This window comes from Cryptomeria japonica, chromosome 3 (assembly GCF_030272615.1).
Source record: "Cryptomeria japonica chromosome 3, Sugi_1.0, whole genome shotgun sequence".
Taxonomy (NCBI): domain Eukaryota; kingdom Viridiplantae; phylum Streptophyta; class Pinopsida; order Cupressales; family Cupressaceae; genus Cryptomeria; species Cryptomeria japonica.
The window spans coordinates 506,409,903-506,481,991 of record NC_081407.1 but is presented as its reverse complement, the minus strand read 5'-3'; the positions used below and the strand labels follow the sequence as shown (position 1 = coordinate 506,481,991).

Here is a 72,089-nt window from a genome sequence, read left to right as displayed (position 1 = left end):
AATACAAGAAACCGTCAAACGGTATTACAAAACCATGGGCTAAAACCACTCAATAAGGTGTAGCCGACCTTATCTCCCTTCTAGATGCCCTATGACATGTTAAAGCACACATCAACACGTGTCGTTCCCTTTTACAGCTCATTTATGTATCTGATACAAATTATTTTTCCTATTTCAGGAGTACAAACTTCCGGAGGCCATAACTTGAGAACCGGGTGTCCGATTGACGAACCGTTTGAAGCGCCGAAAAGCTCGCGAAGTGCTCTATCACCTCGTAACCCGCTTTGCCAGTTATGGCCACTTTTCAGGGTGTTTAGGAGCCTCTAAAGTTCCCAAAATTAAGTTTAAATATTTTATTGCACCCCTCCAAGACGAAAACATTAATATCTTCAAAACTAGCTGTGACCTTGCGACGCAACTTTACCGGAATGCTTATCTAACCAACCAGAAGCTTTAGGGAGAGTTTCGCACCATTTCATGCTCAAATGAAAACTTACTATAAATAGTAACCTCGCATAAATGCAAGGTTGAGATACCATTTTTCCCAACAAATCTCCCACTTGTCGAACACCTTGCAAGAGCGGAAGGGAATGTCAACACAATGAATCAATTGCTAGGGGCTATAAGGCCCATAGACTCTGAACACCATCTGAACTTCTCTGTGCTCACAGCCTTAGTTAAAGCATCTGCAACATTCATCAAAGTTTCCACCTTAACCAGCTTCACCCTACCATCTTCGACCATATCTCTAACAAAATGATACTGAACATCAATATGTTTGGTCCGGGCATGAAATGTCAGGTTCTTAGCTAGGCTAATTGCACTCTGACTGTCACTGTACCTTGTTTTATTCCAATATTCGAACACAGTCTCTTAAGCCAAATGGCCTCTTTACAAGCATGAGTAGCTGCCATATACTCTGCTTCAGTAGTGGATAACGCAACCACAGCCTGTCGCTTACTCATCCAACTAATTGCACCACCAAACAAAGTAAACACATAAGCACTGGTGGATCTTCTGCTATCAATATCACCTACCCAATCTGAATCCACATAACCATGGATATCAAGGGGAAGTCATGTCTCCAACTGAATTACCATGATAACACAAAGAATATTCTGAAGTACCCTTCAAATATCTGAAGACTCTTTTGACTGCATCCCAATGAACTCTACCAGGATTAGACATATATCTAGAAAGTACTCCCACTGCTTGGGCAATATCTGGTCTAGTACAGACTATAGCATACATCAAGCTTCCAACCGCACTCTGGTAAGGCACTCTGCTCATGTCTTCCATCTCCAATGGGGATGTAGGACAATCTGAAATAGATAGTTTCATTCCAACTGTAAAAGGAACACTCAATGGTCTACAATTCTGCATGTTGAACCTCTGTAACACTGAATTCACATACTTACTCTGGCCTAGCCATAGCTTTCTATTCACCCTATCTCTTCTAATTTCCATCCCAAGAATGTGCTTTGCTGCACCAAGATCTTTCATTTCAAATTTAGCAGCGAGCTGAGACTTCAGTTCTGAAATCATACCTTTCCCTTTACCAATGAATAACATATCATCAACATACAATGCAATGAATAAGAAATGATCACCATAAGATTTATAATAAACACAGTGATCTGATTTAGAACGTTCAAATCCCAAACTCAACACATATGTATCAAATTTCTGGTACCACATCCTAGGACTTTGTTTGAGGCCATACAAAGATTTCTTCAATTTACAGACCAAATTACTTTTGCCTTTCACCACATAGTGCTCCGGCTGTGTCATATAAATATCTTCCTCCAAATCACCATGAAGGAAAGCAGTTTTCACATCCATTTGCTCAACCTCTAAATCATAAGCAGTAGCAATAGAAAGCAAAAATCTAATGGACGTCATTTTTGCAACAGGAGAAAATATCTCACCGTAATCAACACCCTCAACCTGAGAGTAGCCTTTTGCAACCAACCTTGCTTTATACTTCTCAATGCTTCCATCTGAACCAATCTTTTTCTTGAACACCCATTTACAACCAATAGGTTTTCGTCCTTCAAGCAATGGTACAAGATCCCATGTATCATTCTTTTTCAAAGCTACCATTTCTTCCTCCATAGCAATCTTCCAGGATTTTGCATCATTCATACCTAATGCCTCTTCTACAGATTTCGGTTCATCTACACTAGTATTCAGAGCAAAAATACATCTCCAATCATCAGGTGAATACCTTTCAGGTGGTTGTCTATGTCTTGTAGACCTTCGAACAAGCTGAGTTGGAGGTTCTTCCTCCTCTTCTGAAGATTCAGAGCTAGACGAGCTCTCCTCAAATTCTTGCCTATCTAGGGGTCTCGATTCAACTCTTTCAGGTGTAGAAGGAAGTTGAATCACATCTTCTTTTTTAGTCTGTTCTGGCTGCAATGTAACAGAAGGAGACTTAATTTCTCTAAAAATAACACTTCTACTGTGAATTACCTTTTGTGCAATAGGGTTCCAAAGCTTGTATCCTTTCACACCATAACTATACCCGATGAAGATACATTTCACAGCCTTGTTCTCCAACTTTGTTTGCTTCTCCTTTGGCACATGTGCATATGCCTCGCAACCAAAAACTCTAAGATGTCTCAATGAAGGCTTGTGACCTGACCATGCTTCCATAGGCGTTTTATCAACAAGAGCTGATGTAGGAGACCTGTTAATCAGGTAGCAAGCAGTGGCAACAGCTTCAGCCCAAAACTTTTGTTCGAGACCAGCACCACTCAACATGCTCCTAGCCTTCTCCATCAGTGTCCTATTTATTCTTTCTGCAACTCTATTCTGTTGTGGAGAATACGGAGTTGTCTTCTGCCTGTTAATTCCACAGTCTTTACAAAATCTATCAAAATCATTAGAGCAAAACTCACCGCCATTATCAGTTCTCAAACATTTTATTTTCTTTCCAGTCTACAACTCAACCATTGCTTTAAATTCTTTAAAACGACTAAAAACTTCAGATTTACTCTTTAGAAAATATACCCATGTCCTTCTACTAAAATCATCAATAAATGAAACATAATATGTGGATTTTCCAATCGAAGAGACATCTACTGGACCAAACACATCAGAATGGATAAGATCCAAAACACCACAAGTTTTATGAGAACTCGAGTAAAACTGAACGCGGTTTTGTTTTCCATAAATGCAATGCTCACAGAAATCAAAGTCAAGATTACAATCATTCAAACCTTCAACAAGGTTTTTATTTTTCAAGGTCCTTAGACCCTTTTCTCCAATGTGACCAAGTCTCTGGTGCCATAACATAGTCTTCTCTGCAGGTAACTTTGCTTCAAATGAAAGAGCACCCTTAGGTACCCAAAAACCATTTCCATCTACTGAAGGTGAAACCTTCAAATCTTCCAGTGAAGTATCCGCAGATTTACTTTTTACAGAAGTGCTATTACACTCAACAGTGTATGCTTCAAGCTTATACAAAGTGCCAAATCTGACACCTCTAGCAACTACCATAGCACCCTTAATCATCTTACATCCTGCTTCAGAAAAGACTACCTGCACACCTGCATCTATCAGTTTGCTCACAGATAACAGGTTTCGTTTTAATCCAGGGATATGCAGCACACCATTAATCCTTTTTATTCTACCATCAGAAAACCTGATTCTAACTTTACCTCGACCAACAATGTCTAGAGGTGAATCATCACCCAAGTACACCTTACCTCCATTAAATCCTTCATATTCAGAAAACCAATCTCTATTGGAAGTCATATGAAAAGATGCACCTGAGTCAATTAGCCAGGCATCATTACCTGCATGAGTCACCAAAGCCGAAATAAATGCATCGCCATCTTCCTTGTCGGACTCAGAATCAGAATCGAACTTTTTCTCTTTTTCTTCTTCTTCTTTTCTTCTTTGCAGTCCTTACGGATGTGACCCGGTTTACCGCAATTCTAGCAAATGACTTTGGACTTTCCAGGAGATTTCGATCTCCCTTTGGATTTGGACTTGCCGCGCTTCTCATTCTTCTTGCCTTTCTCTTTAGGTCTTCCACGAACGGTTAGGGCTTCCTTTGAACTGATGGATACCTTCCTTCGCATCTCTTCACCGAGTAGGGCACCCACCACGTCTTCAGATTTCAAAACAACAGAAGTACTACCGATAGCCATAACAAGAGAATCCCACGAATCAGGCAAAGAACAAAGCAAGATCTGACATTTCTCCTCCTCGTCCATCTTAACACCGACGGATACTAATTGAGCCACCAACTTATTGAATGCTTCCAGGTGGTCTCCAATTCGTCCACCCTCTTCCATATTCAAGGAATACAATTTCTTTCTTAAGAAAATTTGATTTAATAAAGATTTCACTTGATACATCTCACCAAGCTTAGTCCATAGCTTCTTTGCAGAGTTTTCTTCATGGACATTGATTAGAACAAATTCTGCCAGGCACAGTCTGATTAGACCCTTGGCTTTTCGGTCCATAACATCATACTGAGTTGCCGCAGTAGGATCTGAGGGCCTTTGGACATTCGCATCAACAGCATCCCAAAGATCTCGATCTATTAGCAGATCTTCCATCTTCAGCTTCCACATCTCAAAATTACTTCCATTAAATTTCTCCACCTCTATTCTCCTTGATGAATTCGCCATCTGAATATTCCTGCAACAAGATCAAAAAGTGTCTTCTGCACAAGCTCCCACTCAAATCTGGATTAGTTCAAAAAACCCAACTGCCCACAATTGAAACCAAAGGTGATCAGGCTCTGATACCACTTGTAAGGAAGTTAAGTAGCGGAAACAACTTCCTACACTAACCTTGAGAGGAGGGTAATGCAAAACTTTTTCAGATCATTACAGATCATTACAACAGTTACAGAAAATAGAAATAGATATAATAGCAATCATACCACAACACAATGATTTACGTGGGGAAAACCCTTTCGGGAGAAAAACCCCACACTCCAAAAGCAGCTCAATATTTTATTCAGCAATCAAAAACAGATTACAACATACTTGCAGAGCAAGCTCTTCGCAGGAGTACCACTAATCAGAGATTTAGAGGCAACTCAATAGCCATAAGACTCTTACACACAACCTCTATCTCACACACCTCATAAATAGGAGATACAATACAAGAAACCGTCAAACGGTATTACAAAACCATGGGCTAAAACCACTCAATAAGGTGTAGCCGACCTTATCTCCCTTCTAGATGCCCTATGACATGTTAAAGCACACATCAACACGTGTCGTTCCCTTTTACAGCTCATTTATGTATCCGATACAAATTATTTTTCCTATTTCAGGAGTACAAACTTCCGGAGGCCATAACTTGAGAACCGGGTGTCCGATTGACGAACCGTTTGAAGCGCCATAAAGCTCGCGAAGTGCTCTATCACCTCGTAACCCACTTTGCTGGTTACGGCCACTTTTCAGGGCATTTCGAAGCCTCTAAAGTTCCCAAAATTAAGTTTAAATATTTTATTGCACCCCTCCAAGACGAAAACATTAATATCTTCAAAACTAGCTGTGACCTTGCGACGCAACTTTACCGGAATGCTTATCTAACCAACTAGAAGCTTTAGGGAGAGTTTCGCACCATTTCGTGCTTAAATGAAAACTTACTATAAATATTAACCTTGCATAAATGCAAGGTTGAGACACCATTTTTCCCAACATGAATCTTACTGAACCACCATTCCAATCTTCAAGTTTGATAAATCTTTTTTTTTCACCAGTCATGTGGTTGGACCAACCACTATCTACAACCCATAGATTTTTCCTTTCAACATGTAAGTTAGTCTGCACTATCAGACTTGAGTCTACCTTGTCCTTTTCTTTCTCAACCCATACCAGTTTGGTTTCCTTCTTCTTGTCAGCTGTTATTTTGTGCTTTGGTTCAACTACCAGTTCTTGATTAGGATTTGTCTTCTTCTACTTGATCTTCCTATTTTAACAAAACTTTGCTATATGTCCAAACTCTTGACAGTTATAGTATTTCACATTTTCATTTAAAGATGAATACTTAAAATTGTTGTAGGGCACCAGTTTATTCTTCCTACATTCAAACTCCTATGACTATATCCATTGCATTGATAACATACAACATTCATATCCCATAGTGCATTAAAAATATTTCTACTTTCATAACTCATAGAGGGCTTATTGGTTAATCTACAGTCAGCTATTCTATGCCCAAATTTGTTACATCAATAATAGTAACCATGAAAGTTTGAAACATAGCAGTTAGGTTGCCTTGGTCCTGCAAAGGACTGCCTCACCGGGGGTCATCCCGTCATGCTGTTGACTCTGGTGAATCCTTCATGGTCAACTCTTGCATTTCTCCTTGGATCTACATGTCGATACAATGAGTGTGGCCTTTGGTTCATTGCTTGTGTATACTGGTTTGTGTGGCGATTTCCAACAACATCTGCATATGTCTTTTTACTGGCATCCTTTCATACAGTTAATGTCTTCTTCTCTTCACCTTCATTTGAAGAGAGAAATTGCATCTCCTTACTGGATGTGTCTTTGTTGTTTTAACTTTTACCTTTTTCAAAACCTAAGCCACCGGTATCTTTGGATTGCTTCTATTTGCTCAACATCTTGTCTAAGGCTTTGGTGTCGCCTTCATATTTGCTTCTTACTTTTATTTCTTCCTTACTTTCTTCAAGCTCCTTTCTGAGCTTCACTATTTCTGCTTCTAGATCTTGATGCTCCTTTTCCTTCTTCATCAGATCAGAGGATGTAACTTCACATATCCTCCTGGTTTCTTCCAGCTGCAATTTCAAGTTAGATATAACTTGACTAGACTCATCCAGGGATTGCTTCAAGAGACCTTGTTCATCTATTGCAGCAAGCTTGAACTTCTTGATTTCTCTTCTTGTTTTACTCAGCTCCTCAAGAGAACTTATAAGCTCTCCTTCTAAATCCACTTCAGCCTCAATATCCTCTTCTTCCTCTTCACCAACTGGTTCATCAAGTGCCATAAAGAGATTAACTTTTCTGTCATTCTCATGATAGTCATCTTCTGATGCACTTTCTTCATTTGTGACATCATCCTCAATAGTATATAGGTTGTTCTACTTTTGGTAGCCTCTTCTTCCTTGTTGGTAGACATTTATTTCTTTATCTTTACTAGCATATTTACTAAAAACTCTTGACTCATCTCCACTGGTTTCATTATAAGGACATTTTGCAGCAAAGTGTCCAAATTTACCACAGTTAAAAAATTTGAGTGGCAGTTTTCCTTTATACTTGTCGGATCCTCTTTTGAGCTTTCTCACAAATATTGCTACCTCTGCATCAGTGTCTTCACTAGATCATTTATGATCAGCTACTTATTTGCCCTTTTGGGTGGAGTTGAATGCCGCCTCTTTCCCTAAGGATGCATCACTGGTTGTTCTCATTTCACAAGTTGTTAGTGACCCAAATAACTCATCCATTATAAAGATCTTCAGATCCTTGGCTTCTTCTATGGTAGAAACCTTTGTATCATACTTAGGTGTAAGAGATCTAAGTACCTTCTTGACAAGGATCTCATCTGCAATTTCTTCTCCAAGTTCTTTGATGGTATTCACAGTTTCATCAAATATGTGAAGGTAGTTGCAATATTTTCATCATCCTTCATCTCGATGCCTTCAAGTTGGCCCGTTAGTGCTTGCAGCTTGGCCTCTTTGACTTTTGCATCTCCTTCAAATAACCTCTGCATTTTATCCCAAGTCTCCTTAGCAGATGCACAGTGCATGACCTTGACAAACTCATTATCCGACAGCCTGCTCAAGATAGCATGTTTGTCCTTTGCATTGTTCTCATACTCCTTCTTGGCATCAGGATCAATGGGAGGAACACTAGGGACAACATACCCATTCTTGACAAACATCCACACATCAAAACCAAGGGAGGAAATATAGGTCTCCATTGTTCTGCTCCAAAAGGCATAGTTGGATCCATCAAGCATGGGGCTTTTGAGGAAGCAGACTCATTTCTTGCCATTGTGTTCTAAGTCTAGAATCTACCCAAGGTTTTTAAACAACCGAGAACCTAAGCTCTGATACCAATTATTGAACACAATGTACCACTAAGAGGGGGGTGAATCAACGGTTCCTAAATTCTTTTCCCTTTTTAAAGCAACCTTAGAATATTGTGGTTATCCTAAGCACTAAATAATCAAACCAGTAAGGCAAATGAGGATACCAAAGAAGAAAAATAGACAAATGCAACCCACAACACCAGATGTACAAGGAAAACCCAATATGGGAAAAACCTCGGTGAGAAATGTTGTTGGAGACTACTACTCCAATCCAGCCTCACAAGTGAAACACTGAATTACAAAGATTTAGGGAACCAACCCAAGGAGGACCAACCCCTTCTGATTTAGGGCACCAATCCAAGGAGCACCAACCCCTTCTGATTTAGGGCACCAACCCAAGGAGCACCAACCCCTGCACCAAGCTCCAACTTGGTGATGAATAGTGAAATATAATTTAAATACAATTATAGCTTCTGGTTGCAAATAAGTTTTGTAACTCTTGATCAAATAGGTCTATGCCGGTTAACAGTCTTCTCTTCTTCACTGGATCTCACGCTGTCGGTTAACAGATTGCTCTCTTTGATTCTTGGCCTCTCTCTCTCTCTCTCTCTTATAGCCTCACTACACACTATGTCACACTTGGATGCCTTCTTTATCAATCACACCTCACCAATTTGCTCAACTGTTAGACTTGCTATAGTTATACGAGTACTCTATCATTGTCGGTTGAACCCTCTCACCGATTTACATGCTCACTCACTCTGCAACTTTCTTAGAATAAATTCTAAGGAAGATGATCTTTTTCTGTGCTCAGACTCACTTGAATCTTCTTCTTCACATCAAGCATCGATATTTTCTGTCTTGAGCTCATCTACTTATAAACTTGGATTCCAACCTAAAACTATATTCAACAATGTTGTGTTAGGTTTTGCTTTCTCCAACTCGAGCCCAATCAGATTTGATTCAATCTTCTTTTCAGGGATATGTTCTTCATGACAATGATCAATACCAGCAAAGCTTTGCATTCCAATGTGTGTTTTCTAAATCTGGAGGTCTGCACCACACTTTTCTATTTTTCTCTGTCATTCGCCATTAATGGCTTTGTTGTTTCCTTCACCAAATGGGTACAAAGATCAAATCTTCTTGCAGAATCATTTCAGTCGCTTTTCCAGCTTGCCTTCCTCGAGCCGCAATCCTCTGGCATCCTCCATGACTTGTGGGTTCTTCATAAAAGTCGATGTTCTTATTGATTTGTTATGTCGATGCATACTCCACCAACTTGTGCAATACCTCCAATTGGCATCCAGCTGTCATGCTTGTTGACATCCACCTTTGCTTGGATTCCTATGTCAGTTTGATATTCTTTGTCGACCAAGGTTGACTACTGATTTAGTTCATCTTACTAGTATGACCATCAAACATCCTCTGTATCGGCAACACATCCTCTTTGTTATGCTCACAGGTCCTTTATAACAAACAAACAACCTTCTTCTCAGTTTGTACCTTACCAGTAAGCCTTCTTTACCAATAGATGACACAAGTCATGTGTACTGGTAGCCTTCCTTTTGTCTTGTTCTTCTTATACCGGTCACCACTTCTTACTTACTGGTGACCTTGTCAAACCAGTTTGACATCAATGACAACTTAATGCCAATAATGCCAACAAGATAAACATCCAAGATTTTACACAAATTTATGTCTTCACCAATCCTAGCCACTCCCATCAGTGTCGTATCATCCACAAACTACAAGTGAAACTGAGGAGGAATATCATTACCTCAGCTCCAACCATGAATAATACCCATGCCCACATTATACTTAATCAATCTCCCTAGACCCTCAACTAGAAGGATACATAAGGATAGGGAAAGAGGGTCCCCTATCAAACACCCCTGGAAGCACCAAACAACTCAGTATGATCTCCATTGATTAGTACAGAGAGCGAGGTAGACGAAACATAACTCATCACCCAATGGATCCATTCAGCAACAAAACCAAAGGCCCTAAGGACTATTGAAATCTATCATAAGCCTTTGCCATGTCCAGCTTGATAAACATATCTTTTTCTTTAAAAGTAACCATAGAGTGAATGGTCTCAGTAGAAATGACCACTCCATCCAATATTTGATGACCCTCAACAAAACCACTCTACTCCTCAAAAATGAGACCCCCAAGCCATTTCTTTAGCCTTTCTGCTATCAGCTTAGAGATAATCCTGTAAATCACGTTATAGAGAGATATAGGGCAGAATTGACTTAACCGATCAGCCCCATCACACTTGGGGATGAGAGTAATGAAAGTCGCATTCAATGCCCAAAGCATCTATTTATTCCTCTGGGACTCTTGGACCACCTCTAATAAATCCAATTTGATATTATCCCAGAATTATTGATAGAATTCAATCGAAAACCCATCCAATCCTAGAGCCTTCCCCTTGTTCATGTGAAAAACAATCCTCTCAATTTCATCCAACAAAATAGGTCTCATAAGATGCTCATTCATCTCCCGAGTAACTAAAGAAGGAATACACACCAGAACCTGAGCTTCCTCTTCAGACTCCCTCTGAGAGTCCTCCCTGAATAAGGATTGAAAGTACTGCATAGACTCCCTAGAAATCTCCTGCAAAGATAAACACTTCTCACCTCTATCATTAACAAGATTAGGGATGGCATTACCATGTCTTCTTTCTTTCACCCAATTGAAGAAGAATGCAGTATTCTTATCTCCTTCTTGAAGCCAATCAATTCAAGCTCTCTATTTACAGTAGATCTCCTCCCTAAGCTCCCACTCCTCTAGATCCTTAACTGCACCATCTTCCTTCCTAAGAAAGGCATCTAACAATCCATGCTCTCTTATCTCTCTCATAATGACATCCAACTCAAGTTGAGCAGAAGCCTTAGCATGAAAAATATTACCAAAGCTCTGACGATTCCATCATTTAATCTAAAACTTAACAAATTGTAGCTATTTAGCAAAAGTGTACATAATGGTGCAATAGGCTAGCCTCCCTTTTCTCCACCACTCTGCAACAAGTTCCTACAAAGAAGAGTCACACAACCACATAAGCTAGAATTTGAATGAAGGAGCACGAGCCACTCAAGCAGAAGAAGACACTAGTTTAATGGGCCATTGGTCCAATCCTCTCTAATCTAGGATCTTAGAGCATGTGCACCACCCCCCACGAACCCAAAAACTAGAAACCAGGAAGTGATCCAATCTCTCCGCAATCCAATCCTCCCCTATCCTCTGGGTATTCCAAGTGAATAAACCATTACTGGGCTTGATGTCAACAAGATTCATGTATAATATACTATCCTGAATAAGGATGGAAGAAGGCTCCAATCTCTTAACACCACCCTTCTTCTCACACAACTCTAAGATAGCATTGAAATCACCCGCCATAATCCACGAATGGAAAGGAACTAACCTACGCATAAAGGTAATATGATACCACAACTTCTGCTTACCATGAAGATCAGTGGGGGCATAAATATTAGTAAGCATTATGTACTCCCAAGTCTCAAGACTAGAAGCAATCTCAAATAAGGATGATTTGGAAAAAACACACCATATAGGTCGAATCCTTAGAGGGTTCCAAAGGCAAGCCACACCTTCAGAGGAGCCATATTCCCCAATACACTGGCATTCACCTCTCCCCCACAATTTTGGCACCAGACCAAACATACTCTCCACAGATAATTTAGTTTCCTGTAGGAAAATAACATGAAGTGAATGATTCCTTATCAACTCTCGAACAACTTTTTGTCTAGGGCCATTGTTTAAGCCCCTAACATTCCATGATAGAACAATCATTTTGGGGGATTATAAAAATGAGAATCCAAAGTTTTTACTAACCCTGACTTAACCAAATTCTCCCCCATCAATTTGATCTTATCTAAGTCCTTCTTTCTGCCAGCCTTCGATATCTTCTCCGCATGTCCTTTTTTGATGTCCTTCTGAAGAAGGCCAAGATACGAAGAAATCCTATTCTTTTTAACCCCAGTAGAGCCCAAATTCTGTGCTATAAGAGAAACTTCCCCAACAACCCTCTTCTCTCCATTACTAGAGATGGGTCCCTCCTAGGCCACTAGCTATTGATCTCAATCCATATGTTGACTCCCAACCTCCTGTCGGGCCTAGGAAGTATCCAAGTTAGCACTATCAAGAACAAATCCCACCACACTTTGATCCAAAATAAGCATTCCTGGATTCACCTCTTGTTGGCTAAGATCATCCAAAGCTTCAAATATGTTAAAAGTATCCTCCTCATGTCTCTCCTGCAAAGTCCTCTTTTGACCCCGGTTCTTGTTCCTTGTCCTAGCTAGGAAGAAACCATCTGCACCAATAGCCTTATCAGACATGGAGGATTTTCCTTTATCAACCCCATCAAGGTTACGGGAAGGTTGTTGAGGCTGATGCACTGTCGGTTTAGACCTAGGGAACTTGCGCTACAAATGACCATACTCATGACATTGGTGACACCGAAAGGGTAAAGTCTCATAATCAAGTTGTTGGACCCAAGAATAAGAGCCCACACACATATCTATAGCATCTGGAAAAGGCTTACTAAGATCAATTTCAACATAGATGCGAGAAAAATTCATTACCTTTCTCCCCAGGGTTTGCGTTGAGGATCCAACAGGCTTCCCAAGCAACAAAGCTAACATTCACAACAAATCCTCCCGACAACATTCCACCATAAATCTAGGTAACTGAACTCACACCGGGACACGATTCAAAAGCTCCTCTGAAGGGTTAAATCCCGCATACCACGATTTGATGAACAACTCCACCTGGTTATGAAAATGGGGGCCTCCCTCAAAGACCCTATTGCGATCCTCCATGCAATTGAATGTAACCATGAAGTAATTGTTTGCCAACAACATAATATCCATTTCCCCTTCCGGCGCCCAAGTCCTCTGGCCCAATTCTCCAGAAATTGCAGAAAAACCCTCATCCCCAAAAAATTTGTAGTAAAGCGAGTGCTTTGAAAAATATTCAACATCATCAACAATCATCTCAAATGGAATAACCAATTTCGGCCTCTCTTTGCATCTCTCAAGATAGCCATTAATCCTCAAAATCCGAGAACCATTGGACATACTTGCACTAGCGATACTCGGATCTGGATCAAAAAGATTATTAACAAAGGTCTTAGTACCTTTGGATGGGGATTTCGATCCCAACGCTACTCAAAAATCCATACCGGGTGAAACCCCTGAGGCATCACCTCCAGCAATAGACATAACACCCAACTACAAAACCACACCCCTAACAAAAGAGGGCAAGGAGATCTCCCACCACGACAAACATCGATCACCCACCACAACAAATACTGATCACCCTCCCCTCCCAAATGCAACCACATAAATGAATGGGTTAAGAAAACCCTTCACCCCACAGGCTCCCCCCAATGCTACCACAAAGCCAACCCTAGTAGCACCCTGCACCAGCACTCCTCCCACGAGCCACCCCGCAGCCACCAACACTAGACATATCAGCCAAAGGAGCCGCCCCACCCTGCAATCGACCACACTACCCTCCCCACCGCACATAAACTGAAAATCAACACTCATGAGCTAGGGCTCAGATTCCCTAGCTCGAAACTTGCAACCTCCCACAAAATCCATCTTCGATCAACTGAAGACAACTAAATTAATCTTGAGCACCTAATTAATTAATTTCTCGGTCATCAATGTCATATGGAAAATAAATCATTCTATATTAATTAAATGTTTATTTAATTAATTAATCATTCCAAGTAAATCATTTTAATCAATTATCAATATTTATTGAATTAAATATCCTAGAATATTTAATTAATAAATCAATTTACCATTTAAATCATCAAAAAGGAATTAATTTAAAAAAATGAATTTAATTTGGAAAAAAGGAATTAATTTGAAAAAAATGGAATTAACTTACAAAAAAGGAATTAAATTGAGAAAAGAGATCAACTTGAGATATTTCTTTTTCTAAAATTGAGACAACTTGAGAAATCTTAGAAAAGCAAGAAAAACAATTAAATTAAATAAATCATTTTCTCTAAAATTAAAACTCCAAAGCAAATCTTGAGGAAAGAAGTTTAGTTGCATTGAAAAGGTTTTTTCTAATAAAAATCTTGAGCAAATAAGAGGAATGTGCATGGAATCAACTAATTTTATCTCAAGTGCATGGAATCAACTAATTTTATCTCCAATGCAAACTCAGATTTATAATCTCAATGCATTCAATCAAGCTTTAATTAGAATTTATCTCAAGATTAACTCAATCTAATCTTCTCTGAAATTGAATCAAAGCATCCAATTATTTCAATTCACCTGGATTGTGCTTTTTCTTGAATAATCTCAACCGCTCATCATTAATTGATCTTGACCGGTGGTCTCTCTTTGGATTCTCTATAAATTCAACCTTTCATCTCTCATTCAAGACACCCTGGAGATTTATTGTTATTATGCAGTTTTTTCTCTAGAGTCATTGAGAATATTGTGCTTTGAGATTATTGCATCTTATCTTTTTGCATATTTAGTTTAATCATATCTAGCTTAATCTTGCATATCTAGCTTAATCTTGCATCTATCTATCTTAATCTTGCATCCATTTAGCTCAATTTTTGTGCTCATATAGATTAAATCCTTCATCTTGGTGTAGTCTAGTCACTGGTATTGCTTAGACAAATATGAGAGCAAGTCTATACTCACATCTTTTCTGAGAGCAAGTCTATACTCACATCTTTTAGAAGGCAATAGGTCGATTTGTTATGGTTTTTATATTCATTGATTGTATCTGTCTAACCATGCATGTAATGACTTATTGAAGTGTTGTGTCTTACAACTTATAGAATACCACTTTTCACAAACACGCAAAGGACTTGTTTCTCACGATGTAGGGTGTTGATTTGGATGAAAAAACCTACGTCTTCTTGAGTCGTTGGTTGGAACTCCTTGTGCTTGCTATTAACTTCTATATGAAGCTTTAGGATTTCTCTTTTCATGAATGGATCTTTAGATCTCTTAGATTCCAACTCTTTGATGGGCATTCAATGGTGAAAGAGTGATGATCTTTGACATGTAGTTGTTTACGCAGGGAACTCTACCTTCCATAGTGGTCAAATATTAGCAATAATATAAGACCAGTGTAAACTTAAGAAAAACCCTAAAGACATGTGAAATCTTCATGAACTTTGAGTTTTTTGCACTTTAATTTCCCCCTAATTTGCCTGCTTTCACGAAATAAACACATTTGTTGCCTTTTCAACGTGGGAGGGAAAAATTTGGAAGATTTGGCTAAAAACAAAAGGAAAGATAATTTTAGGAAGCCATCGTTATAACCTTCAAGGTACTTGATTATTACCTTGGTCCTCTTTATGACATTTAAAAACCCCCTTTAATTCTAAAATAAATATTACTTGCACTTGCACCGAAATGAGGTCCAATAGTTTCACTGATAGTAAAATATATTTTGAATACTAATATATTGGAAGTTATAAAATCATAATATTTTGAATAATATATTGGAAGTGTATATGATTAAAATCATCATTGTTTAATTAGAAATAATAAGGAAATCACAAATCCCTATTCTAGTAATTCAAACATAAACCAATGAAATAGATGCATAATAGAATCAAATTTAAACAATATAAAACTCCCTATTGTGTATCATGGCTTCCATTGTTCTTCTCTTCTTTGTGGTATGATGGCTCTCAGATATTACGCTGGCAACCTGCAATTGACACAAAGATTCAAAGTTTGTGATTCTTTTGAAAATGGAGATTAAATGTTGAATTTATAGATTTTTGGAGAGGATTGATTGAGGGGTGGAAGAAAATGATTAAGAGGTGGAACTCGGGTGAGCTCACATGTCGATTGATAGTTGAACTGTTGATTTGGAGGTGGAACAAAATAGATTGAATTATTAATTGAGTTAACTAACTGAGAAAAAAACTGATTGAAAGATAGAAAAAGAATGATTGGAGGATAGTTAAAGAATGATGTAATTAATCAATTAATTGAAATGATCAATTAAAATAGATTGAATAGTTAACTGATTGAAAGTTTTTTGGAAAAAAGCAAAGTGAAAGATAGAAATAGGAATTGGAAAGATAACTGATTTAATTAATTAATTAATTTAGCATGTGCTTGCACTTTGACTTTGATTTTCAATTTAATCTTTCCACGATATTTAATTCAAATATTGAATTTATTTTAAATTCAATTTGTTAATTGAATTATTTAGAACTTGACTTTGATTTTCAATTTCATTTTTGAAATCATGCACATGAATTTGAAATTAGAAGAAATTAATTAGCTAATTAAATAATTTAAAAGAACTATTTAATTATTTAGAAATTGAATTTAATTAAATAATAATGATTATTTAAGTTAAAAGAATTAAATCATAAAAAAAAAATTCGTATTTAATTAATATTTAGAAGAGGGTTAATGATTAATGGATTAGAAGATAGAAATTAAAAATGAACTTATTTAAATAATAAAGATTATTTAAACTTAAGGATTAATAACCACAATTAATTAAATAATAAATATTTAATTAAAATTTGAAAATGGTTTAAATGATTAAACGATGATAGAATTGAAAATAGAATAATTAGTAAGATGATGAGGAAATATGAAATTAGAAGAATAAGATTAATTAACTTAAATAAATAATTAAATAATTATTTAACTAATTTAGACTAATAATTAGTACATGATCAATGAGACATTTTTAGGTGTCTACATTTGCCCCTCTTTGAGACAATGTCGGAATGTCATTGTTTCAAAGAAAACAAAAAAAAATTTGCCCCAACATGCCCCGGTAATGGAGGTAGGATGCCCCCTCAAGAGATTGTTTGTGCATTGAAGGCATTAATGATCTCTCAAAAGAAGAAGAATGCTAGATAGAAGAATAGCTAGTTGATTAGAGATAGAGATAGGTGATATGAAGATGATATTGAGATAGAAAATGAGAGAATGAACCTTAGAATGAAATAGAATGAAAGATGAGAATTAGAAGTAATTGAGAATGATTGATATGAGATGATGGATTGATAATAATATACTATGATAATGATATACTAAAAATGAATATAATGGTTTTCACGAAATTCTCTGCATTTATTCATAGTGCAATATATATTCATCACTGAGCCTTATTATGTAATAATGGAGCTTTGCACATTAGGGTATAAGGAACAAAGATGTAAAGATATCTCATTGCAGAAACAAACACGAAGCAGATAAGGAGTGAACCCTCCATCATGGGAATTACACTAGGGGTCGAGGTATGTGTGGCATTCACAAGCTGAATGCTCCTATCACAGACACCCACTAGAACTATTTCCCCAAAACTTCATTGGTTCACACCACAAACAACAAACAAAGAAAAAGATCATGACCATCATGGCTCCTATAGTCACTTGTGGACATCCTTGAGTAGCATAGGAACATAATCTGTCGCCAAATGATAAAAGATAAAGACTAACTCGGATAAAATGCAATAGCCATATTGATTTGTGTCTTCATTTTGATTGCTTGATGTGATAGTTGATAATGTCTTATCTTAGAAAGTGTGGACCCCATTTAAGACTGACATATCTGATTTTGAGTGTATCCTCTTTTGTTTAAGACAAGATAATGATCACTTGATATGAATATGATATGATTGATAAGACAACTTGATCAGTTGATTGTAGATGTTTGACTGGATAGTTGTATCCTTTGTTAACTTCGTGCGAAATGTTTCTTGGATATTTGCTAGGGTGTTTGATTCTTGCAAGACATTTTATTGTGAGTTTTTTTTTTATTGTTTTTGGATTTTTGTGGATTGATATTTGAATATTTTTGGTTGATCTTTTTGTTTTTTAAATGTTTTTAAATTTTTTGAAAGATTTTCCAATGTTTTTGAATTTTTTGTGTTTTCCCAATGTTTTTGGTGTTTTTTAGGACTCTATATGCTTTATAGGATTTTTTCAAGACTTTATATGATTTTTTTGGATTTTTTCAGGACACTATATGATTTTAGGATTTTTTTCAGCTATGCCCCCAGTATGCAGACCTATATGACATGATGATCTGCTGAAATGCATGTGGAGACAATGAATTTTTGACATGACCTATGTTAATGCAATATGCATGATGGCGATGCATTTCCTATTCGAACAAGGATGGATGTGTTTGTTTAGCATTTTGTAATACACCAATTGAATTGGAGGTACAAAACATTCCATAGATAAGCAGTCAATTGATCATTAAGGTCACTTGGAACATCCAAATTAACATGCTTAGATAGGATTTACAAATGGAGACGTGGAAAACGTCCCCATTGGTTCTTGAAACTTTGATCTTCTTTTGCCCATGTGTGTACAAATGAGTTAATTCTCACTCTTGTGTTCACTAAATATCCTTAGCATCCTATATGACTAGCTACGTGGATTATTCTAACTTCAAAAGCATCCTGAATAGAGCCTCGCTGCCAACAAGAAATTAGAGCTTCGACGAGGTTATAGACTGTAATTTATCAAATATTGCTCAATTGCCAACATGCATCCATAGCCCTAATGGAGTTACTCACATGTTCCCATAGTCAAGCTTTTTGTCACACTTGCATGCATGATATTTTAGCTATATATCATTTCTCTTTTGCCTTGAGATGAATATTTGGCATAGAAGTTTTTCTTTTATATTTTTTGGTCTTGACTTGTAAGCAATGAAACCTACTTGTGTGTGAAAATTACAACGGGATGCAAATGAGGGTTCTAAAAGGACTATGCAAGACAATGTAAGGACTTATGTGAATATTATGATGATGTATATGGGAACTCTATAAGGACACAGATGAAGACTATGCAAGGACTTATGCAAAGTAAGAACGTACATGAAGACTATAATAAGGACGATAATGAGGACTATGCAAGGACTATAATGCAAGTATTGAGGACTCTAAGGAAACCTATGGTCACAAGTATGCAAAAATTTTGGACTTTGTTGGATTGTTTGATGTTTCAGGATAGACTCTATTTCAAGTAACGTTGTTTGTAGGACAAGTCTATTTTTTAATTCTGAGCACATTGTTTGAAGATAAGTATAGTTGGATGAACTGTCTTCTAACAAACTCTGAGAATTCAAAGCTACGCAAGGTAGGGCGTAAAATAGCCCAAATACTGACTCAATACTGGTATAGCAAAATGATACACACAAAAACATAGAAGACAATCTTAGGCTGGATATTGGAAACCATTCAAAGAGGCCCTTACGAAATACCAAAACAAGATGAACAACTAGAGAGTCTGGCAACACTGGCTCCACTCCATGGCACACACTTCTTGGGCATGCCAGTCTCTCTTACCCAGAAGATCCAAAGATCTTATCATCGAGGATTTATGTCTCATAATGCAAGGTACATGAAGGGTATCTGTGGGGTACAATTCACACTCCCGGAATCAATGAATGTGGGATTTGGACTACTAAGCTGGTTCTTATTGTAAGTTTTGAGGGATCCTGATCCAACAACGAATTCTCAGAGCAAGCCACTTAAGGCTTTAGTTTAGCTCATCGGTGCAGGGAAGGCCCCCACATACGTCAAATTCACTCAACACTCTAGCCGCTTGACCGATATGTTTATATAGCGACTCAAAAAACCTGCTTGAGAGTACGATGAGAGAAATGATATCCCCAACACATCCCAATTCGAAGTACCTTTGTGGGGTGATGAAATCCCCAATCAAAGATACCCCTCACTACTAAAAAGAAAAGTGGGTGTCGTTATCACCTTTCCCTCTCTCCCAAGACCTTGAAGGTGGGTGGATAGGTACTTAATGCAACAATAGGTCCACCCCAGACACAATAAAAAGTTATTTTTCCCTTAAATATCGCAATGTGTGATTTATTATATTGATAATCCGGATTCACGTTCATTTTAAAATCCCAAACTGAGGTGTGAAATACACATGTGCATGTCAATTTTAAGAACCAAGATGAAGTGTGGAAGCATGCATGCCAATTTTAACTAGATTTGTTTTAAGCACCAAGCTGAAGTGTGAAAGAATGCATGTCAATTTTAACCAGATTTATTTTAAGCACCAAGTTGAAGTGTGAAAGCATGCATGTCAATTTTAAATAGATTTGTTTTAAGCACCAAGCTGAAGTGTGAAAGCATGCATGTAAATTTTAACCAGATTTGTTTTAAGTACCAAACTGAAGTGTGAAAGCATGCATGTCAATTTCAAACAAATTTGTTTTAAGCACCAAGTTGAACTGTGAAAGCATGCATGTCAATTTTAAATCCAAAATCCAAAAGTGATTTAACCCTAAAGGATCCTACAATCAAATTGTTAGTGGTTTCCAAAATAATCTAGGATGATGAAGCCTTCTCTATAATGTCGCCACATGCTGCAAACAGGGAATCAGTAACCAAAAAACACACAGAAGAAAAAAAATAAAATAAAATGACCAAACTACCTTTTAAACTAATGTGTGATGTTGTCTGAGCGAATGTGTAAAAGTGTCTAAGCGATTGCATGATGTTGTCTGAGCAAATGCATAAAAGTATCTGAGCGATTGCGTGACTCTGTTTGCACAATTGTGTAGTTCTAACAAAGTGAATGCATGACAGATAAACAAACAATTTTAAAAAAAAATCTAAAAAGCCTAGATTTAATCAGAAACCTACAAAATAGATTGTGAGGCCCTAGTCAGATCTCTCATCAACCATTCTATATTAAGCAAGTCATATTTCACTCTGTATGATAGAACTAGGTTGTTGTATCTGTCAATAGTTGGTTGGTCCTCTAGGTCTCGTATCCTTTTTTTTGCCTTTAGAATTCGCTGATAACGTCTGGCTTGCCTACTTTTTTCTGTTGTCCTTCGAGCACCTGAAATCTTAAATTTTACCTTCTGTGCCATAAGTTGTTATATTGAAAGCATCATATAATGATAAAAAATATTCAGATTTATAAAATTGAATGCATAATTAAGACATAACAGAGGATATAAAATAAAATGAAAATGAAAAAGACAAAATGCCTAAATATGAATGACGAATGCGTAATGGTATCTAGGAGAATGAGTGATGGGTTCTGCATGAATGTGTCACCCTCTATGATCGAATGCGTAATTTTGTCTATGCGATTGTGTGATTCTTTCTGAGCGATTGAATGGTTTTTTATTTTTCTTTTGAAATCCATACAAAAACTTGCAAAAAGTTTAAAAATCTGTACGATCTACAAAATTCACATAGAAAACACAGAGGGTTAATTAGTTGTTGTTCACGTCGGGTTCACCAAAATGTATATGCTTAAAATCGTCATTGTTTAATTAGAAATAATAAGGAAATCATGAATCCATATTCTAGAAATTCAAACATAAACCGATGAAATAGATGCATAATAGAATCAAATTTAAATAATATAAAACTCCATATTGTGCATCATGGCTTCCATTGTTCTTCTCTTCTTCGTGGTATGATGGCTCTTAGATTTTATGCTGGCAACCTGCAATTGACACAAAGATTCGAAGTTTGTGATTGTTTTGAAAATGGAGATTGAATGTTGAATTTATAGATTTTTGGAGAGGATTGATTGAGAGGTGGAACAAAAGGATTAAGAGGTGGAACTCGGGTGAGCTCACATGTTGATTGATAGTTGAACTGCTGATTTGGAGGTGAAACAAAATAGATTGAATTGTTAATTGAGTTAACTGATTGAGAAAAAATATGATTGGAGGATAATTAAAGAATGATTTAATTAATCAATTAATTGAAATGATCAATTAAAATAGATTGAATAGTTAACTGATTGAAAGCTTTTTGGAAAAAAAGCAAAGTGGAAGATAGAAATAGGAATTGAAAAGATAATTGATTTAATTAATTAATTAATTAATTAATTAATTGAATTAATTAATTTAGCATGTGCTTGCACTTTGACTTTGATTTTCAATTTAATCTTTACATGAGATTTAATTCAAATATTGAATTTATTTTAAATTCAATTTGTTATTTGAATATATTTAGAACTTGACTTTGATTTTCAATTTCATTTTTGAAATCATGCACATGTATTTGAAATTAGAAGAAATTAATTAGCTAATTAAACAATTTAAAGGAACTATTTAATTATTTAGAAATTGAATTTAATTAAATAATAAATATTATTTAAATTAAAGGAATTAAATCATAATTAATTAAATAATTAATATTTAATTAATATTTAGAAGAGGGTTAATGACTAATTGATTAGAAGATAGAAATAAAAAATGAACTTATTTAAATAATAAAGATTATTTAAATTGAAGGATTAATAACCATAATTAATTAAATAATAAATATTTAATTAACATTTTAAAATGGTTTAAGTGATTAAATGATGATAAAATTGAAAATAGAATAATTAGTAAGATGATGAGGAAATATGAAATTAGAAGAATAAGATTAATTAACTTAATTAAATAATTAAAGAATTATTTAGCTAATTTAGACTAATAATTAGTACATGATCAATTAGCTAAGGTGTCTACATTTGCCCCTCTTTGAGACAATGTCAAAATGACGTTGTTTCAAAGAAAACGAAAGAAATTGTGCCCGAATATGCTCCGATAATGGAGGTAGGATGCCCCCTCGAGAGATGGATTGTGCATTGAAGGCATGAATGATCTCTCGAAAGAAGAAGAATGCTAGATAGAAGAATAGCTAGTTGATTAGAGATAGAGATATTTGATATGAAGATGATATCAAGATAGAACATGAGAGAATGAACCTTAGAATGAAAGATGAGAATTAGAAGCAATTGAGGATGATTGATATGAGATGATGGATTGATAATGATAGACTGAAAATGAACATAATGGTTTTCATGAAAATTTTGCCTTTATTCATAGCGCAATATATATTCATCACTGAGCCTAATTATGTAACAATGGATATTTGCACACCAGGATACAAGGAACAAAGATGTAAAGATATCTCATTGCAGAAACAAACACATAGCAGACAAGGAGTGAACCCTCCATTCTAGGAATTACGGTAGGGTTCGAGATATGTGTGGCATTCACAAGTTGGATGCTCCTATCATAGACACCCACTAGAACTATTTCCCTATAACTTCATTGGTTCACACTACAAACAACAAACAAAGAAAAAGATCATGACCATACTAGCTCCTCTAGTCACTTGTGGACATCCTTGAGTAACATAGGAACACAATTTGTTGCCAAATGATAAAAGATAATGATTGACCCAAACAAAATTCAGCAGCCATATTGATCTGTGTCTTCGTTTTGATTGTTTGATGTGATAGTTGATAATGTCTGATCTCAGAAAGTGTGGACCCCATTTAAGACTGACCTGTCTGATTTCGAGTGTATCATCTTCTATTTAAGACAAGATAATGATCACTTGATATGGATATGATATGATTGATAAGACAACTTGATTAGTTGATTGCAGATGTTTGACTGGATAGTTGTATCCTTTGTTAACTTCATGCGAAGTGTTTGCTGGATATTTGCTAGGGTGTTTGATTCTTGCGAGACATTTTATTGCAAGTTTTTTTTATTATTGGTTTTGGATTTTTGTGGATTGATATTTGAATATTTTTGGTTGATTATTTTGTTTTTAAATGTTTTTGAATTTTTTGAAAGATTTTCCATTTTTCTGAATTTTTGTGTTTTCCCAATGTTTTTGGTATTTTTTTAGGACTTTATATGCTTTTAAGGATTTTTTCAGGACTTTATATGATTTTTTGGGATTTTTTAAGGACTATATATGATTTTTTAGGATTTGTTTTAGCTATGCCCCTAGTATGCAGACCTATATGACATGATGATCTGCAGAAATGCATGTGGAGACACTGAATTTTTGACATGTCCTATGTTAATGCAATATGCATCATGAAGATACATTTCCTATGCGAACAAGGATGAATGTGTTTGTTTAGCATTTTGTAATACACCAATTGAATTGGAGGTACAAAACAAATCATAGATAAGTGGTCAATCAATCCTTAAGATCACTTGGAACATCCAAATTAACACACTTAGTGACTAGGATTTACAAATGGAGACACGAAAAAACTTCCCCATTGGTTCTTGAAACTTTGATCTTCTTTTGCCCATGTGTGTGCAAATGAGTAAATTCCCACTCTTGTGTTCACTAAATCTCCTTAGCATCTTATATGACTAGCTATGTGAATTATTATAACTTCAAAAGCATCCTGAAGAGAGCCTCGCTACCAACAAGCTTTTAGAGCTTCGACGAGGTTATAGACTGTAATTTCTCAAAATTTTGCTCCATTGCCAACAGGAATCCATAGCCTTGATGGAGTTACTCACATGTTCCCATAGTCAAGCTTTTTGTCGCACTTGCATGCGTGATATTTCAGTTATATATTATTGCTATTTTGCCTTGAGATGAATATTTGGCATAACAATTTTTATTTTTTATTTTGTGGCCTTGACTTGTAAGTAATGAAACCTACTTGGGTGTGACAATTACAGTGACGCTGAAGAATTTTTTTAGATTTTTCACTATTCATATGATCAACTAGGTGTCTCAAATGAATTAGAGATTTTGTTAACGTGTTTGAGATATAGCAATTGATAACGTTTGGGTTAACAAGTCTCAAATAGTGAAATCGCTACCCAACCATAAGTAAAGCATCGACACAGGGTGATGTTGAAAATGAATGACCTTGGGACCTCAAAGACTTCATGTCTAAATATCTAAGAAAGGAGACGACCCTTGTTTCTCTTGAATGCAAACAAATGATAAACTTGGACAGTTGCCTTGTTTTATTGATGCTGATATATGCCAATAAAAAAATATATGCCATGAAATTTGTGAATGTAATCTGCTTGGAAATAAACTATATGTGATGCAGTGCTTTGAATAAAATGAGATGCAATGCGAAAAATAAAACCTAAACTAACCTAGCCCTTAGATATAAATATCATTTAAGGTGCATGTTGGTCATAGGGTCAGGGAGTTTTGTGTAGGTAGTTCATTGGTATTTGTTTGAAGAGTTGGATAAAGATGTATCTTCCAATAGGATATAAGGACTCAACTAAGTGTACATGATGTTCAGTATCTCCAATGTTGATTTCCTTATTTTTTGGATTTTGTGGATCATCAAAGGGAAATTCAACTCTAAAACCCATGAATTCAGCTATAGCCTTATCATTTTTAAATAAATCCAACCGTGGTAGGTCCTCTTGCCCCCAGTCTATCAAGTGTGGGTGTATGAGGCAAATAGATTCTGGTTCTAAAGTTTTGACCACATTGGCATGTGAAAATGGCACACATACAATCATTGATAAATTGTTCTCTACAGTATGATCAAGATTGGTGATTTCATTGATAAGGATTTCATGAAAAACTTATGTAGAGGGATTGGGATCATGAGGAGGACTAGGAGAAATGGTAAGTTCATTTGAGAGGGAATCTTGTGAGGAACATGGAGGATTATGAAATGAAGATGAAGGGATGGAGGGATCTCGATCAGGATCTGGAGAAATAATGAGACCTTGATTAGGACATGAAGGTGAAGGAATAATTTGATCTAGACTTGGAAAGGAATTATTAGGAAGGATGGAAGGGATGTCTTGATCTTTCTTAGGAGGTGGATGTTTGATGGGACTTGAAAGGACACTTTATTCTTAAGACAAAAGGGTATCATTATGAATAGAATAGAAAAGAGCGAGGGGATCATTATAAGATTCTTGGTCAGTGGGATCAAGATCAAAAATTGGGTAGGATGGAAGGGTTTGTTCTTGATCTTTATTTGTTTCAAGACTCATTTCTTATGATTTTGGATCATCCTCTTGACAGGGGGAAGGAGTTTGGATACGCATGGGAGATTCTTGGAAGGTTTCAACACTTTAGCCTGATGAGAAAGGATTTTGAATGAGACTCTTTGAAGCGGGTTTTCTTAGAAATGAAATATATAATGGCATTGGATTTTGAATTTATGAAGCATGAGAAGGACTGGCACCATGAATTGGATTAGATTGGATTTGTATTATGGATAACCCTTGGGAGGTTGTGTTATTAGATAAAGATGGTGTGGACTACTCTTGTGTGACTCCAAGGTATGAGGAAATGGTGGAAGATATGGAGGTTACTTGAGGTGCAAAGTCTTGATGGGAAGAGCCATTGTTAGACATGGGCAGATGACCTTGTTGCATGATAGGTGACACATTGACCATGTTCGATTGATGTCCAAAGGGTGACGTGTTTGTAAATACACTTGCATTCGTTTGGGACTATTGGTTCCCCAAAAAGAACTTGGCGGGGTTTTTTGCACTGCCCCCATGGACAAAAACCAAGTCGGGCCCTTGAATCATGCATGGAGGGGCCAACCTCCAGACTGTTTAGGATACTCAGGGACTTGGACAAACAATATAACAAGGATTTTCTGATTTATCCTTCCACACTTCGGGCTCTGCAAAACTTGGGAGGGTGTTCCCTTAATGCTTCTACAATATCGACACCACACTTGAAGGTGACATTAAAAACAAAGCAGATGGTCTCACTCCTAAAAGGGGGCTCAAACAAAGAGGGAGAATGCTACAGAGTGGCTAGCTCTCAGTGATCCTCAACCTGCTTTGGAGTATGAGATGAATTTTTGACAAAAAGAATCATGCACAGAAAATGACAAGATATTCTGATATTATCATTGCTATAGAAAGTTGTCAATGAGTTATGAGTAAAGAAATATCATAGAAAAATGACTATAAGCAGCGACCAGTGTCTTATCCATTGGGCAACTTAAATTGTATAATGCAAGATAAATATGCAACAGAAACCTTAATCTAATAGCCAAAGATCTCGAGATAACACTGCCTTACAATGTATCTCATCTATCTATCCCAATCCACAATACTTATCAAAATCCCCGTATAAGCTTTGTTAGTCTACAACTCCTATATAAGCAGTTTAACCGACCCCTTAGGTCAAAGCATAAGATAGAAGAAACATGCATCACAACAATAAAACAAATGAGAAAAAATCTTGATCTTACTCATTTAGAAACATAACAGAGTCATACATTGGAGAAAATGAATTCAGACAATATTTCCATTCATTTCATAAACTATTTTCTATTACAAATTACATTACATATAACTCCTTCAAGAACCTACAACAAACTAAGACACAAAACCCATTTTATTTGCTTTGTGAATTCCTATTACGGCCTACTCATTTCACCTAAACCTACTATACATGACCAAGGATTTGAATCCAAACTTTCTGGACCAAATTTCTCAACCTTTGTCTCATGGCCCTGGTTTCCCTTTTATACAAACAAGGGAGCAACAAGCTTCAAGCCAAAGGAGACACCTGTCACAAGCTTATAGGATCTCTTGTTACTTTATTACAAAATATTCCTCAGTCTCCCAAAAGACTATCCATGCTGGCAATCATGATGAAGTCCATGCTGGTGGTCACAATGAAGTAGAACCAAAATTCCCAGCTATATTTTGGTAGAAACAAAAAACCTTTGAGTCGTGCCATTATCACTGCAGATGCTTCCAAATGGATCATGAGATGCATCATCATTGTTTTGCAGAGCATTCCCCTTCAAGAAGGGGAATTAGATCCTGACAAGAAGTAAATTCACTACTAAACTAGAGGAGGAGCTTCAACCCTCATGCCCAGGATCAGAGAAAATGGAAAGAGGAGCTCACAGAGGAATACAAAGTGAAGGGAAGGCGTTGCAACTTCCATGCCCATGCTGAGATGATTGGCTTCGACCCCAATCCAAACCTTGTTCTGCTTGTTTTCCTCTGTGCGGCTCCTTCTTTAACCCTCTGCCAATTGGTGACAGAGGAGAAACGAAGGATGAGTCCTGCAGGGCTGGTTCTAATAAGAAACTGGTTCCAAACCTCCATCGACTATCCTCCCCATTTGCAAAACTCCATCGACTATAAGCATACTCATCCCCATAGGAAATCCATCTGGTATCACAAAACTTAGTGTAACTTCTGGCACGATACTGCTCAAAGATCATTTTCATCTCATTCAAAGATAATGAATTCTTTGTTCTTTCAACCAATTGAAGACACCACACGACCGTATTTATAATAAAAATACCTCTCTTTGTGGTGTTCATGCATGAGAAAAATCAGCATTCCAATTCTTTTCTACTCATTTTGCCAGCAAATGGATTCATAAAATCATATTCATCAAATCAAGAACATCGTTAGGCTCAAACTGCCAATTCACTACCTTCTGACCAAGTTCACCTTACATGAACAATTTTGTTCCCGATTTCTTGATTTTCTGCCTTACTATGATAATCTCTAACAATATGCATCCTATGTTTTTGTTGACAAGTCCTTGATCATCTCGCTTCTAGCTCATAAATCATCCTTATCCCTTTCATCTCTCTAAGGATCTTGATTTCTTTCCGTGGTGGCAATGAAAACTTGCAGATGTTGCCACCTCAAGAACTTCCAACCCTGTCATGCTAATACAAATCAACCCAACAAAACACCTCTCAAATCAACATTTTGAGAGTCGGTCGGTATCCATTTGTCTTGACTTGTCTCTGTTTATTCTATGTCGACAGGCCTATTTCCTTCTGCCTTTGCTTTCCCGCGTGAACAACACTGAGACAATCCAAATCACTCATTTTGAAAACCTTTTCTGTTTTCACTGTTGATTTGTCCAACATGACATATCGCATGATCACCATCAGTCAATACTGGTATTGACCTTCCAACGTAGCAAGTGGGCCTATTAAAACTTGACAAAGCAATGCCAAATCATCCTTGAATATCCATTTTGTTAGCTGCCCTGCTATCAGACCAAGTTCAACCCACCTGGGACACGTGGCATCATCTCATGATGTCATGGTCCTTAATCTCCTTTCATCTTTCATCACGGGACTACGAGGGCCATCAGATCTATTCATTCATTATGTGCAGCTTACAAAGTCCGCCCCATACTTGTCATTATCCTTCGAGCATCTTTTCCGCTTGGGTCATAACATCTCCGCCTATTTGAAACACGTGCAAATTCATGGGACCTTTAGTTGCTCGGCAATCATGGATATATAAGCTGAAATATTAAAGTCAGACTTAGGGAAAAATAAAACCCGCAAGAACATAAAAAGGGGGTTGAACCATGATACAAAAAACATAAGACAACTGTTAGAAAATAACACCTAGGAAATGAACGCGACCCTTTTTGACGATGGAATAGACCCTCATGCTTAAATAAAAGGTAACGTGAGTTTTAAACGGTTTGGGTTTTTAAAAAAAATAAAGAGCTCATTTAGGAACATAAAAACCTGAAAACCCAAAACCCTGAGGGCAAAAACAAAGAACAATAGTGATTCAGAATGACCAAAATCATGTCAAGAACACCACATTTTTGCATAGTTATTTTTAAGACTATCAGGGATACCCTTGGTGGTGTATTTGAAGACATAGGAGGATATTCACAGACATGTGATGTGACTGAAGGAAGAATTGATTGTGTAATTGTGTGTGACCTTGGTAGTGGTTGACTTGTTTGCACAATTTGTGGTGTTGAGAGTTGTGTTGTTTGTTGTATTGGTTGTTGTATGTGTTTGTTGTTGATATTGGTTTCTCGAGTTTATTTGTGTGAGAATAGCCGATACGTCTGATTTCATAATAAGAGCTTGCACATCAATTGGCTCTAAGTTCATATTGGGATATCCGAATTTTTGAAATAGTTTGAATATCTGGGATCTACTCTCTTCACTTTTTTTAACATTTTGTTCCAATATCTCTATTTCTTGAGCTTGTTTCCCTTCAAGTGATGGAGAAATAGGTATGAAATTTGTTTGTTCCTTATAAGTTTAATGCACATTTTGGGACATGTATATGTTGGATTGAGATGATTGATTGTTTGGTTGCAATGACATGGTCCCATGAAAGTTGGAAGTTTGACAAGGGTAAGGTTGTATCCTAGAAGTTTGAGAGCTTGTTTCAACCATTGCACTATATGCCATTTTTTTGGATTTTTGAAGTTTAGGGATGAAATGCAATTCTACTAATGGATGAAAGTGCCAACCTATTTTTTTATTTTATTTTGAGAATTTTAAAAATGGACAATGCAACTAAGGATGACAAATGCAACCTATGTTTTTTAATATTTTTATAAATTGGATTAAAGAATGACAAGATGAAATCCTAAAGAATGACAATTCAACTTTGGACATGGACTAGGGAACACCTTGATTTTGAAGATAATGCAAAATGGAGATAATGATTTGACCCTATGTCTTACGAGGACAAAGACTATGCAAGGACTTAAAAACTGGGATTATGGCGATTGTGCAAGGACCTATGCGAGGATTATGATGATTGTATGAGGATTATATGCAAATATTATGAGGACGCTAATGAGATGTAAATGAGGGTTCTATAAGGACTATGCAAGACAATGTAAGGACTTATGTGAAGATTATGATGATGTATATGAGAATTCTATGAGGACGCAGATGAAGACTATGCAAGGACTTATGCAAAGTAAGGAGGTAAATGAAGACTATAATAAGGATGATAATGAGGACTATGCAAGGACTATAATGCAAGTATTGAGGACTTTAAGAAAACCTATGGTCACAAGTATGCAAAATTTTGGACTTTGTTGGACAGTTTGATGTTTCAGGATAGACTCTATTTCAAGTAATGCTGTTTGTAGGACATGTCTATTTTTTAATTTTGAGCACACTGTTTGAAGATAAGTATAGATGTATAAATTGTGTTCTGGCAACTCTGAGAATTCAAAGCTACGCAAGGTAGGGCCTAAAATATCCCAAAAACTGACTCAATACTGGTATAACACAACAATACACACAAAAACACGGAAGACAATCTTAGGCTGGATATTGAAAACCATTCAAAGAGGCCCTTACAAAATACTGAAACAAGATGAACAACTAGAGAGTTTGGCAGCACTGGCTCCACTCCACGACACACACTTCTCAGGCATGCCAGTCTCTCGTACACCGAAGATCTTATCGCCGAGGGATTTTTGTCTCATAATGCAAGGTACATGAAGGGTATCTGTGGGGTATGATCCGCACTCCTAGAATCAATGAATGTGGGATTTGGACTACTAAGTTGGTTCTTATTGTAAGCTTTGAGGGTTCTTGATCCAATGATGGATTCTCAAAAAAAGCCTCTTAAGGCTTTAGTTTAGCTTATCGGTGCAGGGAAGGCCCCCACATATGTCAAATTCACTCAACACTCTAGCCACCTGACCAATATGTTTATATAGTGGCTCAAAAAACCCGCTTGAGAGTATGCTGGGAGAGATGATATCCCCAATGCATCCCAATTCGAAGTACCTCTGTGGGGTGATGAAACCCCCAGTCAAAGATACCCCTCACTACTAACAAGAAAAGTGGGTGTCGTTATCACCTTTCCCTCTCCCCCAAGACCCCGAAGGTGGGTGGAAAGGTACTTAATGCAACAATAGGTCCACCCCAGACACAATAAAATGTTATTTTTCCCTTAAATATTGCAATGTGTGATTTATTATATTGATAAGCTTGATTCACGTTCATTTTAAAAGCCCAAACTGAGGTGTGAAATACACATGTGCATGTCAATTTTAAGCACCAAGCTGAAGTGTGGAAGCATGCATGCCAATTTTAACTAGATTTGTTTTAAGCACCAAGCTAAAGTGTGAAAGCATGCATGTCAATTTTAACCAGATTTGTTTTAAGCACCAAGTTGAAGTGTGAAAGCATGCATGTCAATTTTCAACAGATTTGTTTTAAGCACCAAGCTAAAGTGTGAAAGCATGCATGCCAATTTTAACCATATTTGTTTTAAGCACCAAACTGAAGTGTGAAAGCATGCATGTCAATTTTAAATGCAAAATCCAAAATGATTTAACCCTAAAGGATCCTACAATCAAATTGTTAGTGGTTTCCAAAATAATCTAGGATGATCAAGCCTTCTCTACAATGTCGCCACACGTTGCAAATAGGGAATCAGTAACCAAAAAACACACAGAAGAAAAAAACAAAAACAAACCAAACTACCTTTTAAACTAATGTGTGATGCTGTCTGAGCGAATGCGTAAAAGTGTTTGAGCAATTGCGTGATTTTATCTACGCGATTGCGTGATTCTAACTGTAGTGTCATAAAATTACGACCCTAGCAATTTTTTACTGCATTAGGGTCCTCACACATGCGAACTCGAATCCTCTAGCCTGATCGGAGACCAGAGATTGCTCAGCTTGTAGTAATAGCTTCTTCCTTGGCCTCTACATCACCCCATCCACACTCTGCCCTTGTTTTATTACTTGGTTAATTCCAAAACTGGGGTTTGAACTAAAGGCAAACCCTTAATCCCAACCCATTTTCCTCTATTTTTTGTGTGTAGGTTGCAGGTGCCCAACTGTACTTTCGAATTCGGGCTTCATTTGCAGAGGCAGAAAAACCCTCTTCGTTTCGCGGATTTTTTCGGAGGACCGTTTACATTCCCACCACAGTCTGGACAACTTTTCCTCAAATTCATAGGGCAACTTCATCTCGACATTTTATTACCAGATCTAGGTGCACAACTTCATCTTATATTTCAATCTCAAGTTATAATCAATTCTTTGTCACTTTTGCATTACATAATTCAATCAACTTCCTTTCCATTTCAAACAAGAAATAGGGGATCAACTTGGCATACCCAATTCATTCAAAATTCAATCTACCATATTTATGTGGAGAGATTGAATCTAGTGAATTATCTTCTCCCCCTTTCTAATGTAATGGTGAAAAGTGCTTGAATGGTAATCGATAGCGAAACTCTTATCTCTCTTTGAGGGAAAGGGTAGTTTTCCTTCTTGATTTATCATTCACCATTTTCCCACCATTATACTAACAAAGCGAATGCGTGACAGATAAACATACAATTTTTAAAAAAATCTAAAAAACCTAAATTTAATCAAAAGCTTGTAAAATAGACTGTGAGGTCCTAGTCAGATCTCTCATCAACCATTCTATATTAAGCAAGTCATATTTCATTTTGTATGATAAAGCTGGGCTGTTGTATCTGTCAATATCTGGTTGGTCCTCTAGGTCTCGTATCCTTTTTTCTGCCTTTAGAATTTGCTGATAACGTCTGGCTTGCCTCCTTTGTTCTGTTGTTCTTCGAGCACCCGAATTCTTAAATTTTACCTTATGTGCCATAAGATGTTATATTGAAAGCATCATATAAGGATAAAAAATCTTCAGATTGACAAAATTTAATACAGAATTAAGACAGAACAAAGGATATATATATATATATATAAAGAAGACAAAATGCCTAAATATGAATGACGAATTCATAATGTTATCTAGGCGAATGCATGATGGGTTCTGCACGAATGGGTGACCCTGTGATAGGTTCTGCACGAATGGGTCACCCTGTGTGATCAAATGCCTAATTTTGTCTATGTGATTGCGTGATTCTATCTAAGCGATTGTGTGATGTTTGATTCTTCTTTTGAAATTCGTACAAAAACTTGCAAAAGTTTAAAAATCCGTACGATCTGCAAAAATCACACAGAAAACACAGAGGTTTAATTAGCTGTTCATGTCAGGTTCACCAAAATGTATATGCTTAAAATCATCATTGTTTAATTAGAAATATTCAAACATAAACCAATGAAATAGATTTATAATATAATCAAATTTATACTCCCTATTGTGCATCATGGCTTCCATTGTTCTTCTCTTCTTCGTGGTATGATGGCTCTCATATATTACGCTAACAACCTACAATTGACACAAAGATTCAAAGTTCGTGATTCTTTTGAAAATGGAGATTGAATGCTAAATTTATAGATTTTTGGAGACGATTGATTGAGAGGTGGAACATAATTATTAAGAGTTGGAACTCAGGTGAGCTCACATGTTGATTGATAGTTGAACTCCTGATTTGGAGGTGGAACATAATAGATTGAATTGTTAATTGAGTTAACTGATTGAGAAAAAAGCTGATTGAAAGATAGAAAAAGAATGATTGGAGGATAATTAAAGAATGATGTAATTAATCAATTAATTGAAATGATCAATTAAAATAGATTGAATAGTTAACCGATTGAAAGCTTTTTGGAAAAAAGCAAAGTGGAAGATAGAAATAGGAATTGGAAAGACAATTGATTTAATTAATTGAATTAATTAATTTAGCACGTGCTTGCACTTTGACTTTGATTTTCAATTTAATCTTTGCATGAGATTTAATTCAAATATTGAATTTATTTTAAATTCAATTTGTTATTTGAATATATTTAGTAATTAAATAATAAATATTTAATTAACATTTGAAAATGGTTTAAATGATTAAACGATGATAAAATTGAAAATATAATAATTAGTAAGATGATGAGGAAATATGAAATTAGAAGAATGAGATTAATTAACTTAATTGAATAATTATTTAACTAATTTAGACTAATAATTAGTACATGATCAATGAAACATTTTTAGGTGTCTACAAGAAGATATAAAATCATAATAGCAATATATACAAATTAATTTATAAAAAATATAAATATGAATGAGTGAAGCAAATTTAATTCAAATTTAAATTATACAAAAATATTTTATAATGTATGAAGTAAATATAATTTAGACGAAAAATAGAGTACAATTGACTCACTTTATTTCTTTCCCATCTTGATTTCAAATCAATATTTTATTTTAAAGTTCATGGATTTCTCATGTCTATAATTAAAATGTGAGAGAGATTGGATAATCTAATTTTATAAGGTAATTTAATATAATATGCTTTAATTATAATTAAAATAATATTTCAATTATATTGGATAAAATTATTCAATTTAGTTAAATTCATTAATGATTCATTTATACCTCTATGAATTTAATTATATTCAAATTTAGAAAAAAATAATTTAATCTGTAATTTGTTTACAACGTCCTTAACGAACAATTTAACCTCCGTGTCTCATTAGGCTCCATATAACAACACTATATTTTTATAGAATCGTATATATGACATTCTAATTTACTAATAAACCATAAAAAATTAATAGTATTCTAATTTATAATATCAATATATATTACTTTAAAATATTTATTATAAAAAATTTAAATTTATTTAAAATATGATAAAATGATAGGATATAATTGTTTCTAATTTTTTAAGTATTTTGATATAAATTTTTAGAATAATTTTCTATTTTCTTATATGAATTTAAAATCTTAGTCAATTTAATTTTAAATATTTTTAATAAAATTCTCTTAAATGTAAATTTAGAAACTTGTTATATTTTGAAATGATAGGATATATTTGTTTCTAATTTTTAAAATATATTTGTAATAGAGGAGTAGTAGTCATTTATTTAGTCTTTTTTATTTGTGTGACCAAATTAGTCATTTATCTAGTCATTTATAGCTGTGTTGCAAAAAAGACTAGAATTTAGTCATTTTTAGTTGTTGTGACTAAAAGTTTTAGTCACCTGATCATTTATTTGCCATATTATTGCCATATTTCTACTAGTGCCTCCAACAAGATGTTGGCCAGAAAAGGGGAGAGATTCAAATTTTCTATGAGATACAATAACTTGAACTTAAAGAAACAATCAATGTCCTTCCCACTAAGCTCATCTATGCTTCCTATTAATTTAAGCTCCGACGAATATCCTCTAATACCATTGTTTTTAGCATCATCTTCAATATCTTCCACAACTGTGATAGTTTTTCTCAAGAGTTAATCTTGCATATAGTTCTTTGTTTAATAGTAGAGCTTTGTTTTCCTCAATACTGATAAAGATGAAACATTTCTCTAGAATTCATATAGGAAACAATTAATCATATATAATTTGATAGCTTTTCAAAATTAATTGTAATAAATTTACAATAATTGCTAATCTTAAACTAGTATTCATTAACAACAATATTTATTTATAATTTAGTAACACTCATTTTCAATCTTTTTATATCTTCTCTCTCTCTCTCTCTCACACACACACACACACACACACACTCTAGCTCTCCCCCTCTCTCTATCTCTTTATATCCCTATCTCTCTATCCCTTTATCGTAGTGCCACATCTCTCTCTCTCTCTCTCTCTCTCTATATATATATATATATATATATCTTTTCCTTTTATCTCTCCCCTCCCTATATACTTATCTATCTCTTTATCTTTATCTCTCCCTCTACCTCTTCCATTCTATTTGTCTATCTCCTTATGTCTATCTCTCTATTTCTCTCTCTCTCTCTCTCTACCTCTCTCTATCTTTTTTCTTTTTATGTATCCCTCTCCCTTTCTATCTCCTATGTCTCTCTCTCTCTCTCTCTCTCTCTCTCTCTCTCTCTCCCTCCCTCTCTCTATCTCCATCTTGACGCTTTGCATTCCTTGCTATCAAATCACTTTTTCATCAAAATTTAACAAATATTTATTATAAGACATAAAATCAACTTCAACTACACTCTCATAAATCTTACTATCAAAATCAACTTCCATTATACTAATCAAAGTTCTACATGATATAAATCAATTTTTAATCTTCATTGACTTAGTAAAATGGTAATACATATGACTTGCTAGAGTATTGGATCTTAGTAAAATGGTAATACAACTCCTAATGACGACGTAATATTTTTTTTCTTTTTGTTTTGTTTACACTACAAAATTTTAAAAATAAAATTACATGATTAAAATTTTGAAAAAAAGAAAGTTAAATTCTCTCCACGAAACCCATTATCTTCCTTCAAAGGACAGATAGTAAAAAATAAAATTAAAAAATCCAATAGGTAACGGAGCGATGTATTTAGGAGACGAAATCGTCCGAAGTGGGGAGAGCAGTAGAACGATCTAAGAGGAGAAAGGGAAGGCAAATGAAATGGGGAGGATGAAAAGGAAAGCGTGGAACGTGGGAGACGGAAATGGAGGGAAGATTGGACCCGCCATGGCAATCGGCATCGGCTGTGGTGTAGGGGTTGGATTCGGTCTCATCGGGGGTTAGTTATTTTTTTCACTTACTATCTCATGATGATGCTGCTGCTTCTTCTTCTTCTTTGGTATTCTCTTGTCAAAGGGTCTTAATTTGCGTTCGTTCTTGACAGTCTCTAGGCTTCGCCACTGGTAAGCAAAGGGCCATTTTTAATCCTTTCGTATGTTAACGAGTGCAGGAAAGGGTTGTAATGGAATGAGTGAACTACTATATATGTACATAAAAAATCTGAAGGTGTCAAAAGATATAAATTTGTAGGTGTTTATGGTGCAAATCCAGTAGAAGCACCTAGATGGAAACTAATATATATATATATATATATATTCCAAATACAGACTGATGAGATTGTTGGAGAGAAACAGGGTAGTGGAGAAAATAAGTCACACCCAATCTATAATAAGAAGCACCAAAAATTTTTGCTGCAATGAGGGCTTTAACTTAATGATCGTGGATCCCAGCTCACAGATTGTTTTATGTTCGAGTCCTACTTGATTAAGAATGGAGTCTGTCCACATCTAAAATTAGGATCAAGCATTAAGAATTATTGAAAAGAGATGGGAGGTTAGTTGGGTTTGTTCCACTGTGGAATGTTTAATCACATCCCATTAGGGCTTCATTCCTATCCGATGCAAACACCTGCACGTCTTTAAAATGAGTGACATAGATGATTTACTTGGCACATTTTGGTTCAACAATTGCCACTAGCATGGTGGAAAGATGCATGCCAAGTATGCGGTCTTCGCACATCCATTTCTTCCACAGCCATTTATTTTGGGGAGGAGCTAGAGCTTGTCCAAAAAGCTTTTATTAAGGATTTTTTTTGGGAGTGCTTAGTGACACGAATTTGATGCTAGTAGAACCAAAGGAAAAACACTCGTAGTATCAAGGATCGGAGAACTTTGACAAGAATGAAGATGCTAGTTTGCGATCATTGATGGCTTCCACAGTATGAATAGTTCTTAATTTTGCTTATACAATTGACTGACTTGATGCCTATTAATAAGCTCTCTTTATTTACTAGATTTAAAATTTATGCTCCTTTTATTATTCTATTGACATGCCACTTGTACTATCTATAATGGTCACAAATCAAACTTGTAGTGCTCATGATAGTGTGCAAGCAAAGAGTAATTAGAAAATTGTTGAAGGAGAGCTCCAAAGCTAGCAACAATCGGAGGCAACTGCTTCTATGAGAAATAAAGCTAAACATCTATATATTGTCATTGATTTGATAATAAATTGATGACCAATGTCTATTCTCAATTATTGATAATATAAGTTAATCAATGTGGAATTCATTAACATATAACCATAGAAGCTAAAGATACATAGGGAGATCAATAAGATTGTTAGTAATTTGAAGAACGTGCTACATCAATGTCTTCCTCTTAGGGTGGGGAAGGCGAGGGATATTGCACAAAGAAAGTGCCCATGGAGGGAGGTGGTAATGATATCGGTTGTCTAGAGAAGCGTAGATATCTTTCTTTTCCAACAAGCTTTCTACTTGCCAATGTAGAGACAGTTGCATCTTGTGGAAGCATCAGCTAAGAAAAAATATTCAATTAGCCCCCCCAAAAATTGTCCATCTCTCATGTCTTGTGAAGATAAGTGACACACTTGAATGCAATCCCCTGGTGAAATGGACGAGTGCTGATTGCCACTCGACTTGTTGATTTTTCTCTGTCTTCACGAGTTGGAAGTTGTGCACTGTTAAAAAACAACAGAGAAAGAGAGCAGAATGGAAGAAACAGTTGAATGACTCGTTGCATACTTTTATTCAGTTTATGATACTTATAAATAGATACGGTAACCTCAACAGTGATGCTATAATTTCGTTGAGGAGTTTTCCAGCAAACTGAATATGTCTGACAGAAAACTAAGACTATTGACAACAAACTAGATTTAACAGTCAACAACCTGGACACATCTACAGTTCTTTATTTCCACATTCATCATAAATGAAATTCATTTATCACTTATTATAACAAATCCCCCTTAATGAATAATTGATCCATAAGCACCTCAAATTATCGGACAGCAAACCTCACATGTATGTCTGGTAACACCAACAAGATATAATTTATTTGATCTGTAAGCACCTCAAATTATTGAGCATCTAGCTATCTTTTACTACATCCTTCCCCGTCTTCAAAGCATTGGCCTCTTCAAAATAGAACAAGCTCTTTATCTTTAATGATGTCATCATCACTATCAACATTTGGTGGTTCCTCAACAACAGCTATATTTACTGATTTTTTAACTTTCCCTTTGAAAAGTTCACTTGCACGAATTTTACAATTAATTGCAGTATGACCTATTTTCCTACAGTAGTAACACTCAATCTTATTTTTACCTGACATTCTCTTTCCCATCCTTTTCTTTGAGTATAATGCAATTTCTTCTTGAGTATCTCCTCCCGAATCTCATGTAGTTTCTCTCTTTTCTTCAACTAATAGTACTAAAATCACATCTTCTAAAATCTGTGAAATGTGAAGGCATCGAACTGAAAGTAAAAGTAACATTGCTATATTTCTAAGTTGCCGGTTCGGGTTCAAAGAACTAGTACGCCGGTACAGCAAAATTTTGAAAAGGGGTTTGGGTTCGTTAGTACAAAAACATGTAAATTATTTATATATATATATATATATATATATATGCAGCCTATAAGCATAAATTAAGATTAGCATGTCACATAGCATCATATAAACAACAAAACCAACATAAACTTGTAATCATAGCATCATAATCATACCATAATAGCATCATATACATCAAGTTTAATATCAAGATTCAAAATGGCAAAATATTCAAGTATCATTGTTTCAACTTTCAACAATTTAAAGTTTAATCATCAAATGGATTGTCTAATTCATCATCCTCATTCTCCTCCTCCTCCTCCTCATCATCATCATCATCATCATCATTGACATTGACATTAGATGAACAATGCCAATGCCACTTGCACTTGCACTTGCACTTTAAGTTTGCTTGCTATCCAAGTCACCAAGTGTTAATGCAACAAGCTGAGAAGCAAAAGCATCCAAATCAATATGCTCTAGCTCTATATCCCACATCTTTGTTTCCCCTTGGTTGTAGTCACGTTGTTTGTGTGAAAGAAGACATAGGTTGGAGTGCACATATACTAAATTCTCCGCTCTTTTTGATAGCAACCTATTGCGCTTTACTGAGTGGATGAAAGAGTATGTTCTCCAATTTCTTTCTCAAGTAGATGAACTAGCAACCTATGAAGACAAAGTAAACTATAAATAATAAATTTTAATTAATCAAACTTGTGATAAAACTTTGACAGCGAGGGGTGTTGGCCATATGATAGAATTGATTATGTGTTGCATTGATGTTTTGTCATTGATGTCAACACTTGCTGTTATGGTTGTTTACCGGCTTCCGGTAGATGGATTGGACTAGGAAGACTTTCAGTTGATTGTCACCGGTATGATCTGGTTGATGGAATAAATCTATATGGATGGTTCATATGCTTCCGAAGTATTTTTCAGTTAGTTGGTATTGACTTGATGATCGGATGCTATCGTATGTTCTAGTAAGCTTGCTTTATTGATCCGGTAAGGGTTTCACTGACAACTTTATTGAAGATCTTTGATGTTATACATAAGTGGTGTTGGTGCAGTTTCTAGAAGGGATTCAAGATGGTGATGGTGATCGTGTTCATGCCTCGACTAATTGGTGTCATTGCTTTGGCGTGTGTGGATCTAATTTAGGTTCGGTGCTATCTAGGTTATGGACCGGTTTGCATGAAATGTGTTGGTGGATTCTCCAATGCGCTTCTGGGATGTTTTATTGATTGGATGATATTTGTTTGGCCTTAGGCCGACATGTGTTATGATTTTATTTCAGGATTATGTAATGGATCTATTGTATTATCATTTGTGTGGCCGACCTAATTGGTTAGGTCCCGGGTTGGTATAAATGTATGTAAGATCTCATTGTAGATTATAGATGTGGATATATGGGAATCGACAAGGAGCGAATAATGTAATAATCATTTGTGCAGAGGATTTGGTCAATCATAGTTGTTCGAGTTGGGTTTATGTTAGAGGTTTTAGACCTTCGGTATTGAGCTTAACCGGAATTGTAATCTGGCATGTTTGATGCTATCACCGACAGTTCTTCTTTCTGGATTGTAGTCCAAACATCTTGAGGTGGTTGACATCTCTGTAGTCAGTGAGACTCCATTGTGATGAGCAGTGCACTCTAGGTAGTGTGCCTTCCTGCATGTGCAAGCCCCTATTGTAATCATATACTTGCTGCAGAAGTATCATCTGACTGTGGGTAAGGTTTTCCATTGTGGTTTTTCCTCATTGAGGTTTTCCATGTACAAATCATGGTGTATTGTGTCATGGTTGCATGGCTTGGATTTTCTGGTTTTCATTTATGTTTTAATGCTTAATCAGTTATACCGGTATAAGGTTTTAAGTGCTTTAATTTACATAATCTGTTAACACAATCTCTGATCCATTTAATTTTATTCCCAATCTTTTGTAGCATAAGATTGAGTGAATGGACTGCACAAGGTGTCCAAAAGATGTGATCATAGCGTTCCTCAACCAACAAACCAACAACTCTACAATTTTTTGCGTTGTTTGTTATGACTTGGACAACATTGTGGGATCCCACTGACTCAATGGCGGAGATGAGAATATTTGCAATAAATTGGCCATCTTTTACTTGGCCCTCACAATCCACAGCTTTCAAAAACATTGCCCCTTTAGGGGACACCGCTATGACATTGATCAAGGGACGATTTTTAGAATCTTTCCACCCATCTGAAACAATTGATACACATGTCTCAGCCCATTAATCCCTTATGGGTTTCAATGCATCTTCAACCCCCTTCATCTCTTTTTCCAATAAGGTTCCACGTACCTTCTCATAACCTGGGCCCTTATACCTTCATGGAGCTTCATTAACACTTCTCAACATTTGCTTCCAATATGGGGAGCAAACAGCATTGAAAGCTAACCCATTTGCATATATGCACCTTGCTACATCTTGGTCAACAATGTTCTTTTGCGTGTCAAGGATGCTTCACTTTGAGGTTCAATTGTGGAAAAGAAGGGGTGGTTTTTTACTACAACATTGGAATTAGATGGGGCTTGCATTCCCTTTTTTTTTTTGGTGCGGTTTGATTCAATCTGTGGGCTTCTCTTTCTTTTTCTGCGTCATGCTCCCTAATATATTTCATCCTTGTCTCATCTGGTATAGGTTTACCCTCTTTTCCAGGGCATTTTTTGATGCCTCTTCCTAGTATTCCACAAAAATTGCTTACCACCCGATAATATGAACTATTACGTTCAATACCACATCCTTGGCATCTCCAACGGAATCCCCAACTCCTGGAAGCGGTTTTATATTGTCAACATACTTCCATAGGGGAGAATTTGGATCATTTCTTTGTTTTGATTGTTCATTTGTGCCAATGGAGGAAGAGGTAGATGCCATTCTAGTTCCTATGGCAAGAAATAATATGAACATATTCAAAAACAAAAACAAAATAATGAAAAACAATTAATGTATCATGTTTGACAATTTATGAAACAAAAATAGTTGAAAAAAATGTTCAAAACCTACCTCTTGCAGCTAATGGGAGCTTGCAAATGTGTGGAAATGATGCTGCAACACTTGTTGAAGCTTCAAAAATCAGTCTTCAACTCCTGCGATTTGATTTTGGAAGCCAAACTTCATTCACCCTTTCTTCAACTTGCTAACAAAAAACTTTTGTTTGCAACACAAATGAGGAGAAATGAGCCAAGTTTATGTTTTAAAAGTCACTTATAGGGTTTTCTTTTTATTTTTAAGAGGTGGATTTCATAAAAAATTAAATTTTGCAAAAAAAACAAACATGTTTTTTGGCTGCCGACCTCCCGGGTTTGACCAAGCCTGTGGAACACGGACCCTGTCCGGACCACAGGCGGATCAGACTAGGACCGGACCAGGACTAGGGGGGTAGGGGGCCGATGGTGCAGGAGCACTTAGGACTTAGGCTTATAGTCTTTTCTCAATTTTGGCTTGTACTGACTTTAGCCAAGTCAGGTACTTAATAAGGACTCTAGGAGGGTCCAAGAGTGAGTGTGATGAGTCAAGTGTAGGCCTAGTTGAGTTAGTTTCTTCCAAGGTTTGCATTTTGTGCATAAGTAGTGGTTTGAGTAGGAAATTGACCTTCTTGATGGTCAAAAGTGGCAAAACTTGGTGTGAGCATTGGAGAGGTTTAGAATAGTCTTAGGAATGCTTTAAAGTCATGAGTAATGACTTGAAATAGGTTTCCTAGGTTGACAAAGCAAAAAGTGCAAAGTTGTAAAAGTTGTCATGACAACTTTTGAAAGTTGTCATGACAATTTTTGTCCTAAAATGCTTAGCGATGGAGTTAGGGATAGCACAACGCCCTAGAATGTCTCCACACGTGGGGAAGACTATAAGAACCTCCTCTTGCACGGTTACCAAGGTTGGAGTTTTTGTTTTTGTATGATCAACAATCTGAAACTACTAATTTTTGTACTGTTTGTCACTATTTTGGCTTATTTTGCTCATAATGTGAATACAAATGGATTGAATCCATTGATCCAGTAATGGATTGAGTTTCCTTGGTGTGTTTCAGAGTCATTTAATTCATTTCAAGCTTTGTAGTTAGTGTGTGTTGGTGTTTTCATAGTTTTGTTTGCAATCAGCCAGTTTTGGCTTGTATATAGCAATTTTATGTAAAATGGTTGCCCCATAAAATCCCTCCGTGCTACCATCACGGCCTGTTGGGACATGGAAGGCAACCACTTTTACAGTGTACATATGCAGGGAGAAGTTTTGGAGGTGATGTTTGATATGGCTACCACCTTGTTCTAGGCGAGTCCAGGAGCAACCCGGCTAGAGAAGACAGGGTGAAACTTGAGTGCATAGTGCAGGGGTGAGCACAAAACCACAACCAAACCTTTTGGAGGGGTCCATGAAGTTCATACAGAGTTGCCATAGCAAGGAGAAGCCTTGACAAGACCTCTTGATGCCCATTTCACAAACTTGACCAGTCATTGCCGGTTTAGAGGCCTAAAAACCCTAGTAAACCCCCATTTTTGGGTTAGGGCATTGTACGGTGAGTTGGGAAACCAAAACCACTGAAATCACTTGGGGATAGGTGTATGATTGAAGAAAATCAAACCTTGTTGCAAGGTCTTTTGGACCGTTTTCCTCTAAACCCACAAAAAACCGGATTTTGGAGGCCTAATCGGGGCTCATTCCTTGTAGCCCTTTTTCTAGGCAAAATGGTGAAATCGGTAAGAAAGGTAATGAATGAAAACCACAAATGGACCTAAAAGGAATTCATTTCATGTTAAAAGCCACCTCCACACCTCTGCAACAACTCACAACTGCAGGAGGTAAAATTGACAACTTGAAGACAAGATAGCAAGAATGAGCAAGTGGGAAACACCTTGAAATGGTAGGGTTCCTTAGTTAAACACTTGATGCAAACACCTTGAGATTGACAAGAAGCTAGCCCTAGAAGAGATTGAGAAGGACTTGGAGGTCTTAGAGCATATAGCTAGACATGGAGAGGTTGGTGGAATTGAGCAACACCAACTAGGTGAAGTGTGAGCAAGCTAGGTGAACCCCATCAGCTGAACCCGGTAACCTAGCTATATTTTGGAGGCAAACTATTTAATTAGATAGCTTTAGCATCCTCATTTTCTACTGCAACACCAACTTCTGCTAGCTGTTTAATGAGAGATCTCAGATTGCTAATGTGGCTAGACATAGTAAATTCATCAGACATCTTGAATCTAAATAATTGCAGCTTCAAAGAGAACTTTGAATTTATTGCTTTTGCTTAAAACAACTTATTTAATTCATCCCAAATTTCTCCAGATGATTTAACCAAATTAAAATTGAATCTGAAAGAGTAAGGCCAGTAATGAACTTGGCTTTTTCATTTTTACTTTTTGAATCAATGAACTACTTTTGTGCCATTACTATACCCCATAAATTTTAGTTAATCAATTGCATTTGTATTTTCACATTACATGTATGCAAATTATGACCATTAAATTTTTCTAGATGTGTTTCCATTTTCAGATACTTCTCTGATGGAAAGCAAAAAAAATATCTCAATGAATGTATCACAAAATAGAAGGATTTGCAGCAGCCATAGGGGCTTTAGTGACCCTTTTGCACTTTGTACTCTATTTCTTCCTCTAGAAACCAGCAAGCATAGGTAATTCTTCTGCAATCTTTTAGATATTCACCATAGGTCCACGCAGCAGCACCCTTAAACACACTAGCCGTAGCTTTCTCCAATTGATTATGCTTTGGCTACTACATCCTCATCCCTTGTTAAATATATGGAGGATCCAACGTTTATGGACAAATTGCAGACACAATGCCTTCCAATACTTATGAGAGAAGCATATTTCTGATCCCCATAACTGCTATTGAGAGCAACATAGACAAGGCTCTGATACCATATTAAAAAAGAGAGCAGAATAGAAGAAACAGTTGAATGACTTCCGGCACACTTTTATTCATTTAATGATAGATATAAAATTATAAATAGATATGGTAACCTCAACAGTCATGCTATAATTCTGTTAAGGAATTTACCAACAAACTAATACTATTCACAACAAACTAGACTTAACGGTCAACAACCTGGACACATCTAAGTTCTTTATTTCCATGTTCATCATGAATGAAATTCATTTATTAATTATTTTAACAGGCACCGCATCTTGTTGAGAGTGTTTCTTTATCTTCAAGTTCCACGATTGCATTTTGTTTTTCTTTCGTTGTAATCTATCTAGGTACTAAATCCTTGGCTTATATAAAGTTCTAGTTGCATCGTTGACTTACGCTTTAGTCCATATTTGGCTGCTTACCACTTTTGAAATTCAATTAAGGATTTTATAATCTTTTTATACTTATCACTTGTTATCTGTGTATTATTTCTCCTCGTTCATGTTGTGTCTGATTTTGTTCATGCCCATGAAATTTGAGAACAGTTTTCACATTTTTCAGGTTTACTGATAGAATTTATTTCTACATCACTTCTTAACTTCTTATAACATTATTTCTTTACAACTTGGGTCCATTGTTCCCTCTCATGCCTTCAAGTTTGTGATAGAGTTGAGTATACAAAAAGCATGGGGGGTGACATAAGAAAATATGCAAACAGGACACGAAATTACAAATTAAAATACACGATATAATTAAGGGCTTTTGTAGTTAGGCTTAACAAAAAATAGATGATTGAGTTGTAATTGGGTTGATCTTACATTCACCCTTATAAGAATTATGAGACAATGGAAACTTATAAGGCATTACGTGCTCTAAAAGTTTTGCGAATACAGAAAGAGGCAAAATGGTTAAAGGGCCAAGTGGTGGATTACATTCTCCCTTCTTCCTACTAACAAATGCTTAATGGTGCTTTTGTGTTAACTAGGTTTCCTTGCCTTGTAATTTTATCTCTTTGATTCATATTATGGACATTGCGTCTGCTTTCTTTTGAATCTTTCTTTAAACTGAATGTAAGAAAATATAAGTTAAACAAAACTAGTAGGTAATTTGAGAAATACATAGAGAAGAAGCACTATCTATTAGATTGAAGGAGATTCATATTTTGAGCTACCACCTCGATTTGAGGAAGGCTTATGTAGAGTAGCATTGTGTATCATATAGCTAATAGCTTTTGTGATCCTTGTCATCTTATATTTTTGAACTTAAATGAAGGGGCACTCGGGGAGACTAAGGATGTTCAAAGCACTCCCTATTTTGTCATTGATATTATTTCTTGCTTCTTTGATGAAATTTGCCACAAATTGTGAAGAACAATATAAATCCACAAGAAAAATGCCATCAAAATCTACTTTTGGGAGGGAGTAAAGATTGTGTTTTATGATTGTGAAGTCCAAGTTCACAAGATAATCTTCACGGATGTAATGCTTTGCTAGTGCCTTCACTAATTCCGGATCTGAAAAGAATACATAATATTGAATAGAAGGGCAAAATAAATCTTGTTGTTCCTTCTACTTGTTGGAGAAACCCTAGTGAAGTCATTACCCAATTTTATCATCATGACACTCTACCCCAAGCTTGAGGTAATGAGGAAAACTTTCCCAAAATTTTATGGCAATGGAAATTGAATTCTTGATGAACGTATATCAGCTTTCACAATGGCTTGATTGCATAATTTAATATATAGTACATGAAGATTTCACAATTCGTATTATTTAGACTTTGGTAGGAAGCGCAACTGATTGGTTTCATCTCGAACTTCGTTATATCACCAGTTGGGAAAGTGAGCGGGATTTTTTTTTTGTATGTTTCAAGCTAGTTGAGGGTATTCGCATCCCATTTGTTCAACTTTCTAATTCAAGGAAGAATAATAATGAGCTTATGTGAGAGATTATGCAAGATTCAATCATTTTGTCATGTGAGGATATCAATCACTTTGAATTCTTTCTTTGAAATTCTTTTGTGCAATTTTATAAATGCTTTGCTGTAATGTCCCCTTTTGGGATTGCCCTGAATCTTGCCCTAAAATCACAAATTGCACTGAAATAAAAAATGTAAAGTAGTTAGTGTTATAACTTTACCAATTAAAATGATTTAAGCACGATAAATCCTGGTGCAGGTCCTGCAATCATATTAACAATATTGAATATATATATATAATTCATAAATCAATTATTCTTACAAGGGTTAGGGATCACACATATAAGTAAAAATATGTATATATAATAATCATCATAATCCATTAGATAAGTCATTTCACATCTATATTCATTATTAGTATTCAACTATATTAGGGTTTCAATGAGAGCATGATAGGCTGGCCCAAAGCAACCCTCACTAAGAGCAAGAGCGGACTTTATATCCCCTTGGCCCACATGTGGCAGACATGTCAGTCATCCATCATGGGGTGGCGTACCTAGTGGGAATGCTCGCCCCTTCCCTTCCTATTCATGTCACCTTATCCACCTGCTTATGAATTCTCCATGATAGGGTGCCTGGAAATCCTCCTATCTAAGCCCAATAGCAGACTTTATACCCCTTGGCCCACATATGGTACACACGTCAGTCATCCATCATGAGGTGGCCTTCTTAGATGGTGATCTCATATCAGTTCTCCCTCTCTTGCGTTTCCTTCTCTTCTCTACATGATTGATTGATGGGTTATAAATAGATCAATAATATAGAGTATATTATATGAGTTGAGTGTTGATTCTACTATTTCATAATTCATTTCATACCACTATACTTGTAGAATATAAGATTATTGCAGAGTATATGATATGTGCTGATGCTGATTGGTTCGATGCTGCTTGCTCAGATTTATATATCTATGAGAATTCCTCTTCTTCAAGTCCTTCTGCTATTTCTGCTTTTAGTTGATCTGCTCTCAATTCTGCTATAGATGGGGATGGGTATCCGTTGATTCCCCCACACAACTTGTATTGCATATAGCTGTCAAAACACCCCTTCGCCCAAAGGAGGTGACCTTTCTAAGAGGCTCGGCCTTGTTTATAAATAGATTTAATCTTATTCTTTCCAAAAGTGGCACTTCACATAGGCAGGTCGGCCAGCATCAAGAATGATGTCTCTTCTTCCAAGAGACACTAAAATGGGGTCGGCCCATTTAGAATTAAATGCAAATTTGTTTATTTAACTTGCCAACATTTATTACTTATGCTGGGTTGGTCCTGCACTAAATAGTTGTCTAGGTTCAATTATTTAAAGCTGCAATGTGCTTGGATATTTGCTGCATTATTATTGTGTATTAGAGTTTGGGGGCAAATGCAAAGCGCATTATAATAAATTAATCTTTTTGTTATACTAGTCTTTTTCTGGGAATTAAACTGAATGTTTAATATTGTCAATCTTTTGGAACCAGAGTTTGAGTAGTGATTTATGAGAATCTGTCTTTCATGAGCTTGAGCGATCCTTGTGGCATCATACCACTATAATTACAGTTAGAAAGTGACTGATTGCTCCTAACCATTGAGATCATTTAAGTCTATAAAAAGCTTCGATTGAAATATGTGACCATCATTATAGTGTGGTCCTCATAAACTCACTTGGGTGATAACACTGCACTTGTTTACATTGCTTCATTTTATATCATTTTACTCATTCAATAGAGTGCTCATTGTGATAGTCTTATGTTCAATTCTTGGTCACGATACGGTGGTGGAGGAAACTTAGACTCGAGAAAAAATCACCAAAACACTCTTGTATAAACGGCTGTTGTTATTTGAAGTTTGAACTCAATACTATTAGGTTCTAGCTGTACATATGATACAAAGTGGTTTAAATGGGTGGTTGTCCATGTGATAAAAAGACCACTCCTAATCTCTTGGATTGATCATGTCTCTCATATCTTGCTCGCACATAAAAAAACCACTTGCTTGATTCAAGTGTTGCAATAACATATCAAATGTTGCTGCTGTGCTGCCTCAATTAATGTTTCTGTCATATGTTCAAGAAACACAACACAGAGCTAGTCGAAATGCGCATGCTCTTAATATTGAGATGGTGATGTACATGATACTAAATGTGTGATGGATATCATAATGTGCAAAAAATAGTCGGTGTCACCAGGTGGATGATTATTCATTGTGATCATGCAGTTTCAATATATTGTCATGGGAGTTAATTTGGTGAACTATGCAGCTATTGGCATTAACACGTTTCTTTTAATGAGATAGGCGCAGGTCTAGGTGTTGGAGTGCCAGGGCTGCATCTTGGATTTGGTGTTGGTGCTGGATGTGGTGTGGGACTTGGGTTTGGTTATGGAATAGGGAGGGGTTGGGCTTCTGACAATGTTCGTAATCTTTTTGGAAAGCAAGGAAACGTTTCTTATGGGTGAGTTACTCTGGATGCCTAATTCAAAGTATTTGATAGGTTTGCTACCTTTCCTTCCCTAATGTTTGATAGGTTTGTTACTATTTGTAGGGATCGAATTGAAGATGTATTGAATGATCTCATTTTTTCCTCAAGAAAAGCTTTAGAAGCTGTCGAAAAAGAGATAAAGTCGAGGAGAAGATGACTTGGTTAAAGACAATAGCAAATGTTAAATGTTGTGTAATATTTCTTGTTAACAAATATATACATATACAGAGAGAGAATTACATTCAAATTGTTTTGTTAAAATGTTCTAAATATTCTTGCCAAAATATTGATATGAAAATGTACAATTTTTTATGGGCTGAGATTTAGGATCGAATTATTTTTTATCCATTAATAAATATGTATTAGGTATCTATATGTCTTATAATATGTTTGAGATTAAAAAAGAAAGGATGTACAAATTAATTTGGATTATGAATTCAACAAAAAAAATTTGATTACTTCATTGACTCTTGCATTTAATTTAGAATAATTGCACTTGATTAGTTTACATTACATCATTTAAGAATTTAAACTGTCTTTCAATTTCTATAATAAAAATTTATTGTGCAACACTTATAATCAATTAAAATCAATACAATGTGCAACAATCATTATAACTGTATTAGAAATTACAACAGCATATACTTAATATAGTAACCAATGCAAGTAAACTTATACGATTGTATTGGGTTAATTGATCTTATTTAAGAATCTTATCTCTCTTCAGTATTTAGAATACAAGTCAGCTATGTGAGCTTACACTTATTCAATATTACTTAATCCATACAAGTTATTTTGTAGTTTACTTTTTCATACATCTACTTTGAAAGCATGTTTCATATTTGTTATAAATATGTGTTTGCATATTGGACAGGCTATATTATAACTTAAATTTCATGTCAAAGGCTATTTTAATGTGTATAGATTAAATGTTATTACTTATTAGATTGTTAGCTGGGTATGTAGGTTGTAGATAGTTGATATATTGAAATTTATCAACTATCTTTAAATTTCATGTCAAAGGCTATTTTAATGTGTATAGATTAAATGTTATTGCTTATTAGATTGTTAGCTGGGTATGGAGGTTGTAGATAGTTGATATATTGAAATTTATCAACTATCTTGTGAATGTGATATTCAACATTTTTTTTTTTTTTGATTAAGGTAAGTAGGGATTGTGAAAGGGCCTCGACCCTTGTACAAAAGGAGACCACACAACAAAGAAAAAGAGCAAGAAACTAGAGTCTCAAGCCTTTACAAAATTGTCGTAAGGCAAGACAAAACAATCCCAAGGCTAGGTGAAATAGAAAAACATCCCAAACAAAAGAGAGGAACAACCGCAACCAAGCTATGAGAATCTAGAACAAGCGAATATAAGGGTTGGGACCTTTATGTCCCACTTAGACAATACCACACCTACAATGGGTATGCCTCTTGCCTAATGATTCAACATGAGTTTAGGGTAATAATTTGAGAAGACCTCTCTTCCTCAAATATTCTACAAGACATTAGCATCCACATTCTCAAAACGAGGGGAAGTAGGGGAAATTCCTCTATCAAGAGCTTGTCAACATGAGAAGGCAGAGCCAAAGTGTTAACAACAAGGTGAAAGTTGGAGTTGATCTAAAGCCAAGGGTAGGTCGGCTTTGAGGATAGAGTAGGAGGATCCTTAATAGGCTTTGAGGGACATGTTCGAGTCACACCAAAAGTAAGAGACATGCCATCATCATGAGAGGAGTCAATTGATAGAGGGCCAAGAGCATGAATAGTTAAGTGATTTTCATTAGCATCTTTTCACCACATAGTAGAGCTATTATGACGTGAGAGAGGACAATCCATACCCAAGTGATCGATGGAGAAGCATCAATGGCATTTGAAGGGGAGACCCTCATAATCAAGAGGTTGAGTTCAAGGCTTATCCCTAACTATCAAAACCAATCCTTGTGAAGTGACTTGGAGATGTTGAATCTCATAATCAAAAGGTCGAGTCCAAGACTAACTCAACATTATTTTGTTGTTCATGATGTAAATATTGTTTTCTTTTACAAATTCTAATCTAACAAGTGGTTTTAGAACCCAACAGAGGATAATGGAAAGAGGTTAATCTTTTTTAACAACTTAGTAATGTTTTTGTAAAAAGATTTTTAAGAACTCAATGAATTTTTTTAACAATATTTAGGAAAGATAAAATATTTTGTTTAAAATTTATGGTGAAAATTTAATTTATTTGTTCTTAAATTTAGAAGAATTATATTACAAAATTAAAATTGAACAACTGAAATAATTTCTTATACAATTTATTACAAATTTAATAGAGAGAAAATGACAAGATAAAGTAAAATATTAATTAATAGATACGGAAAACAAATAAGAAATGCATCAATGACAAGTACAATGTTTATTGTTACATGGTTGTTTTGCATGACAAGGAAAAAGTTCACACTAATAAAGTGGTGCTTTATTGTTATGAATTAATTTTATAGAACCAACATGTGTTTTATGTAATTAATTTTGGCTTCCAAAGAGGTATAGGCAATTTTGAGTTTAATATATAAGATATTTGAATCATTTTATTTTGCATCAATAGAGTGCAAGTTGCTTAAGTTCAATAAATGAAGCCATTTCAATTGTTCCAATTTGAAACATTAAAGTTTTCTTTGTGGGATGCAAAATATTATTATTGTTGTTTGTAGATTAAGGTGAACCACACAAGGAAAACTAAACTTCTATCTTAGTTAGCACTAGCAAAGACAAGATACAAGTCTACAAAACAAATTCTTTTGACAATAATTTGCTTGTGAACATCATAAAAGGTGTTTTAAAAAAAGATAAGATTTATTTTATTTTATTTTTGGTTTATTCAAGGTTCTTGGATAACATATCCAAGAAATAAAGTTTATGCTTTTGAATAAGGAAATTGGTGTTTATTAGAGGTGAGTGGGTGTTTATTAAATCATTTCTATTAGGCCACTCTTACAAAATTAGTGAGAATTTGGAATATCACGTTTTTAAATTTTTTTGGGTATTTATTTGAAGAATTTTTTTTTAGTGGTCATAAGTTCAAAATTTATGAGAATTTGCTGGACTATGGTCCTGGGCAAGGTTGGAGGTTTTCTCGACTCCACTCTTTCCTACTGGCACCCGCATGAGTGGAGTTATGTATAATTTCGAAAATGAATAATAAAATTTTTTGGCCTCGGCCTCTTACCGATAAAAAAAAAAAAAAAAAAATTTATGAGAATTTGGTAAATCATATTATATTTTTTTAACATTTTACTTGAAAATTAGTTTTAAAAAAAATAGTTTTATTCAAAGGTGTTTGTGTGACCAATTGTTTTATAGTGTTTTAGACATGTAGGGTCTTTTGGTGGTATCATTTTTCCATTTTTGAGTCTCCTTACTACATTTTTTTTTTGAAAATAGTTTTGTAACAATTAATTTATGGAATTTAACATTGATAATTAAATGTATAATTTGAAACTTGGATTTAACTTGAACTAAGCAAGCTTCAAACTTAAAAAACTCAACAGGAACTTTAAAAAATGATAAAATTTGACAACTTAAGACATACTTAGAACAAATTCAGTTTACAACCATGTTTTCTAGTTTACAGTGGTATTTTAGGGCATATCTTTTAGTGCATAGGTGTTTTAAAGAATGCATTATAGTATTCTAAGGGCATATTTTTTAATATACAATCACATTTTCAATCTAAAGTTACATTAGAATATGCTTTTAGTATACAAGCATTTTTAAGACACATCTTTGTAGTTAAGGGCACATTCTTTTAGTCTGCAGTTACAATTGTGTTTTTTAGTAGCCACATTTTAAATATAGCAAAAAATCAATGGGCTTTTGGTTTGCTGGTGAAATTGAAAGGTTCTTAATGAGCCCACTATGGCTCAAGTCTTGCTAAGTGCAAAGCTTTGACACTAAAAAGGGATGAGGCCAAGATTGTGCCTTGGACAAATTTGGCAAAATGTACACCTCTGAGTGCTTGGCTCTTAGTTGAAGAGGTTCATTCTAAGCCTCGTGTTTCCGTATTAGGTAGCTAAAACAACTTTGTGGATTGAGATAATGAAACTGCTACTTTTTGTTGTGTTTTAGACATTTTTAATGTGAATCTCATGTATAAACTACTTTTGTCTATGGATTTTTTATCCACATTAGACTTGTTGAGTACTCATATAATTTCATCAATCATTTTAAAAATCCCTTGGTACCAACACAAGGTATTAAGAAAAACATCTTTAACAACATAGACTATTCAACATATCTAATACATAAAATCAAAGTTAAAAAATACCTAACTAAACTATATTTATATCTTACAGAATATTTTAAATGTCAAACAATTAATTAAACCACATTTAGTTTTAAAAAATAAAATGATATAATAATGCTTTATTTTCATGCATCTAGATGAAATCACTTAGTTAATTGTCACTTTGGAAAGAATGCACAAACAAAAACCCTAGATAACAACATAAGGCACTCAAAAATCAAAAGATTGAAAAATAAAACAAGCATAAGCGTAATGTAGAACATTCAAACAATCAAACACGTAAACAAATCCAACAAACTAAAGTACAATATAACAAGTAAGACATCTATGTTCTTTGTCTTCCACTACTAGGTTTATGTGTCTTGGGATTAGAGGAGTAGTAAAATTCATCTTAAATAAAATTGTACAGTCAAACCAAGAAGCATTCAATGCTAAACTAGTTCTAGAGTAGGGGAGTTGTACCAGTAGTGGATATAGCTAACTTCGCACACCTAGAACTCCTATATTGTACATCGGATTTTGATGATTTTTTGTTGTTGTTGTTGTCTTCATATGTGACTTAACTGCTTATAACTAAGGTTCTAGTTTCTAGGTAGTAACGATGCATGCTGTGGAAATCGTTATACACAAAAGGGTAAAAAATTGGTCATTTTAAAGTCCCACTCGATACAAATGGACTTTGCGCCAATAGTGGTTCACTAGACCACCAATATAATTTAAAAAAATATCCAATCACAAATATGAAAAACATCTAATTAAAAATTAAATAACACCTAATTTTATGTGTTTATTTGTATGGGCCCGCTCACATTTTTCACTTTAATGTTATGAGTGTGGCCATTTAATCGTGGGCACACAATTTTATGTCCACCCTCAACCATGTACATAGCTTGGCTGGCGTGCATCTCAAATATTAACCGAGCCCTAAAAACATCTCATTTTGGTGAATTTGGGGATTATTTTCCTCGTTGTTTTCCTCCCACCACGGGCTCTGGGATGAACAAAGCTTCCTCACCGCCTTTGGTTGAAAACCTCACCGCACTCGCCCAGGTAACACCTATGCATCCTTCCTCGTGATTTCCATGTTCAATGATGGATTTTTGTTCCTTCATACATGCATTTTGCTTTGTTTTTTCATAATTTCTAATAATGGCATTGAGGGTTTCATTTCAATGATCTCTCTCACTTTATAATGCATAAATCGTTGCACCAAATGTGAAAAAGATAGATTAATATCTTATTTTATTCAGAACCCCTCATTTTTAATCATGAAATTTAATGGGATTACTGTTATGGCATTGAGGGTTTCATTTCAATTATCTCTCTTACTTTATAATTCGAAAATCATTACATAGAATGCGAAAAAGATAGATTATTGTCTACTTATATTCGAGACCACTGATTTTTAATCATGAAATATAATGTGAATATTGTTATGGCATTGGGAGTTTCATTTCAATGATCTCTCACACTTTATATTGCAAAAATCATTACATAGAATGTGAAAAAGATTGATTAGCGTATGCTTTTATTCGAAAATCATGATTTTTAATCATAAAATTTAATGGGTGTACTATTATTGTCACAATTTCTGACTTAGCAGTACACCTATTATTGTTTCCATTTATAATGTGAAATTAGTTACACCTATTTTGTCATATTCGCATCAATGATATGATTTCAAGTAGGGTTTAAATATGCAAAGTTTCCTTTCAATATTTTGACTGTTTTTTCATCATTTTTGTCTCTGTTGTTGAGGGCTTCCTTTCAACTACCTCTCTCACATTATAATGTAAAAATCATTATAGAGAATGCGAAAAATATTGATTATTGTCTGCTTTAATTCGAAAACCCAAATTTTTAATCATGAATTTAAATGGGTGTATTGTTATTGTCTCCATTTTTTTACTTAGCATGTACACCTATTATAGTTTCCATTTATAATATGAAATTCAGTACACCTATTTTTTTAAATTTGCATCAATGATGTGATTTCATCTAGGGTTACGTGTGAAATTTAGTACACCTATTATAGTCACATGTGTTTATTATTTTCTCAATTTATTGTCTATGTTTTGGTCATATATGTTTCCATCATATATGCTTATTGTTTTCTCAGTTTATTGTATATGTTTCAATCATATATGTTTATTGTTTTCTCAGTTTATTGTCTATGTATCAGTCATATGTTTATTGTTTTCTCAGTTTATTGTCTATGTTTTAGTCACATATGTTTATTGTTCTCTCATTTTATTATTTGTTTCAGTCATATATGTTTATTGTTTTCTTAGTTTATTGTCTACGTTTTAGTCATATATGTTCTAGTCATATGTGTATTGTTTTCTTAGTTTATTGTCTATGTTTCAGTCATATATGTTTATTGTTTTTTTCATTTTATTATCTATGTTTCAGTCATATATGTTTATTGTTTTATTAGTTTATTGTCCACGTTTTAGTCATATATGTTTATTGTTTTATTAGTTTATCGTCTATGTTTCAATCATATATGTGTGTGTACGTATGCATACCATAAATATGTATGCATATGCATGCATTTATACATTTGAGTAAAGAAGAGAACAAACATATGAATGCATATGTATATGCATACATTTATACATATAAGTAAAGAAGAGAGCAAACATATTCCCCAAATTCACCAAAAAAGGCATGTTTTTAGGGCTCAATTAATATTTGAAATGCGTACCAACCAAGCTATGTACATGGACGATGGTGGACATAAAAGGGTGGTCAGATAATTAAATGGCCACACACTCCTAACATTAAAGTGAAAAATGTGAGGGGGTCAATATGGATAAACACTTAGAATTAGGTGTTATTTAATTTTGTAATTGAATATTTTTAAAATTATTATTGTTGTATGTATACATAAATACATACACACACATATACTTGTGTGTGTTTGTGTAGATATATATGTATACATATAGTCATGATACATTGTATGTTACATTATAGTCCTAAGCCTCCCAAAACATAGATAAAATAAAATATAAAATTGAATTCATTGAAGCCATTGTAGAAATCGGACATAAATTGTAGATGCAAGTATGAACTGACCAACTATTTCCCACATATATTCAAATTTGAAAATCGACTTCCACAAATTAATACATTCATTTTCCACATCCGAATGATTTAATAAGGGGGAATTTTCATGGTCATTTTCATTACAAATTCTTCTCTGTTTCCATTGAATATCCTCCACAATATTCAAAGCTTACGAATACAACTAAGATATGAGGGTATCTTCATGTTCTCATAAATAAATATACTATTTCTAGTCCATATATTGTTTTCAGTGAACTATATGCATATGCATATGGATATAAATTTTTGAGCATGGATATGTATGAATTTATGTAAGGATCCAGTTACATGCAATATTGTAAGGATGATTTCATGTGAGAAAATTCCTGCCCTCAATTGTTACAATTTTTTTTGCAAGCATGCAAGAGTGTTGAGAGATGAACCAATTAGATGATTAACATATGCATGTAATTGTGTTTGTTAACACACTTAAATTGTTATGGGAGATTTTTCTCTATAGGCTTTAACATTTTTGTATTTTGTGATTTTATTTTTCTCATAATTTGTTCTTCTAATATGTTTGTATGATTACATGTATGCATTTGTGTGTTTTGGTTGGAATTAAGGATTTCTCCAAATTATGTAGAATACAACAAGTATTTACAACAGGTAATCAAGACTTTACTTTGGCAATGACCTAGTAGATAGGGTGTTATGTTATGCATATTGTTATGTATTCAAGTTCTCTTCTTTACTGAAATGTATTCATGTTTGCTCTCTTCTTTACACAAATGTATAAATGTATGCATATCATATGCATACATATGTATGAAAATATATATGTATGTATGCATATACATATGCATTCATTTCTATGTTTGTTCTCTTCTTTACTAAAATGTATTTACGTTTGTTCTTTATTTACTCAAATGTATAAATGTTATCTTCTTTACTAAAATGTATTTATGTTTGTTCTTTTATTTACTCAAATGTATAAATGTATGCATATCATATGCATACATATGCATGTTTGTTCTCTTCTTTACTCAAATGTATAAATGTATGCATATGTATTCATATTTATGTATATCATATGCATACATATGTATACATATGCATACATGTGTAACATAATGTTCTCTTCTTTTCTGAAATGTATATCTCATCTTTACTCAAATGTATAATTGTATGCATATGTACACACACATATACGACTTAAACATAGACAATAAACTGAGAAAACAATAAACATATATGACCGAAACATAGACAATAATATATATGAGTGAAACATAGACAAATCAAGTTCAATATATAACAACAACAACATCATGATATTTATAATCATGATAGATAGCACAAAATCAATATTTGACGTTACAAATGTGAGGTTTGAAATATTATAACATTGACATCATGACATTTTTTAATCATATTAGAGTGATATCCTAACTCTATCTGCATCAATAGACTGCACAAAATCAACATGTATACAACATCAGTATCTAATTTGCTTTGCACATCAGATGCCCAAAATATATTGCAACATTGATCAAAATGCAAAATTCATTTGACTTAATCAGTTGTCCATATGCCTAAGAAAAGGAGGTGTCACATATCGATGGGAAGGACTCTCCAGTCCACTTGTAGGTGCAGTTTGTTGGTTAGGAGGGGCTTGAATGCAACTTTCTATACGAGAAAGTAGTGCCTAGCTTGCCTATGAATTTAGTTGCAAGTGGTCAGAGTAGCCAGGACCAACCCCAACTTGCATATTACTAATAGATGCAAAGGTCGGGGACAAGAGGTTGATCATATCAATCAAAACTAGGTATTGGGGGGGTAGAGGATCCTCTGTTGTACACATATATCTATTTCTCTCTACTTATTTTTCTTTCTTTTCAACTATCCTTCATTCTCGATCAACCTTGGACTTTTGTTGTCCCCTTGCCTTCTCTTTTCTAATCAACCTCTCCCTATCTTCTTGCAATTTTCTTTCTCGTTTCTCTTCCTTGATTGCTTCCCTTTCTAACTGATCTGCTTGGCATTCTACCTTCCTCTACCTCATTTGCTATTTTTTATGCTCTTGCAATTCTTCGTTTCTCTTCCTTTACACCTCATGCTCATTGAGCATTTTGATGTAGTCATCAGATGCTAATATTTGGGACTGCCTACTAAGGAATATCACTCCTATCCGACCTCCCTACGATGCTCGATTCACCCACTACATAGGAAGTCTCAAAAATTGGATGGTTTATCTTGTCAATTGCCACCCATCCTCTTGGGTGCTTGGCACAAAGTTATCTTCTTGATCACTAATGTTGTTCTCATTTTAATCTTCACAATCACCACCAGTCTGTTGGTCCCAGTCTACTCCTTTTGTGAAGTAATGGACTACCTGAACATGATCAATCTGTGGTGGGATTGGCATGGAAAGGGAGACTTTATCTGTTTGTAATCTAGTATTTGTGGCTACTTGGTGCAGAGTACCTACCACTCCAAGCATGCAATTTTGGTTTCTTCTAAGTTTTTTGTGTTGTCTCTCATGATGTAATAATGGACCAACCATTTGGGACTCAGTAGAGCCATGGTTGAGTTGTCCAAGCTTTTGGTTGTGTCATTTGTGTTCAGGATGCTATCAACCTAGGATGTTGTAATGATAATGTTGATCACAGGAATAGTACTCTAAATCAGAGTCATCATGTAATAGGGGTCTATTGTATTGTGTTTAGGTCTTCTAGGATGTTTGAGGGCCTTTGAGAGCCTTGGAATGCACTAGAATGCAAAGTTGCATCTCAGGTGACAAAAACAGTAAAAGTTGCTGAGCAACATTTTGCAAAAGTTGCATTTTTTGGATGTTGGCGTTGAAAAGTTGGTTCAACCAACTAAACCATGGGGATATAAGCCAAAAAAAACTTCATTGTATGGTTGGAGGATTGAGAATGCAGAAACAAGTTTTTGAGTTGTAAGGAAATCTTGTTTTCTTCACCGTTTTGACAGTTTTTGTTGCATTGTACGACCCAGTACGACCTTGACAGAGGGAATTAATTGAAGGTGATGAAAGGTTATTGAATCTACTTTTCAATAAGGTAGATTAGAAAGTCTAATTGTGTTTAGTTGCAGAGATCTACTCCATTCTCTGGGACTAGGTGTAAAACCCTTGCAAAGTGGGGTTTAAGGGGAAAATGGCTCTAACCTAAGCATCCATTGATGGAACTAGTTGAAATCAAGTGGAATGATAGGTTAGGGTCTGTACATATGTCTAGAGTAGGTGTTTGGGTTTTTGCAGGCCTTTGTGGAGGAGCTACAATGAAACCCTAGGCTCACTGCTAGGAGTTAGTGAGTTAGGACAACAAAAAATGTGCAAATTCTGAGCACATGCAGATTGGTAGAAGAGAAATGGTCCCATGGTTGGAAAGCCTTGTGAATTCCCTTTAAGAATCCTCAATTTATTTGAGAATATGTTTTTACTGGTGAAGGTATTAAAGAACAAGTTTGTAAGTCACCCGGGTAGGCCAAAAGCCTTGAAATTAGGACAGATTTGGTTCCCATATGTGTACAACAAACCCAGATGCAAATTTGCAATATTGTTTGTAACTCTGAAAAGGGTATCCAAATATATAATTTGTTTGTGGCCTTATTTAGGAATTTTTGAAACTAAGTCCTTAAAACCGCCAAGGGAGGGCTAAATATATTAGGCCTATTTGAGCCCGATGGAGACAAGGAGAGGTTAGGAAAGCTTGGCGATGGGTGTGAAGGTTGAAAAACCTCTAAAAGACTTCAAGGACACTAAGTAAATGCAATTTGAACCCATTGAATGAGTTGGTGTATTGTGATCCTTGCATAAGTTTTTGGAGCCTTAGGAGTGGTGTGAAGAGATTGAGGTGGCAACCTCAATAAGAATAATTGATTGAAAGAGATCAGTGGCTATACCTTGGAGGCAAGACAAAGTGGATCAGACCTTGGAGGTCTAGATAGAAAAACCCCAACCTAGTACCATTGGATGTTCTTGAGGAGTTAGAGGGTTAAGACAAGAAACCAAGAAGGTGAATAGGCTTAGCTCGAAGAGTCTCTGCATCAGAGTGGTATCAGAGCCACCCTTTTGAAACATTGGTGTATGTCAAACTATGAGGAATCAACAACAAGTTCAATGCGTCCAAAGGCAATGAATCCAGAAGCCATCCGACAGATGGTGGCAGAGATGATAGAAGGATTGAAGGATCAGGAAGGAAGTAAAGGAACCAAAGATGTTAAGAAGGAGAAGGGGAAGGTTAAGATAGAATGGGGAAACGAGACAGATGAAGAAGTGGAAGATGAGGAGGATCAGACAACAGTAGCAATTCCCCAAGACCAAAAACTATTCTTGGATGTAGTCAAAGCCATCTCTAAAGATAACTTGGATGGATTACCCACCTATGGAGGAAATATCAATGGAGAGGAGCTACTAGATTGGATAGAGGCATTAAATAATAATTTTGATTATAAGGAGGTAGCAGAGGAGAAAAGAGTCAATGTAGCCAAGTCCAGATTGAGAGGATCAACATTGGTTTGGTGGAACATGATGCAAGAAGAAAGGGTACAAGTAGGCAAGAAGAAGATAATTTCATGGGAGCATATGAAGATAAGGCTTAAGACTTAATTTCTACCAGGGGATTATGAAGTTCAAATCCACAAGAGACTGCAATATTTGAAACAAAGGGAGCTAGATGTCAATGCATACACTAAGGAATTCCACAAACTTAGTTTGAGGGCTAAGAAGCATGAGAATGAAGTGGATAAATTGGCAAGGTACATGAATGGACTTAGGCAAAACATACAAGATGAAATAAGAATCCTCACACTAGACACTATCCATAAGTTTTTTCAGTTGGCATTAAGGGCAAAGGAAAAGATCATGAGGAGAGGTGAGAAAAATTGAAAACATAGAGGTGGTAAGAATTTTAGAGGTAGAGGAACCTTTGGCAGAGAGCAGAGTGCTCCAAGAAATGAAGAGAAACAAAACCAAGAAGGAAGTGGGGACTCACAAAGAGGAACATTTAGAGGATCCTTTAGAGGAAGAAGCAATTTTAGGGGCGGGTTTGGAAGCTCAGGAAGAGGAAATACAGTCTTCATTGGTAGGTGCTATCACTGCAATCAAGTTGGACATACCATGAGTAGGTGCCCAGGAAAAGCCTCAAGTTCAACAAGCTCATACATGGGTGAAAGGAGGACTTAGTTGGTGCAAGAGGAGGATACTTAGAGTGTGACTTCTTCAATTAGCAAGGCAGGGCCAGTGACAGATGGAGAGAATCTGATGATGAGAAGAACAATGCTCAAGATACCCCAAGCTCAAGAGGCACCACAAAGGAAAAACTTATTTAGGACCACTTGTAAGTCACATGGGAGAATTTATAAGGTGATTGTGGATTCAGGTTCCACAAAGAACATTGTCTCAGTTGAAATGGTGGATAAGCTCAAACTAAAAAGACTACCACATCTCACTCCTTATAAGGTGTCATGGCTCAACCGAGGTCAACATGTCTTAGTTGATGAACAAGCATGGGTGGACTTTGAAATTGGTGGATATAAGGACAAACTACTATGTGACATATTGCTTATGGATGCCTGCCATTTGCTCTTGGGTGGTCCATGACAATATGATGTGAAAGTCTGTCACGATGGAGAAAGGAATAGTTACCTCATCACCAAGAATGGGAAGAAGTACCAAATGGATCCATTACCTGATCCAAAAGAGGAAAAGAAAGTAGGGTCAAGTATCATGTTGCTGAGTGGTAAAGAGTTCCTTAAAGTATTGAAACAAGAAGGTAATCAGGGCTATGCTACAGTGATAAAGCCTAAAGATGAAGCAAAGGCAAATCCAATGAGTGAAGTGCCTCAAGAGGTGCAAGGTTTACTAAAGAAATATGTAGAAGTTATAGGAGATGATATGCCTGATTCTTTGCCTCCAATGAGAGATGTAAATCATCAAATAGACTTGATACCAGGGGCAAATCTGCCTAACAAAGATGCTTATAAAATGACACCTAGTCAAAATGAAGAGATCGCCAAACAAGTGCAAGAACTCTTAGACAAAGGGTTTATCAAAAAGAGTTTGAGTCCATGTATTGTTCCTACTGTGCTAGTGCCTAAAAAAGGAGGAAAATGGAGGATGTGCACTGACTCAAGAGAAATCAATAAGATCACTATAAGATACTGGTTTCCCATGCCAAGGATTGAGAACCTATTGGACAATCTAGGAGGTGCAAGCTACTTTACAAAGGTGGACTTGAAATCTGGTTATCATCAGATAAGAATCAGACCAAGTGATGAATGAAAGACAACCTTTAGAACCAATGCAGGCCTATATGAGTGGTTGGTGATGGCTTTTGGTCTCACCAATGCACCTAGTACCTTCCAAAGGCTCATGAATGAAGTCTTAGTTGAGTTTATTGGTAAATTTGTTATAGTATATCTTGATGACATTTTGATCTTCAGCAGGTCCAAGGAGGAACACCTTAAGCATGTGGAGATGGTCTTGAAGAAGTTGAAGGAGGCTCAACTCAAAATCAACCTTGAAAAATGTGAGTTCTTGAAAATAGAGTTAGTTTACCTTGGTTTTGTTATTTCACAAGGTTGCTTAAAGATGGATCCAAGTAAAGTAGAAGAAATACTTAATTGGCATATATCTAGGGGCATAAGTGATGTTATAAGTTTTCATGGAATGACATCTTTTTATAGGAAGTTTGTGAGAAACTTCAGCCATGTTTGTGCTCCTATACTCAACACCATTAAAGGAGGGATTAAATGTCACTTTAAGTGGACAGAGGAAGCCAATAAGGGGTTTGAAATGTTGAAAGATAAGATAGAAGAGCTTCCAACCTTTAGATTTCTTGATTTCAATCAGTTGTTTACAATAGAATGTGATGCTAGCCAAAGGGCAATAGGGGCAGTTTTAAGCCAAGAAGGACATCCTATAGCATTGTTCTCAGAGAAGTTAAATGAAGCTAAGAAAAGATACTCCACATATGAATTGGAGTTGTATTCCATGGTACAAGAATTGAAGAAGTGGCGTCATTACTTGCTGCCCAAAGAGTTTGTAGTTTTCGTTGACAACCATGCCCTTAGTTTCCTCAATGGGCAAGAGAAGTTGAACCAAAGACACCAAAAGTGGGTTGAATACCTATAATCCTATACCTTGACTATTAAGCACAAAAAGGGCACAAAAAATAAGGTAGCTGATGCATTAAGTAGGAGAGTCATGACTACGCAGGAGATACAATTGCAAAGTGTGGGATTGAATGAGTTAAAAGACCTCTACAAGGATGATAAGGATTTTGCAGAAATATATTCTGTTTGTACTGATTTTTCTAACACCTCACATGTCTCTTATTCAGAAAATATGATACAAGAGGGTTTGATGTTCAAAGGACATCTTCTTTGTATACCCCAATGTTCTATGAGACAAAATAATATCCAAGAAAAGCATCAAGGAGGTCTAGGAGGTCATTTTGGCATAGATAAAACTTTGGAGTAGGTTAGTAGGTTTTACCATTGGCTCAAGTTACAATTAGAAGTGAGAGGTTTATAGAACAATGTGCAATCTGTCAAAGAAGGGTTCATCAAGTAATGCAGGTCTATACCAACCTTTGGTCATACCTGAAAGGCCTTGGGAATGTTTGAGTATGGATTTTGTGTTAGGCTTACTAAGAACTCCAAGTGGATTTGATAGTGTGTATGTAGTGGTAGATAGGTTCAGCAAAATGGCACATTTTATACATTGCAAGAGTACCAATGATGCCACCTACATTGCAGGACTCTTCTTCAAGGAGATAGTCAGAATTTATGGCCTTCCAATCAACATAGTTAGTGATAGAGATGTGACATTTTAAAGCCACTTTTGGAGGACACTTTGGAGAAAGTTGGGCACCAAGTTATCCTTTTCATCTGCCTATCATCCTCAATTAGATGGTCAGATAGAGGTAGTCAACTAATCATTGGGTAATTTGCTAAGATGTCTTAGAAAATCACATGGGTAGACTTGAGATTTGGTACTCGGTTAGGTAGAATATGCATACAATGACTCAGTGAACCGAAGCACATGTAAAATTCCCTTTGAGATAGTGTATGAATTTCATCCTAGGGGCATACTAGAGCTCAAAGATCTTAGTTGTATGGAACCTAAGAGTGCACAAGGTGAGAATTTTGCAGAAGGTATCAAAGAAGTGCATGATAAGGTAAGGAAGACCTTACAACAAAAGTCTGAGTAGTATAAGGTGCATGCTGATAAAACAAGAAGGAATGTGCAATTTAAGGTTGGAGATTTAGTATTAGCATACCTAAGGAAGGAGAGACTTCTAAAAGGGCATCCTACCAAGCTAATGATGAAGAATATTGGACGTCTCAAGGTGGTGCACAAATATGGACAAAATACATATGAAGTTGAACTCCCTCCCACGTTGGGTATTTCTCCTATCTTTAATGTATGTGATCTCTATCCAAACAAGGGGGGAATCACAAACAAATCAGTTGGAAATGTCATCATAGGTTAATGAAGATTGGGTGAGAGATTTGCCACCAAGCCAACCAGTCAAGTTGGAAAGTATCTTGGATACCAAGGTAGTAAAGAAGACAAGTAAAGGAGTCTACAAGCATTATATTGTCAAGTGGGAAGGGTTACCTGATTCAGATGCTATGTGGATATCGGAATTAGATATCCTTCAGCATGGAGTTGAATTTGCAGACCTCTTAACTCAAGGGAGTATGGTGCAGGGCACCTACCACTCCAAGCATGCAATTTTGGTTTCTTCTAAGTTTTTTGTGTTGTCTCTCATGATGTAATAATAGACCAACCATTTGGGACTCAGTAGAGCCATGGTTGAGTTGTCCAAGCTTTTGGCTGTGTCATTTGTGTTCAGGATGCTATCAACCTAGAAAGTTGTAATGATAATGTTGATCACATGAGTAGTCATAGGGATCTATTGTATTGTTTTTATGTCTTGTAGGATTTTTGAGGGCCTTCGAGAGCCTTGGAATGCACTAGAATGCAAAGTTGCATCTCAGGTGACAAAAAAAGTAAAAGTTGATGAGCAACATTTTGCAACATTTTGCAAAAGTTGCATTTTTTGGATGTTGGCGTTGAAAAGTTGGTTCAACCAGCTAAACAATGGAAATATAAGCCAAAAAATAACTTCATTGTATGGTTGGAGGATTGAGAATGCAAAAACAAGTTTTTGATTTGTAAAGAAATCTTGTTTTCTTCACTGTTTTGACACTTTTTGATTGTTTTTGTTGCATTGTACGACCCAGTACGGCCTTGACAGAGGGAATTAATTGAAGGTGATGAAAGGTTATTGAATCTACTTTTCAATAAGGTATATTAGAAAGTCTAATTGTGTCTGGTTGCAAAGATCTACTCCATTCTCTGGGACTAGGTGTAAAACCCTTGCAAAGTAGGGTTTAAGGGGAAAATGGCTCTAACCTGAGCATCCATGGATGAAACCAGTTGAAATCAAGTGGAATGATAGGTTAGGGTCTGTACATATGTCTAGAGTAGGTGTTTGGGTTTTTGTAGGCCTTTGTGGAGGAGCTGCAATGAAACCCTAGGCTCACTGCTAGGAGTTAGTGAGTTAGGACAACAAAAGATGTGCAAATTATGAGCACATGCGGATTGGTAGAAGAGAAATGGTACCATGGTTGGAAAGCCCTATGAATTCCCTTTAATAATCCTCAATTTATTTGAGCATATGTTTTTACTGGTGAAGGTTTTAAAGAACAAGTTTGTAAGTCACTCGGGTAGGCCAAAACCCTTGAAATTAGGACAAATTTGGTTCCCATATGTGTACGGGGAACCTAGATGCAAATTTGCAATATTGTTTGTAACCCTGAAAAGGGTATCCAAATCTATAATTTATTTGTGGCCTCATTTGGGAATTTTTGAAACTAAGTCCTTAAAACCGTCAAGGGAGGGCTAATTGTATTAGGCCTATTTGATCCCGGTGGAGACAAGGAGAGGTTAGGAAAGCTTGACGATGGGTGTGAAGGTGTTAAAATCTCCAAAAGACTTCAAGGATACTAAGTAAATGCATTTTGAACCCATTGAATGAGTTGGTGGGTTGTGATCCTTGCAGAAGTTGTTTGAGCCTTAGGAGTGGTGTGAAGAGATTGAGGTGGCAACCTCAATAGGAAGAATTGATTGAAAGCGATAAGTGGCTATAGCTTGGAGGAAAGCCAAAGTGGATCAAACCTTAGAGGTCTGGATAGAAAAACCCCAACCAAGTACCATTGGATGGGCTTGATGAGTTAGAGGGTTGAGTAAGACAAGAAACCAAGAAGGTGAATAGGATTAGCTCCAAGACTCTCTGTATCACTACTTCCTCAAGATATTCTAGTTAGATATCTTGTGTTGGCAAGTTGAGACCATCTGAGATAGTATTCATATCCTTATTGCAGGCTACTTGCACAACATGGATGTCTGGTAGGCTAGTTTGTGGTGGCAAACTGACACCTTCGAGTGTAGTCTGTGTACCTTCATTGGAAGCACTGTAATTTTGAACAAATACATCAATTTGATCCTTAGTGTAACTAAACAACCACAAGAAGGCCTCTATTTCAATGTTCTCTAGTTGATCCTCCATTGTTGCACCAATCTTTGTTACAGTAGTTTGAAATTCCTTTTGAACATCAAAGGCCTTGCTTGGCCTCATATACCTTTCGAGAGTTGACCTATTTAGTGGTTAAATTCCATTCCTGCAGAAGCCACTTACAATGTTCCATGGTGTCAATGCCTAGTTGAATACTTTTCTTGCAAGAGTTGCTAACTCTTCCCATCCAATTTCAATGTGCGAGTTATTTGTCATCCATATAGTCCTTTGTTGTTTGAAGTAATTCTTGAAAGTTGAGAAAACACTCACATCGAATGGTTGTAGCTTGTGGTTGGTGATGAGTCTTAGTTTATACCTTTTTTTGTAAACATTTCAATGTGTTTAAGACTTTCATATACTACTCCTAGGATCATATGTCATGCCTTAATGTCCTTTTTGAGCCCAGATGTTGATTATGTTGTCCTTAGTTTGAAGACCTTTGTTGTGATGATATAGTAAGCTTTATGAATGAAAATATAAGTATAACTTTATCTTTGAATGGTGATAAATATGTTGCAATGCATAATCATGAATATGAATAGATGACTTTGTACTAATCTTGGTGATGTAGCCACATGTGAAGACTTTTATGATTGAATCAGGGCTTAACCATCAACATCATGGTAGCATTGGGTAGGACTGGACAACGAGGCAATAATAGGTCAAAAGTTGTTACAACTTGGGCACTAGCTATTCAAGCCATTAAAGAGCCTTCAAAGACCAGTCATGAGCTATTAATGTCTCTTATTAATAACCATGCTTGATGTTAGAGAAAATCTAGGAAAGATTGCAAAGTGATCAAGATCAGAATAGAGTCTTGTTCCTTTTAGCTCTTCTTAGTCTTTATGTTTTCAATAAAAACCTCCTCCTACATTCTAGGAGTGGAGTGACTCTTTTGGTAAGATGTTGAGGCAATTGTTATATAATCCTCCTCAATCTTTTGAATAAAAGTTAGTTACTATTATGGTGTCAATTTATGTTGTATTGTTAAAACTCTGAGAATAAAGAAGCAATTTTTTTATTTTGAACAAGTGTATGGAGTTGTTATGATTATGAGAGCTTTGTAGTTAATTTTTGTTGTAGCTTGTAGTCCAGGAGACTCACTCAAGGGGGCCCACTTGGTGAGGATTCTGTATATTTGTTTTCTACACTTTTATTTCTTACTGTTGTTTAATTATATTCTGGTAAACTAATCACTGTCTGCTCCTACAACCATTGAACTGTAATTTTGTTAATGTTCCTGCAACCACAACAGAACATAATAGTTGTTTCAGTGTAGTTAGAATCCTTCATTTTGATAGTAGAAGTTGATATAAATTTCTTGTGTTACAATATATAGGAGTTATTTTTTTATGTAGATTTATGCAACATTTTATTTATTTCTTAGAATAGGATTGTCTTCTAGAACTCTTGGTGCATATATTGTGCTGACCCATTTCAAGCTATATGTGCTCAGGTTGATGAAGTAAATAAACTCAATTGATGGTGTTTGATGGCTACTCAGTTAGGAACATATGTCTCTGAGTTAGGGTATAATGCCTAGTTAATCACCCATTATTTTGGGCCAACAACTAGTATGAGCAAGCAGTGTTGACAAGTTAATTCCTAAATGCCTTGCCTCTTCAATTGTCTTAAAGGCCGTGTGGCTGCCATGACCTTCAAAGATATGAAGGACCCTATTCGTGGGTGAAACCCCACCAAGGATTGAAGCTGCAAAATTTTCTAACTATTTAAGAAATAACTCCTTTACCATCCATGTGTGTTCTTTGACTTCCATGCATGCCCTTGACTCACAATTTACATTATAGTTTCACATGTGCCTCTTAGATTTGAATAAGTAAAACTTAAGAATACTTGACCCAACTGCACTAACAGAAGCCAAGACTATGATCCACTCTACTTTTTGATATGAGGTACGGTTCACATCTCTATCCCAATTTTAAAATCACTCTCATGCCATAATTCCTACCAACTTGAATGCTAGTCTTATCACAATTCTAAATTTTGCTTGAACCATAATAGTGCACTTTGTAAATGTTCTCCAAGTTGTCATAGAATGATGCCATAGTTGAATGTCGTAGCATGATTTCTCTATTAGTATCCATTCCTTCGGCTATTTTAAGTGTCAAATCAAGATGCCTCTATCAAAAACCTACCCACCATGATCTCCTTGACATCCCATTTGTGAACAGGTTGGTCCTATTTCTAATTATTTGGGCAACGATAGATTGAAGTTGGTTGACCTGTAGTCCATGGCCAATTTCAGCCATGTCCTTGCACCATTAGAAAACTTTAACCTCCTCCTCTATTGATAAGATGGTACATGGTCCCCTCCTCTTCGCGACTGTAATTCCCATCACCCACAACCTCAAAGTGGTATTGGGGATACTATACTTGATTGATGCAACTCTAATTGATACATTGTTGTCTTCTACATTGGCAACTACTTTTTTCATGTCATCTACTAACCACTTTTTAAAAGGCACCTATGAGGGTAGTTGCAAATTACATGATTCATGAAAAAGTTTAACAATAGTTTCAACAATAGGCTCTTGTTCAACAATAGGCTTCTTGTTCAACAATAGGCTTTGTACTCACTTCCTGAGTGAAGTGCACCCCACAAGTGTCTCTAACTATCTGACTTCCTCTTGATCTTTCTCTTGAATAGTTTTCCTTTTTACCTTGTGCCATGATTTCACTTAACCGACACCCATACAATGTAATATGTAATGTGCCATAATTTTTTTTGTAACCTGTAAGGTTTATGACTCCAATGTTTTGAATATTCTTATGCACAAGACAACTGAGAGGGGGGGTGAATTAGTTGTACAAACACATCTTAAAATCTTTTCCTTAAATTAGATCCTCAACAACTCAACTTTATTACTTAATCCATAAAAAGATATGAGCATGAAAGAATATGAAAAATAAGAACACACCATATAGAAGGAAACACTAGATTTTACGTGGAAAACCATGTTAAGGGAAAACCATGGAGAATTCTAATCTCAATATATGAACACCTGTTAGGGTGATACTGGTTAAGGTGATTTTTGCAAAGAAAATATCACTGCCAGAGGATCACTGCTAAGGGGCTCACTACCTGAAAGAAAGAAAGGCTCACTGCCTGGATGAAGAAGAATAAAAGAGAAAGAATCCACCACTAAGCTACCTCTACAACTGTAAGATACATAGATACCTTCGACTCACTGCATCTAGTAGCTAACACATGAAAGTCCACAATGCTCAACAATTTTCACCAACTCAAACAACAATTATCAAATGATCAGGGAGATAGATCCTCTTTCATGCACCTTCATCACATTTTACTTCCTTTTTATGAAGACACACATATACACACACATCTATATCATCCTCATCAAATTATCCTTTATTTATATCATCCTCACATATACAAAATCTCCAAAGACATCTTAATCGAGCACAGTTCAAATTAGGTCAAAACTAAACATTCTCGTGATGGAACATAATGTAAAGTGGACCACAGCGCATCTTAATTAAGACCAAAATAAATGTCAAACATATTATACAATGATCCATAATCATTAGAGAAATAATGTGAAGTGTAAACACTCGAGGTTGGCCAAACCTAGAGTAAACACCATTAAACTTTGAAACCATTCTTTTGAAGCCCAAGAACACGTGCCAACTGAGTAGAATGAAGCTAAGGACATTATTAACTTAACTCCAAAACCGCAACACTAGAAACCATAAGACGGAGAAATACGGAGCATGCATTTCACATGGAAACACTGTCACACACTCGTGAACACAAATTCCTTAGCATTGCAATCTAGATCACCAAATCCTAAATATAGAATTTGTAGTACCCCTGCCCTAATCAGCTTTTTAAAAACTGGTTTGACCTTGGTTGACTTTTTAAGTGGCATTCTTGAATGGTTGATTTGCCAGGTTGTAATGTTAAAGTCAGGTATTATGATTATTGTGTGTACCTGTAAATGTTGATTTCCCAGGTTGTAATGTTAAAGTCAGGTATTATGATATATATATATATATATATATATATATGCATATGTGATTTATTGTGCAGGAGATTGTAGGTGCAGTACCGCATAGGTACGAGGTTCATCTCCACTTGGATTTGCAGGTTTGAGTGGACCTTATTGGTCCTAAGGAATTGGATTAGGTTGTCATAAGACCCTTGTCCTACCCTACTTGTGCTCAAGTGAGTGTCGTCAGTCAGTTTCCCCTTTGGTTGGGTAAGCGGATTGTGTGTTTGTTTGGCTG

At 35.6% G+C, this 72,089-nt stretch overlaps 1 protein-coding gene across 2 annotated transcripts; it reads left to right on the top strand.

The window, feature by feature from the left end:
* Positions 1-36,739: 36,739 nt before the first annotated feature.
* LOC131044818 (protein TRIGALACTOSYLDIACYLGLYCEROL 5, chloroplastic) lies at positions 36,740-50,188 on the top strand. 2 transcript variants are annotated; one of them, XM_057978267.1, is made up of 3 exons: positions 36,740-36,972; positions 49,691-49,841; positions 49,932-50,188. In XM_057978267.1, the coding sequence occupies exons 1-3, from the start codon at positions 36,855-36,857 to the stop codon at positions 50,023-50,025; spliced, it is 363 nt and encodes a 120-aa protein (XP_057834250.1). In that variant the 5' UTR covers positions 36,740-36,854; the 3' UTR covers positions 50,026-50,188. The 2 variants fall into 2 exon arrangements, with proteins under 2 accessions (XP_057834250.1, XP_057834243.1); XM_057978260.2 differs by having other exon boundaries at positions 36,750-36,972; positions 49,685-49,841.
* The last annotated feature ends 21,901 nt before the right edge of the window (positions 50,189-72,089 follow it).

Bases quoted from the DNA above. Each gene is read 5' to 3' on its own strand.
- LOC131044818 (XM_057978260.2), top strand. From the start codon at position 36,855: ATGGGGAGGATGAAAAGGAAAGCGTGGAACGTGGGAGACGGAAATGGA. The intron at 36,973-49,684 runs GTTAGTTATTTT...TTAATGAGATAG, and splicing joins TGGATTCGGTCTCATCGGGG to GCGCAGGTCTAGGTGTTGGA. The intron at 49,842-49,931 runs GTGAGTTACTCT...TACTATTTGTAG, and splicing joins CAAGGAAACGTTTCTTATGG to GGATCGAATTGAAGATGTAT.